This window comes from Dermochelys coriacea, chromosome 3 (genome assembly GCF_009764565.3).
Source record: "Dermochelys coriacea isolate rDerCor1 chromosome 3, rDerCor1.pri.v4, whole genome shotgun sequence".
NCBI lineage: Eukaryota > Metazoa > Chordata > Testudines > Dermochelyidae > Dermochelys > Dermochelys coriacea.
The window spans coordinates 125,496,771-125,568,859 of record NC_050070.1 but is presented as its reverse complement, the minus strand read 5'-3'; positions in this window follow the sequence as shown (position 1 = coordinate 125,568,859).

Genomic DNA, 72,089 nt, shown 5'->3' with positions numbered 1-72,089 from the left:
GAAACAGAAGCAGCAAAAACACAAAAGAAGGCTCAGTTTTGCTCAGCAGACCCACAGCCACCAATGTTTGTCACACGGATCTACTTCCGTTACCATAGTACGAGTCCCTCTCAACAATCTCTGTGGAGAAGGGAAGTACTATTATCCCCATTGTATAGATGGAGAAGGAAGCACTGAGAAGCCAAGAGATCTTCCCAGGGTCTCACAGGAAGCCTGCAGCAGAACAAGGAACTGAATCTGTAGCTCCAGCCTAGCACTCTAATCACTGGACCATCATTCCTCTCTGTTAGTGACACATTGGCTAATTCCTTATATTGAATGTAAACTTGTTGGCTGATGCCATAAACTGGGCAAAGATTTTTAAGGTTTGCCCTCCGCACAGATGTGTAAAGGAAGGAGAAAGTGCCCAATTTGAGGGCCGGACACAATGGAAGTCATCATATTCAGGAAGCATAAGAACTGTACAAAGGGGTGGGGAAGGGCAGGAAGGAGGTAGGATCCTGTCCCCTCTCCAATCAGTCAGAAGATTGGGCTGGGAAGAGAGCAGAGTGCATATTGTACCTTCTTTAAAGGTGGCAGAGTGCCTGCCTACACTCCATGGCAGCTCTGTTAAGCATGCTACCTTCTGGAAATACCACTGAAGTAGTGCACTTCTACATCACTCAGTATGGTGCTATTACTGTATGCCACAATATAGGCCTTTGCTGGCATTACAGGCAGAGCTGGTAGCATTGGTAGTTAAGGTTGCTCAACACTTTCCATTTTAAGACCGTTGCCTGTTGCTAATACCTTTGTCAAACTTTAATTGTTCAGGCTGAATTTTCCAAGCTGGGCTGAATTGTTTTTGAAAGCTTCAGGTAAAATAGTTCAGTTGTTTCCAAGAACGAGATTTGGGGACAGGGGAGGGTTTGTGGAATATGTTGCTCTGACCATGTTAAAAGAATTTTTACAAGCATTTTATCAAGAAGCTTTGGAGCAGGGACTTGGAGAGTCCATCTGCAGGACTGCAATGAGCATGTTCCATCTCTCAGGGCTGCAGTGGCAAAGCTGGACTTTCCCTGTCATTGCTTCGTGCTGCAGAGGGCAGTGCAGGGAGATTGTCTCATCTGTGCTATCGGTGCTCCCAGTGCTGGTGCCCATCTAGCATGGAGAAGGAAGAAGCTGCCTGACTGGCATACAGAGAGATGAGGAAGTTGGCAGAAGAACACGGGGTGTTGCAGGAATCGGAGCCAGAGGGTGAGAGACAGCAAAATGGAATGGAAGCATGGAGTGCAGTAGCCAGGGTGATGAACAGTAGATGCGGGAGAGGAGGTGGATAGGCACAGAGGAGGGCAGTAGCTGGGAATGGGGTGGGGTAGATAGGAGCAGAGGGAGACAAGAGCCAGGGATCATTAGAAGCAGAAGGACACATGTACAGGCCGGAACACAGGGGCAGAATGATCTATAACCATTATAGAACACTCCCCTCCAGAACCTGGAATTGAACCCAGGATTCCCGAATCTCTATATCTTTTGCTTTCAGCAAATACCTGTGAAATCAACCCTTCCCCTCAACCAACTGGTCCACATAGCAGTAATAGGCGGTTATCCTCTATCAGTTACTCCATTAGCTCAATTGGCAGATGTTTCTGCTGTGGATCCAGAGGTCTGAACCTTGATAGGGTATGTCTACACTGTGATACACACGTGGCATTGAGTCTCAAAGCCTGGGTCAACTGACTGGGGCTCAAGGATGTGGGGCTATAAAATTGCATTGTAGACATTCAGGCTCAGGCGGAGCCTGGGCTCTGAAACCTTCCCCTCATGGGGTCTCAAAGCCCAGGTTCCAGCTTGAGCCCAAAAGTCCTCACTTCAATTTTCATAGGCTTCCAGCCCAAGGCCCACAAGTCTGAGTCAGCTGACATAGGCCAGGTACGGGCCTTTTATAGCACTGTAGACATATCCAAAATAACCAGAGTTGGGGGTCAATATGGTTCCTCATGATAGAAATTGGGGTAGTTTTTTCAGTTTGCTTTAAAAATATTGGGCAATTACTTCCCCCAAAAATATCAAAAGAATGATTAAAAGATTAACAGATTGAATTCAATTAAAAGATTGAAAAGTCAAGCACTCCGAAGTTAAGAAATGACACAATTAAAATTGCCCATGCACTGTTCATTCGGCACCCTTCTTCGTACCCTATTTTGCAACCTTAACATTATTTCAGTGTATTTTTTTTGCGGGTACGGGGGTGCCGTATAAGAAGCAAAGCCAGTTTTACATATGCAATTTGCTGAATCCCGTATTCACATTCTAACACACTAAAATTTGGGGACTTAAGAATTTTGCAAAAAGGGTTTTCTAGTTGAGTCACCAGTTCACCCAGCCTGAGTTATTTCCAATTTGATTAGGAGGAAGAAAAATGAAAAACAAAACAAAAAACTAATCACCAAAGAGGTTTGTGTGTGTCTTAAACGGAAGATGATAGATAAGCTGAAATAAATGAGGCATTCACTTTTGCAGATGAAGGAACTTAATGAATTCCAGTAGTTGTGGCTTTATTTGGAAAACCCAGATGGGTAGTTTGTTTCATGTTTTTGTTGATTTTAAATATTTAGGTCCAGATGCTTCTACATAGGCACCAAAATTCTTTACATAGCAACTACTTGGAGAAAGTTTCAGACTCTTTTAAAGAACTTGGGGGGGAAACAGCACACAGATTCTTGTTTGGTGTAATTTACTTCCTTGCATTTCATTCGTATTTGGGTTTGTTAACAGAACCTTTGTTATTCTGAGGATGGAGTGGAGGTTAAAGATAATCTAGGCATGGCTCAATATCTAAACAAATACTTTGCCTCAGTCTTTAATAAGGCTAAAGAGGATCTTGGGGATAATGGTAGCATGACAAATGGGAAGGAGGATATAGAGGTAGATATTACCATATCAGAGGTAGAAGCGAAACTGAAACAGCTTAATGGGACTAAATCGGGGGGCTCAGATAATCTTCATCCAAGAATATTAAAGGAATTGGCACCTGAAATTGCAAGCCCATTAGCAAGAATTTTTAATGAATCTGTAAACTCAGGAATAGTACCGAATGATTGGAGAATTGCTAATATAGTTCCTATTTTTAAGAAAGGAAAAAAAAGTGATCCGGGTAACTACAGGCCAGTTAGTTTGACATCTGTAGTATGCAAGGTCCTGGAAAAAATTTTGAAGGAGAAATTAGTTAAGGACATTGAAGTCAATGGTAAATGGGACAAAATACAACATGGTTTTACAAAAGGTAGATCGTGCCAAACCAACCTAATCTCCTTTTTTGAAAAAGTAACAGATTTTTTAGATAAAGGAAATGCAGTGGATCTAATTTACCTAGATTTCAGTAAGGCATTTGATACCGTGCCACATGGGGAATTATTAGTTAAATTGGAGAAGATGGGGATCAATATGATCATCAAAAGGTGGATAAGGAATTGGTTAAAGGGGAGACTTCAACGGGTCCTACTGAAAGGAGAACTGTCAGGTTGGAGGGAGGTTACCAGTGGAGTTCCTCAGGGATCGGTTTTGGGACCAATCTTATTTAATCTTTTTATTACTGACCTTGGCACAAAAAGTGGGAGTGTGCTAATAAAGTTTGCAGATGATACAAAGTTGGGAGGTATTGCCAATTCGGAGAAGGATCGGGATATTATACAGGAGGATCTGGATGACCTTGTAAACTGGAGTAATAGTAATAGGATGAAATTTAATAGTGAAAAGTGTAAGGTTATGCATTTAGGGATTAATAACAAGAATTTTAGTTATAAGTTGGGGACGCATCAATTAGAAGTAACGGAAGAGGAGAAGGACCTTGGAGTATTGGTTGATCATAGGATGACTATGAGCTGCCAATGTGATATAGCTGTGAAAAAAGCTAATGTGGTTTTGGGATGCATCAGGAGAGGCATTTCCAGTAGGGATAAGGAGGTTTTAGTACCGTTATACAAGGCACTGGTGAGACCTCACCTAGAATACTGTGTGCAGTTCTGGTCCCCCTTGTTTAAAAAGGATGAATTCAAACTGGAGCAGGTACAGAGAAGGGCTACTAGGATGATCCGAGGAATGGAAAACTTGTCTTATGAAAGGAGACTTAAGGAGCTTGGCTTGTTTAGCCTAACTAAAAGAAGGTTGAGGGGAGATATGATTGCTCTCTATAAATATATCAGAGGGATAAATACAGGAGAGGGAGAGGAATTATTTCAGCTCAGCACCATTGTGGACACAAGAACAAATGGGTATAAACTGGCCACCAGGAAGTTTAGACTTGAAATCAGATGAAGGTTTTTAACCATCAGAGGAGTGAAGTTTTGGAATAACCTTCCAAGGGAAGCAGTGGGGGCAAAAGATCTATCTGGTTTTAAGATTCTATTCGATAAGTTTATGGAGGAGATGGTATGATGGGATAATGGGATTTTGGTAAGTAATTGATCTTTAAATATTCAGGGTAAATAGGCCAAATCCCCTGAGATGGGATATTAGATGGATGGGATCTGAGTTACTATAGAAAATTCTTTCCTGGGTATCTGGCTGGTGAATCTTGCCCATATGCTCAGGGTTTAGCTGATTGCCATATTTGGGGTCGGGAAGGAATTTTCCTCCAGGGCAGATTGGAGAGGCCCTGGAGGTTTTTTTCCTTCCTCTGTAGCATGGGGCATGGTTGACTGGAGGGAGGCTTCTCTGCTCCTTCAAGTCTTTGAACCATGATTTAAGGACTTCAATAGCTCAGTCATGGGTGAGGTTTTTCATAGGAGTGGGTGGGTGAGATTCTGTGGCCTGCGCTGTGCAGGAGGTCGGACTAGATGATCAGAATGGTCCCTTCTGACCTTAGTATCTATGAATCTATGAATCTATTCTCTTAGCAGAACTATTAATATATTGGGAGTTAGAGGACTACTTTGTGCATTTGTGTTCTTCCACCTGCTGAAAAATGAATACATAACCACACACACAAAACCCAATCCCATTATTCAAACCCTGAATGTGGAAAAAAGAAACAGTTTTGTATTAACTGCATCGTAGACTCAAAATAAGAGTCTTGAGAAGAGACTGAGAAAGGTTTGCCTTATGCAGTATAAAGGAGCGGTGACGTGATTGAGAATGAGCTATGTTATTTGCTAAGCACTGGCACTGTGCTAAGAGTATTTGAAGTCTGTCATGATGAAGAATTTCTGCTGTTCCAGAAAGAAGAAGCAGGTCACCTTAATCTCCTTACCCTCTGGTGTTTATTATCCCTATGTTCCTCGGGTGAAATCCTGGCCCCATTGAAATCAATGGAGGTTTTGCCACTGACTTCAATGGGACCAGGATTTCTCTGTCTACAGAAAGAGTGGAGCAAAGTGGGTACAGCAACCATCCACACAGTCTTGATGGTGGGGTGTCAATGGCCTCACTCAAAAGTTTGCAGGAGCAGAGCCTGGCGGAGAAGGCCACCCCTCACGCATATATTTGTATCCTGTTAGCCATCGTGGGAACGAAGCGATGAAATGGGCAAGAAAAAGGTTTTTCACTGAGAAGCAAATACAAATGCAATAGACTAGCATATCTGTCAGAGTTTTGTTTGTTGGTGGGCAACTTGATTGTGAATATGATGTGAAGAGGAATTATAGAGAGGCAACAATTGGCAGAACAACAAAATAAAATTCAAATAATTTATTTTAAAAAAAATCCAAATACTTGTATTAGCCCAGCTGTATAGCTAAGTGAATATTAAAAATAATAATTAATATGGAAAATGTCATGGATAAGGAATTGGTTAACAGGGAGACTACAGCGGGTCCTACTAAAAGGTGAACAGTCAGGCTGGAGGGAGGTTACCAGTGGAGTTCCCCAGAGATCAGTTTTGGGACCAATCTTATTTAATCTTTTTATTATTGACCTCGGCACAAAAAGTGGGAGTGTGCTAATAAAGTTTGCAGATGATACAAAGCTGGGAGGTATTGCCAATGTAGAGAGAGACCGGGCTATCATATAGGAAGAGTTGGATGACCTTGTAAACTGGAGTAATAGTAATAAGATGAAATTTAATAGTGAGAAATGTAAGGTTATGCATTTAGGGATTAATAACAAGAATTTTAGTTATAAGCTGGGGACGCATCAATTAGAAGTAACGGAGGAGGAGAAGGATCTTGGAGTATTGGTTGATCATAGGATGACTATGAGCCGCCAATGTGATATAGCCGTGAAAAAAAGCTAATGTGGTCTTGGGATGCATCAGGCGAGGTATTTCCAGTAGAGATAAGGAGGTTTTAGTACCGTTATACAAGGCACTGGTGAGACCTCATCTGGAATACTGTGTGCAGTTCTGGTCTCCCATGTTTAAAAAGGATGAATTCAAACTGGAACAAGTAGAGAGAAGGGCTACTAGGATGATCCAAGCAATGGAAAACCTGTCTTATGAAAGGAGACTCAAGGAGCTTGGCTTGTGTAGCCTAACTAAAAGAAGGTTGAGGGGAGATATGATTGCTCTCTATAAATATATCAGAGGGATAAATACTAGGGAGGAAGAGGAATTATTTAAGCTCAGTACCAATGTGGACACAAAAACAAATGGATATAAACTGGTCATTGGGAAGTTTAGACTTGAAATTAGACGAAGGTTTCTAACCATCAGAGGAGTGAAGTTTTGGAATAGCCTTCCAAGGGAAGCAGTGGGGGCAAAAGACCTATCTGGCTTTCAGATTAGACTCGATAAGTTTATGGAGGAGATTGTATGATGGGATAATATGATTTTGGCAATTAATTGATCTTTAACTATTCATGGTAAATAGGCCCAATGGCCTGTGATGGGATGCTAGATGGGGTGGGATCTGAGTTACTACAGAGAATTCTTTCCTGGGTATCTGGCTGGTGAATCTTGCCCAGATGCTCAGGGTTTAGCTGATCACCATATTTGGGGGCAGGAAGGAATTTTCCTCCAGGGAAGATTGGAAGAGGCCCTGGAGTTTTTTCACCTTCCTCTGTAGCATGGGGCATGGGTCACTTGTTGGAGGATTCTCTGCTCCTTGAAGACTTTAAATCACGATTTGAGGACTTCACTAGCTCAGACATAGGGGAGAGGTTTTTCGCAGGAGTGGGTGGGTGACATTCTGTGGCCTGCCTTGTGCAGGACGTCAGACTAGATGATCATAATGGTCCCTTCTGACCTTAATATCTATGAATCTATTAATCTATGACATTCATTAAGTGACTGGTAGTACTCAACCAGCTCCTGAGCTAGTAAGCATCTTCTTGAGCCCATAAAAGTTCCACAATGAATCCTTCAGATACAACCAGCAACGACAATTGAAACGCAATGGAAACGCAATTGAAACATCAGATCCTCAGCTGGAGAAAATCGGTGTAGTTCCTCTGTCTTCAATGGAGTTTGCCAATTTCCCTCACTCTGCACAGAGCTGTGCTGATTTACACCAGGTGAGGATCTGACCCAATAAACACATACATCCTATAAAAGGAAGAACGTACTCAACCGCAGCTAGCATCCCCCAGTACAGAGAAGCTGGCAATTTATAGACACGTCAGATATCCTGCCTATAAAACCCATTTCCAAAAACTTTGGCTGTATTCACAAGATGGAGCCCTTCCTCCAATCTACTGGGCTGAAAGCTGCACTTCCAGACATATTACAGAAACAGACAACATTGGTTGAGCAGCTCTGTTTTATTATTCTCAGCTGCAGATTCACATAATTGTGTTCTTCACCTTTTGCTGCTTGGCATTTGCTGATAATTAGCCTAGGATCTGGAGTAAGTTTCTGCACTGCACTGCTGTTAGCTGCATTTTAGGGGGGAGATAGAGTTGTCTTTCCCTGAAACACCAGACATTGATCATTGTCAGAGACAGTATACTGAGCTGGATGGACCTTTTGTGTATTGCAGTATGGCAATTTCTAGGCTCCTGTTTCATTGGTGACATCTGTTAGTATAACACTTTAAGGCAACCCTCTTATTGCATGCTATTTCCTCCCCATGAGTGCCCAGGAGACTTGCAGTTAGAAAGCTTAATATATTAAAATGGGGCACTAGGTGATGCTATATACAGTGCTTGAACCTGCACTGGGCAGAAGTGGGGGAGGGGATCCAAGTCCATGAAAGGTAAAAGTAAAGCAGGTTAAAAATTTTAATTCAAAATGCTTTTTCATCAAAAAACAAAAGTTTCATAGGGAAATGTCAGTTTTAATTTTTTTTTAATTTTGTAATCAAAAATTCAAAATTGATTTGCAGCAACCAAAACAATTCAGTTTATCTGAAATTTTTCAATTTGCAAGTTTTTGATGAAACGCCAAAAACTTAAGAAAAATTTCTACGAAAACGAAAATTTGATTTGTGTTGAAAAATAAACAGGACCATAAACCACATCTGGACCAGCGCTAGCAAAAGGTGATAGAGCTGGACATGGGACACAGGCAAACCCAATTTTTGCATTGATAAGAACACTCTCAAGACATCACCTATTGACTCCCACCTAGGGACAGAAGAATAGACAGGGGTCTGGATCCTTTGCACCATTCTATTTTGGCCTCCTCCATGCCTCTCATCCTGCCAAGGCACAAATGTGAAAGCCAGTGTGTGACAAAGACCCAAAATGAAGAACACAGAACAATGAATCATGTAGGAAAACTAAAATGTTATGGGAACAGTTCCTTTAGTGTAAATATCTTTCTGTAATCTCCATTTTATGATTCTTTATTTCTGATGTAAATAGTTTTCGACAATAACAAATACGTTTGCTTGGAGCATAGGTAGCTTTGGCACTAAAACAAACAATGTCCCTCAAAGTGAGAGGTACGGACTCAGCTTTAGGCATCACACCAAGCTCTTCTCCCCCATCCATTTCTTTTGGGTTCCCAAAACATAGATGAAATCTTTTGCCAGCAAAACCAAAAAGTGTAATTGCAATTTATGGCCAAAAAAAAAAAAACTCTGGCATTCTTTCTATGGGGTAGTAACTTAAATTGCTGTTTTTAAAAGCTACTGCCTTGCCCTGTTACACTCAATACCTGTCGCATGATTTATGTGTTTCTAACTTATTAACTGCTCTGTTATAGGAGCTGTCCTACTCGTCACCATCCCATTCTATAGACTCTTGTAAAACCTACTTGAAATCATGCTGTTCTGACTGCAGAGTACTGCACCTTCTGACAAAACATCATAAAAAGCAAAGAATTACTGTTTCTCAGTAATCCAGCCCATAAATCAACCCTTGTATTTTGCTCTGAGGATGGTTAAAAGATTTCATGAGTGATCCTTGCATTCATATTCAAAAAACTGGCTGTGTAAAGTGTCTTCAGGAAGGAGGGGAGGGAAAAAATCTCAGGAATAGCTAAATCACTCCAGTGTCTGATTGATCTTATCTGGACCTCCCTTGCTCTAACAATAATTTGAGATTGTTGCAAACTGCCACCTTATCTGATCGGTGGTCTCACCAACTGCTATTTTATCAGGGCCCAACTGTATGAGAGAAACAGGATGTGGCATGACCTTGGTATCTCAGTGCCTGCCCTAAATATCTAATGGGTCAGATATCTCACTGAGGTTGTCTGAGGATGCCATATATGCCCCCTCTGGCATCAAGTCATTTGAAAGATGTTTACTTCACACTCATGTAAGCCCACCAGCATGCATACAGTAAATCCAGTCATGTTACTAAGCTGCCCGCTAGAGCTGCTACAGTTAAGGTTTTAAGGGTAGTTTCTCTAAAGGTTTGTCTGCTGCTCTCATGAAAAAACATGTTCAGGGTCTGTAACTCAGCCATAAATATTCTGTTCCAGGCTCTTCATGGCAGACAAGGCCTGAGCTGAGCTGCAAAACATGTTTTGAAATACTTGGTCTATATTAAACACCTTCAGACCTAGCCAGTCTGACGTACAGAACATCAACATGTATGTGCCATTTGACAGCGTCATGCTAGGAAAGAGAATGTAGTCTTTTGAATGGAGCAAGGTACGAGAAGTAAAGAAACTGGGTTTTAATCCCAGCTCTGACACTGACTTAGTCTGGACCTCAGACAACTTATTTAACCTTTCCATATCCATGGATAGACTGGGAATAACACCTACGAAACCTACCTCAGAAGAGCTGTGAGGATCTGTCAACTAGACACTAGTGTTTCCCACAGTGCAGAGCGCAAATAGCTGAACTGAGTGCTGGAGCGTTCATCAAAGGACAGAAGGAAAGAAGGAATCCTCCTTCCCACACCTTGGAGTATCAGGGTGCCTCTGCAGTGCCTGCGATCCTCTACACAAGGGGAATGGTAAGTAGAGCCATGTAATGAGATGCACCAGTCTTACTCTTCCTGCTCTACAACACGAAGGCAGCCTGTACAGAACTGTTCTTTGCAGGCATTTCGGTTGGAGGGGGCACCCCTCTTCTGCAGGCTTCCCAAATACTGCCTTCCTCGGCATAGCAGAACTGAACTCGCTCAGCTGAAGCCAGGCCTTCCAAGCCCATGGAGGACAGGTTAGAATTTCTCTCTAAAAGTATTCATCATCAGTATTATTACAGTAGCACTTAGGGGCCTCAATTCCCTGGTATGGTGTAAACACACAGTAAGCAATAGTCCCTGGCTTAAACAGACATGACAGACCCAGGGTGGGAGAAAGAAAGTACTATCTCTCTTCATTTTACAGATGGGGAACTGAAGCACAGATAGACTCAGTGACTTGCCCAAGGTCACACAGGAAGACTCTGATGGAGATTCCTAGCTCTAGCCCAGCACTTTAAGCACAAGACCACCCTTTGAAAGCCTTGAATGGTTGGTGCTATGTTAGCACTAAGCAGGCCTGGTCTGAAAACAAGATTCCATTTTACGCACACACACACACACAAAAATTAGGTTAACAATTCTGTTCACACTGATGCAAGCCCTTTCATGAAAAAGTGGGCAGAGAAAGAGGCTCCCAGACTAGCCAATAGTCTAGTGGGTTAGAAGCCTCATCTGGGATGTAGGAGAGCCAGGTTCAAATTCCTGCTCTACCTGATACAGAGCAAGGACTTGAAGCAGAATTTCCTAACCCCTGGGTTATTCATAGGCTCAGAAGGATTAGATTTTTATTGGTAAACGTCAATTTCACTATACGCACAAAACAACAGAAATATTTCCATCAATAATAATCGAAATTTAGGCAAAGTAAGAAAAGATAGGCAAAGTAAGAAAAATGCTGCTTGAGAACTTAAGAGTTTGATTTAAAGCTTTTAGTTTGTCAACATCTGTCAATATATACAATTTCTGTTTTAATGATTAGAAAGCTTTAACTTGCTGAATCTCAGCGTTTATCATCATGAAATCATTGTCTGACACACACCCCAGTTTCCTGCAGCTGTGAAAATTTAAATCAATACAAATTTTAAAAGTGCTAAAACCCATAACTTCACACAACTGTGAAAATTTAAAATTTATAAAAAATAAAACAAAAAGATTAAAAGTAAACATTGATATTATCCATCAGAAACTATAAAAAAATTAAAAATTAAGATTTGCCAAGACTAGTTATTGGCTAACCGGAGCTGGCTGGACAGCTTTCACTGTTTTGAAATTCAAACCTGGATCTGCAAAACCTTACTGACAAAATAGGATGTCAATTTTGACCAGTCAGCATTTTCTGACCAAAAAAAGTTTGGTCAAAAAATTCCTGACCAGCTGTAGTACTAAGGATTTTTACTACAAACACATGAAAGAAAAGGTCTCCAGCCTTGACTGCAAACTGACCTAGGCACAGATATGTACGATACAGTACAATGGGATAACAGTTCCCACAGAAAGAGACACAGGTTTGCATGCATGCTCAGGGTAGATGGAATCTTCAGAGAATGGGGCTGTCAAACTAGCAAGTCTACAATGAACATACGTGAACTGAGACTTTGGGCAGATTTTAACAGGACCAGCAACAGGCACATGTCTGTCATGAAGGAGACCAAATTTCAAGTTCCTGCTCCACAACATGGAAGAACTGCTGCTTCTCAAAGAAATGGTTTTAAGAATTTTTTAACAGGAGGGGAGAAAAAAATATGTTTTTCCCTAACCTCATTTTCGGAAATGGCTGAACCATTTTGAATGAAATTCTCGAGAAAAAATTCAGGCCGGCACCTGGCATGGAAAAACTCAGTCTGGATGGTTACAATTTGGCAAAGTTATGATCAACTGAAAACAGAGTCTCAATGTGAAGTGTTGGGCAATCTTAACCATAACCATTGCTTCCAGCTCCATTTATAATACTGAATGTGCGGGATGACTCCCAAGCAGTGCTCCCTATAAAAGAACCCAGAAGATTCCATGAAGTCCACTACGGACCTCGATCTGTGCAGTGCTTTAATTCCACAGTGATGTGTCCTCTAGAAAAGCAGTAGACAGATAGACCAATCAAATCAGTCACTGGTCAATTCTTGGTGTACAACTGATGCTCCAGGGTGCATCATTCTGTAAAGTTTGCCAATACCTGTGACAACACTGCAGATCTGTACTGAGCCATACAGGCTTAGATAAGTCCTGTGTTTTTGTCCTTGCTGTGGGTTGAAACATTTATGTTCATTTTTATTCTTTGCCCTCTGACAAGGAAAAAAATCCGTTTCTCATTTAGAACAACTGTTTGTTCTGAGTTTGGGTTCCCCGCTCATTCATTAAATTCTGGTGCACCGGAGTCATATTAGGTTTTGCAGTTGCCTAAAGCCAGTTCTAAATGCCTTTAAGGGAGGGGAGATAAAGAAGAATCTTCATTTATTTTTACAAATAAAGAATACTTAATATTTAAAAGGCTGGTCATTTTAAAAAGCATCTCAAAGTGACAACACTGGTGGCTCTGAATAGCAATCTTAGTGAGAAATGCAATTCACTCTCCTCTAAAGGCATGCATGCCCACACCCCAGTACAACATTCCTGCACTTGTGAGGGCATTGCAATGAGTTCCACTCTAAATAAAGCTGCAGAAGAACAGATAAACAATTACACTTCAACACCCTGAGATGCACACACACACAAATGCCTCCTTATCAGGACCAAGATAATAAAACACAAAAGTGCATCCAAGTGCATCTTGGTTGATTGACAATACAGAACAGATTGCCTAGCATATTCTTTGGGAGAAGAAGAAAATACAATTAAATAACACTTTTTATTAAAGGCAACCCCCCCTGAAAATAGATGTCAAGTCCCGACTAGACAAATGTGGTATTTCAGGTGGAAAATTGAGTGGACTAATAGGAGTAACAGAACCTGTAAAGTAGAGCTTGTAAAGTAACACTGCAGATGCTAAAGCGGTGATGATTGTATCAAAATATTAACATCAAAAGACTGTTGAAATATATTTGCAATGTTGTGCAACAATAAAGGGAGTTAACTGTCCTCCTGTGGCTTTATAGTAATCCCTGGGTCCTGGCAGACTGCAGGGGGCCAGGTGCACCACATTTAGATTCTGGAAATGTATACAGGAAGAAGGAAATGGAGTAATTAATGCAAACTATCAGATGTCTGTCCTCATCTTTTTGAAACAAGCCAGAAATATACACTGTGCCCATTCAGCATTCAACCTTCAAGGGGAAAGGTGGCAGACACCATATGTAATTGGTAGAACTTGAATGCTGCCACAGTGGTGTCCCTCTTTTAAGGCAACCTATTTTCTACACCAAAATTGATCCTGCAAGGTTGTTATCTCAAAATGCAAACCTAGAGAGGTACTATAAGGCCTGAAGGCATAGAAGAGCAAGGTTCCTAACAACTTTCACTGAGCATTATGGGATGCTGCACCCTGTCTTGAGGTAGGTTTCAGAGTAGCAGCCGTGTTAGCCTGTATTCGCAAAAAGAAAAGGAGTACTTGTGGCACCGATGAAGTGAGCTGTAGCTCACGAAAGCTTATGCTCTAATAAATTTGTTAGTCTCTAAGGTGCCGCAAGTACTCTGTTTCTTTTTGTCTTGAGGTACTTACTGTTGATGTGGAATTTACATGGAAAAAATCCCCACAAAATTCAAAACTGGATGGTGTGGGTCTCATTTGAAAACATGGGGGCTAGGCAATGCAAAAATGATAGAAAATGAAATTGGTCTGGGTTGAGCAGCTGAACTAGACTAAATTTTACCTTCTTTTTCTTGGTATGTGTGGAGGACTTTTGGGGGTGAGGCAGTTGGGAGACGTGCTAGCATCTCTGAAGGACTGATTGGCTTTTGTTTAATTAGCCCATCCCTCTTATCTGCAAACAAATTTCAGAGAGCCTAAACAAACACAAAGGAATATTTTTGTGCAGAAAATTACTTGACATAATTCCTAAATATTTAAGGTTGGTGCCTGCTGGTTTGGAAATTCAGTGAATAATTTAGTACTGTTTGACAGAATTTCTTTGGGTCAATTATTCAGCAAGTGAATTAATACATTCTGACTAAAAACGAAGAACATTAGATTTTGGAGGGCATATCTTGTTACATCACTTATTCCATGTTACATTGCATCACACAGAATGCTAGTATAATCAAACACTACAGCTTGATTTAAACAATGTCATCAGAGTAATTGTAAAATATTCTTCGAAAGCATTATACCCCTGACCATTTCTATACCTGGTCTGTACGTATTTATCCCTTAACACAGTACAAGATCTGATAGCCCTCTACAAACTATGTATTTTTAAACAGTCAACAAATCTTGACCTCGTTATATCCCCAGTATCTTATCTGAAACAAACACTTTAATTGTACATAGCAACTTTAAAGCCCCAGGGAGGGGGAGAGTGCCTCATGATGCTCCACAGTAATTTTCCTAACACTGACAAGGTCCAAAAAAAGATGTTCTTATCAAGTCCTTGTCAGGAAGGTGGCTGTACTACAGGACCTCAAGGGCAAAGGGGCTGCAACAGAAGGGGGAAAGGAAGTGATCCTTAGGATAGAGCCTAATGGATGAAGCTGGGATTGAGATTCCAATTTGGGTTTCCTACCCTTACTACCACAACCACAAAAAAACAAAAAGCAAAACAAAACAAACACTCCCCTCAAGAAACAGCCAGGCATTCCTATCCACTTTCCAATTACAAAGTGAAGGACAATAGGGATTTTAGTAGAGCGGCTACTCAAAATTTGGAATTTCTATCCGGTGGGAAATTCTCAGATTTTGACATTTGATTTCATCCTAAATTGGGACAAAAAGTCTAAGTCTCTGAATTTTTTGCAAAGTGAGTTATGCTGAAAATGTTTCCTTTTGATAAAAAGGATTTTGATTTTATCATTTCAACTTTTATGTTCTATTACAATATGTATAACAATTTAAATTATACATATTGTAATAGAATCCAACAGTCAAAACAATAAAGTCAAAATGAAACATTTTGATAATTTCTTCCGTAAGTTTTGATGAACTGGCATGGTCCTGTCAAATGTTTCAATTTATCCAAATCAGCATTTTCCAGTGGAAATGTGTGGCATCACAAAACTTGTGACCGACTATGCATTTTGGTGAAGGAAGTTCAAAATCCACTCTGATCATAGAATCATAGAATATCAGGGTTGGAAGGGACCTCAGGAGGTCATCTAGTCCAACCCCTTGCTCAAAGCAGGGCCAATCCCCAAATAAATCATCCCAGCCAGGGTTTTGTCAAGCCTGATCTAAAAACCTGTAAGGAAGGAGATTCCACCACCTCCCTAGGCAACCCATTCCAGTGCTTCACCACCCTCCTAGTGAAAAAGTTTTTCCTAATATCCAACCTAAACATCCCCCACTGCAACTTGAGACCATTACTCCTCATTCTGTCATCTGCTACCTCTGAGAACAGTCTAGATCCATTCTCTTTGGAACTCCCTTTCAGGTAGTTGAAAGCAGCTATCAAATCCCCCCTCATTCTTCTCTTCTGCAGACTAAATAATCTCAGTTCCCTCAGCCTCTCCTCATAAATCATGTGCTCAAGCCCCCTAATCATTTTTGTTGCCTTTCGCGGGACTCTCTCCAATTTTTCCACATCCTCCTTGTAGCGTGGGGCCCAAAACTGGACACAGTAGTCCAGATAAGGCCTCACCAATGCCGAACGGAGGGGTATGATCATGTCCCTCGATCTGCTGGCAATGTTCCTACTTATGAAGTTCAAAATGCTGTTAGTCTTCTTGGCAACAAGGGCACACTGTTGACTCATATCCAGCTTTTCATCCATTGTAATCCCTAGGTCCTATTCTGCAGAACTGCTGCTTAGCCGCTCAGTCCCTAGTCTGTAGCGGTGCATGGGATTCTTCTGTTCTAAGTGCAGGACACTGCACTTGTCCTTACTGAACCTCATCAGATTTCTTTTGGCCCAATCCTCTCATTTGTCTAGGTTCCTCTGTATCCTATTCTATCCCTACCCTCCAGCGTACCACTCCTCCCAGTTTAGTGTCATCTGCAAACTTGCTGAGGATGCAATCCACGCCATCCTCCAGATTGTTAATGAAGATATTGAACAAAACCGGCCCCAGGACCGACCCTTGGGGCATTCCGCTTGATACTAGTTGCCAACTAAACATGGAGCCATTGATCACTATCCGTTGAGCCCGATGATCTAGCCAGCTTTCTATCCACTTTATAGTCCATTCATCCAGCCCATACATCTTTAACTTGCTGGCAAGTCTGAGGGAAATCAGATTAGGCATCTCCAGCACAATAACCAACAATGATGCCTATTCCCATGACCTTATAATAGAGAGCCTAGCTCTCTTTGACCATTGGTTAGTGTAAAATTGGTAAAAGTCAGAAGGGAATCAGACTCAGACAGTCTCCATTAAGCAAAATACTGAATTAGAATTAGGGTTAGAATTAAAGAAACATCTCTTTCACCACCATGCTCAGAGTTCTAGACCTCAGTAACCATATTCCAATGTACCTCGGTACAAAACAAACCACCAATAGAGAACATTCAAACTAAGACATAATAAATATCACTGAAGAGAAACAACAGTATCTCCCTTAATCTTTATGTTAACAAGCAGGCAATTACAACCCCTCTCCTCCCCAAAAAAATACAACAAAAAATCCCAACTAATCAAAGACAAATAATTTCATCAGTTACACACTAAAGCCCCAATCCTGCACACATTTATGCATGCAACTTCATACACAAGCACTCTTGTTAAAGTCAGCTAGACAACTGACGTGTGTAAGTGTTTGTAGAATCCAGGCGTAAATAAACAAAGCAGGAAAATTAACAGGTCCTGGATTTAAGTTTTTTATCAAAAGAAATTTCCAACAAAAGATTTCACCCACCACATTTTTAAGCTATTAATACAACATGGTAAGAAGAGAAAATTCACCACTGCAAAAGGATCGCGAGGATCAATCCTTTGTCCTGCTATGCTGATGCCAAAGTGAAGGGAAATGCAGCAGAACAAAATAGTTTGAAATTATCTAAATTCCATTGTGTCATCTGAAAGAAGATAACCATTCAGTTCATGGAGGTGGGGTTTTAAAAACATATCTTTTGAGCCTTCTGCACACATGACAAGGACTCAAACCAGTGGAACTATGAGTGGCTCTGGTGGATTAAGGACCCTGCAATGGAATGCGTCTTCCCCAGTGCCACCAGCAGATGCCACTATGAGTCAGCACTGAGGCTAGAGGAGATCATGTTTGTTCACATAACCAATTGAAGAAACAGGTCTTTGGGGGATGGGGAGGGGAAGGGTGAAGACTTCCTGCAGGATCTGAAAACCAAATATTATAGAGCTATATTTGCAACAGAAGAAGTTTTAAAATATGTACCTAAATACATACAACAGATCCTATAACAGGTGGCACTTCACATAGGCTCTGCCAACTTATTCTAAGCCCCAGAATTAGGTTGTGTAAATGAAAGAGGAATCCTTATACAAGATAATGGGAATAGAAATGTTTTCAGGAATTATTTTAAAGTCTTATGGCTCAGATGTGTTTCTTTTTCTAAACTTTAACACTCTCCTGCAGTTTTGTGAACTCAAGGACAACAGCATGCTCTGCTAGTACATGAGAAACAGAATGGGAGATGAAGCAGAAACTAAAGGGAAACTGACCAGGCTAGGTTCACTGTTTAAGCTGAGTGGTGTTCAATAAGAAAACAAACAGCATTATTAGTAACAATTAAGGTCTATTTTAAAAATTATTTCAGTTTTAACAATCAAAGTTATAAATTAATAGTCAGAAAGGACCATGAAAATCATCTTGTCTGGCCCCCTGGATAACACAGGCCACATAGAACCTCACCCACTAATTCCTGCACCCAGGCCATAACTTCTGTCTGAGCTACAGCCTATCATTTAAATCTTGACTTAAAGACTACAAGTGGTGGAGAATCCACCATATCCCTAGGGAAGGAGCTTTTTTTAAGATACTGATTTTGATATCATGACAGTGTCCCTTTACTACTGGAACACTAACTAGGGTCATGCTTCAGGGAAGCACCCCTATTTAGGGAATCATTTGACTTTAAGCACATGCTGCAGTGCCTTCCTGAACTGGGGCCTAATTTCTGAAGAAGAAGGTATTGGGCCTGATACTCCTGTCGTTTATATTGATTTTACTCCACTGCACTCTACTGACCTCAGTGGAGTCACTCCCAATTTACACTGATGCAAGAGGAGAAGCAGGCTCAGTATTTATTAAAAATTAATACGTGTTGCTCCATTTTCAAGCTATGCCATACCAGGTAAAGCAGTTGGAAATCATTATTTAAATCAAGAGTAACTAAAAAAGATCAAAGATGCAGTGACGGCTTAATTGACACATGTAACTTTCTCTCTCTTTCTAGTTATAAAGGGAGGATGACTGCTCAAAGGGGGCTGTATTCCCACTGTGCAAGAAATGTGGAGCATGACAGGTACAAGAAGCTAATAAATTATGGGATTTATAGGAGAGGAGAACCACAAAGGTTCCTCACAAACCTTTGGAGGTTTCATCTACAATGCTCAAGAAAAGAACTCCACATTAAAAATAAAATAAGATATTCAAAACTTTTTTGCCTTTGGGTGGGCAGGGAACAGCAGAAAAGGGAGTGGGATTTGGGATTGTACATGAAGATTCACTGTTTTAATGAAGATGAATTTAGTTTCCATTGCTTTCTGGCCCTATTATAATTGTTGTCAAGTAAATGTGTTATGGTGCTGTGTTTTGTTCTTGTAGCCATTTTATTATAAGAGCTGGAGTGTCCACAATAATATACTTCACGTATTTTGAGTGGAGGCTTTTCAATCTATTACTGTTGGACTAACTACAGTAACTCTTTTGCTTGTCCTTTAGTTTTATAGTCTCTCCCATGGTGGAAAAGGAGGAAATGGCCATCAGCCCATAAAAATACAAAACACTGATATGACAGTGACTGAAGTCAATGATAATAAGTATAAGCAAATGCAATAGTCAATCATCTCAACAACTGTGTTTAAGAATTGTTGGCTGGGATGAAGGCTGGAGTCAGTTTTATTTTGCTTTAGGTTGAATTTACAGTAAAGCTGTACTCCTGATATTTTAGTGAAGGTTCATGATGGTTAAGCGGAAACACTGCATTCTCCTTTCTCCAGTAGATGAAGTATTTTCCTGGTAAATTAAGACATGTGAGCTAACTATGTGCTGCTAGCATCTTAGTGGGTTAATAAAGGACATCTCCATATTCTCCAATATGTTTCCTTTTCTTTCCTTCCTCTCAAACTCCCCTACCGTGAGTGGGTTAGCAGGGCAATCTGGATTTTCAAAGTGAGTCAATGTAAATTTAAAACTCTGGGCCAGTCTCAGTTAATATAAACCTTCATACCTTCACTGAAGTTAGTGGAGCTACACTGATTTACCCCAACTGAGAATGTGGCTTTCTAATTTGTTAATGTCCTTACTATAATATCTGAAAAGTAGATACTCAGCTGGTGTAAATCGCGATAGCAGTTTCACTTTCTAGTGCTCACAGTACTCCAGGGGAATGTTTCCTTGGAAAAAAATCATAATATCTAAAACAGACACTGTAATTCCATTAAGAAAAGGAGTACTTGTGGCACCTTAGAGACTAACAAATTTATTAGAGCATAAGCTTTCGTGAGCTACAGCTCACTTCATCGGATGCATTTGGTGGAAAAAACAGAGGAGAGATTTATATACACACACACACAGAACATGAAACAATGGGTTTATCATACACACTGTAAGGAGAGTGATCACTTAAGATAAGCCATCACCAACAGCAGGGGGGGGAAGGAGGAAAACCTTTCATGGTGACAAGCAGGTAGGCTAATTCCAGCAGTTAACAAGAATATCAGAGGAACAGTGGGGGGTGGGGTGGGAGGGAGAAATACCATGGGGAAATAGTTTTACTTTGTGTAATGACTCATCCATTCCCAGTCTCTATTCAAGCCTAAGTTAATTGTATCCAGTTTGCAAATTAATTCCAATTCAGCAGTCTCTCGTTGGAGTCTGTTTTTGAAGCTTTTTTGTTGAAGTATAGCCACTCTTAGGTCTGTGATCGAGTGACCAGAGAGATTGAAGTGTTCTCCAACTGGTTTTTGAATGTTATAATTCTTGACGTCTGATTTGTGTCCATTCATTCTTTTACGTAGAGACTGTCCAGTTTGGCCAATGTACATGGCAGAGGGGCATTGCTGGCACATGATGGCATATATCACATTGGTAGATGCACAGGTGAACGAGCCTCTGATGGTGTGGCTGATGTGATTAGGCCCTATGATGGTATCCCCTGAATAGATATGTGGACAGAGTTGGCAACGGGCTTTGTTGCAAGGATAGGTTCCTGGGTTAGTGGTTCTGTTGTGTGGTGTGTGGTTGCTGGTGAGTATTTGCTTCAGATTGGGGGGCTGTCTGTAAGCAAGGACTGGTCTGTCTCCCAAGATCTGAGAGAGCGATGGCTCGTCCTTCAGGATAGGTTGTAGATCCTTGATGATGCGTTGGAGGGGTTTTAGTTGGGGGCTGAAGGTGATGGCTAGTGGCGTTCTGTTGTTTTCTTTGTTGGGCCTGTCCTGTAGTAGGTGACTTCTGGGTACTCTTCTGGCTCTGTCAATCTGTTTCTTCACTTCAGCAGGTGGGTACTGTAGTTGTAGGAATGCATGATAGAGATCTTGTAGGTGTTTGTCTCTGTCTGAGGGGTTGGAGCAAATGCGGTTATATCGTAGCGCTTGGCTGTAGACAATGGATCGAGTGGTATGATCTGGATGAAAGCTAGAGGCATGTAGGTAGGAATAGCGGTCAGTAGGTTTCCGATATAGGGTGGTGTTTATGTGACCATCACTTATTAGCACCGTAGTGTCCAGGAAGTGGATCTCTTGTGTGGACTGGTCCAGGCTGAGGTTGATGGTGGGATGGAAATTGTTGAAATCATGGTGGAATTCCTCAAGAGCTTCTTTTCCATGGGTCCAGATGATGAAGATGTCATCAATGTAGCGCAAGTAGAGTAGGGGCATTAGGGAACGAGAGCTGAGGAAGCGTTGTTCTAAGTCAGCCATAAAAATGTTGGCATACTGTGGGGCCATGCGGGTACCCATCGCAGTGCCGCTGATTTGAAGGTATACATTGTCACCAAATGTGAAATAGTTATGGGTCAGGACAAAGTCACAAAGTTCTGCCACCAGGTTAGCCGTGACAGTATCGGGGATACTGTTCCTGACGGCTTGTAGTCCATCTTTGTGTGGAATGTTGGTGTAGAGGGCTTCTACATCCATAGTGGCTAGGATGGTGTTTTTAGGAAGATCACCAATGGACTGTAGTTTCCTCAGGAAATCGGTGGTGTCTCGAAGATAGCTGGGAGTGCTGGTAACGAAGGGCCTGAGGAGGGAGTCTACATAGCCAGACAATCCTGCTGTCAGGGTGCCAATGCCTGAGATGATGGGGCGTCCAGGATTTCCAGGTTTATGGATCTTGGGTAGCAGATAGAATACCCCAGGTCCTGGCTCCAGGGGTGTGTCTGTGCGGATTTGTTCTTGTGCTTTTTCAGGGAGTTTCTTGAGCAAATGCTGTAGTTTCTTTTGGTAACTCTCAGTGGGATCAGAGGGTAATGGCTTGTAGAAAGTGGTGTTGGAGAGCTGCCTAGTAGCCTCTTGTTCATACTCTGACCTATTCATGATGACGACAGCACCTCCTTTGTCAGCCTTTTTGATTATGATGTCAGAGTTGTTTCTGAGGCTGTGGATGGCACTGTGTTCTGCATGGCTGAGGTTATGGGGTAAGCGATGCTGCTTTTCCACAATTTCTGTTTCATTATATTGGATTCAACATTGATCCCATCATAAAGACAATAGCAAAATGCCCATTGACTTCAATAGGATCAGGATCTGTGCCTTAGAGACTATTTCATATGGTTACATCCTTTGATGACTCAACATACGTTTAATTCTTGGATAACAGACTGATTGATGATAAGGAGTAAGTGCTCTGTCACATCCCAATAATTAGCATATCGCAGGCAGAATGTAGAAGTAGCCAGTAAAATGACACGAAGTTCTGGCAGAACTTTGAGCCACATATAAAACGTAAACAAGCTGATACAGACAAGACATTGTTGTACTGCTTGCCTTTAGAGAAACTGATAATAGAAAGGTCAGTCCTTCTGGATAAAACAAAACACTAAAGATAAACTCGTCCTGGAAAGCAGTTACAATGCCATTCCTCCACTCAGTATTCACACCGTAAAAAATTCAACACAAGGCTTTTTGGCCATGTGCCTTTTTTAGTATATAAAGCAAATTCCACTTCTTAAAAGACACATTGAGAATTGAGCAGATCTCAACAAGGGGAATGGAGTACTTGTGGCACCTTAGAGACTAACAAATTTATTGATGCATCCGATGAAGTGAGCTGTAGCTCACGAAAGCTTATGCTCAAATAAATTTGTTAGTCTCTAAGGTGCCACAAGTACTCCTTTTCTTTTTTGCAAATACAGACTAACACAGCTGCTACTCTGAAACAAGGGGAATATCACTGACCATATGTGTTGAAGAAGGAAGAGTCTGCTGTGAAGATTTTTTTGTTTTTTGGATGGAGGGGGTATAAACAGAGCTGAGCATTTCAGTTTTCTGCAAAGTTAAACACAATTTGTTAACCACAGTTCTGGAAAGGTGGCGATGGGGGAGGAGGGAGAGAAATAGCATGAGCTGCTCACTGCAGATAAAAAGGGAAATCCTGAGAGATAGTGGGTACCCACAGCTTCCATTTATTGCAGTGGGAGCTGTATGTGCACAGGATCTCTCAAAGTTAATATGAAAGGAATTAAGTCCTGGAAACCGGTAAAACAAAGTAAGGGGCAACTTTTTGGAAACATTTTTTAAGGTTCATTTAAAAATTTTAAACAGGGAAAGCAATAACTCCGGGCACTGATAATAGGGTATGAAACCTGTCCCTCATAAACTTGGTTACAGTGCAGGTCAGCTTGGCAGCAACCAGAAACCGTCAGAAGGCTATTTAAGTGGGTGTGTCAAATGGATTGGTGGTCTCAATCAATTTCACATCACAGAAAAACCACTATCTAAACTGACTGTAGCTGGCATCCAGGCAAAGGATCAAAGAAAGAGGTATGGACATTCTTATGCTCAGTTCACTGCTATAACCATTCAACAACACTCCAGCTCTGGAATTGTGCATTTGCTGACAGCACCTAGAAGAAACCAGACTGGAGAGTTGAAAGTATGGATCCAATTGTACTTTGGTATAAGCAGCACATAGTGCCACACAAGGTATTTTGGTTAATTCCGTACCAAACTCTGCACACCTCCAACTCTAGCCCAAGAATTCACATTTTTTACTGTTAACCCCTTTTCCTAACTCTAAACCCAATTTCTTGCAGGAGGAAATTCTCCATAGGATCCTTCCTACACATACCAGATCTGAATAAGAGCCTCAAATTTTGACAATTTGTCATGAGAAATTTCTTCCAAACTGGTGAGACTAGGATTTCTCTCTTTTTTCTTACTTATTGTAACTTATTTGTTAATTTTCCACTCACCATGTGTTTCATCCTTCTTTTCCTTATATCTTTTTATACTTGAGTCAATAGCTACAACACACTATAACATTGACACTATCAATGAGATGTTTTTAATGCTTGTATTTGTATTCACTATGTACTTTGTGCTGTAACAATAATGCCCTTGAACTGCTTTATCAAATGGATGACAATGCCTTTGTGTAACCTAAGTGTAGGTAGCCCATTATTAATGTAGGTAGCCCATTATTAATGTACAGATCTGTACCTAAAACTCAATAAAAATATAGATTAGATCCTTATCTTGGTTACACCAGGGAAAGGCTGGTGTGAGTCTATTGAATCTGCTGATTTTTTTTCCTCTTCCTAAGGCTTAAGAGATTTTTTCTTGTGCACAGACATGTGAGGGCAGATTTACAATGCCAGTTTAGCAGCCCTTTTTCTGCTAAGAGACAGAACATACCATTTAAAAACAAAAAACAAAACCTCATCAACATCTTGACTAGCTCCTGTTGAAAAATACGTCTCTTTGAGAAATCTGGGACTTTTTCTTAATTGCCAGCTTATTAGTGGAATTAATGTCATCAGTCTTTTTACAAGCAGCTTGAAAGCAAAGCGCCTCTTTCTTCTCCCTTAAAAATTAAAACCTACCGAAGAAAAAGAAAAAATACAACAACAAAACATCCCAAGAAAGATGAAGAGAGAACAAGGAAGAGGAACTGTTGAGAGCCAGGCCACTTATTCATCTCCAAACATTGGTTTCCATGGGAATATGTTTGGTCCTTTGTGGAGGCTGAACAACCCCTTGTAAACCACGACTAATGTACCCAATGTTGCGTTTGTGTGGTCAGCTTTCCTTTTGCCTCCTAGAGTCCCCTCCACTCCTCATCCCTGCCCAGCAGCAAGGCTGGGTTCCACAGAAGTAAAGAAATCATTTAATCAATAGGCTGAATTAGGGTTTGACCCAAAGCCCATTGAAGTCAATGGGAGACTTTCTATTGACTTCAATGGGCTTTGGATCAGACCCTTAGCACACAATGGCATCCAGTCAACTAGGAAGTGAAAGTCTCAAAAAGGCTGCTTACTCTTCATATAAAACTCACATTATTTATTTATTTATTTCCCAGAGCTCTTTATTATTACTTAGCTCAGACTATTCATGGTATCTATTAATATTTAAAATTAAGTTGTCACCTTTATGAAAAGAAAGCCATAAACTTAGTGGTAATTGCAAAAAAGCCTAAATAGAGAATGAAAGATCATTTTTCAGATGAAACATAGCTTAAAGCAAGCAATGTTTGTAGTAAATTAAACTGTTCAAATATTCACCCGACTTGTTCTTTGCTATAACCCATGACACAAAGTGAACCTTTAGGACAATAGCAGTGAGAGGTTCCGATTGGAGATAGAACTTGACAGAATGGAAGATTTGGTGACCCGAGTCTGGGGTCAACAAGGTTACAGGAAAAACCATGGCCTGTCTGTTTTATTTGATCTGACTACAGTAATTCGCCACTCATCTTGTAATTCAGTTTGACTTAAAAGAAAAAGAAAAAAAGGGAACTCTTTTTGAATCCATTACTCAGAGGCTGCCATGAAACACATTTTCACACATTAATCCTCATCATTTCACTAACTGTCAGGGTTTTTTCTATTAAAGAAATAAAGTAAAGGCATGTTTTCATAAATCACTAATAAAATATTTAGTGCTTTCTATTATTCCACTTTCAAAACATCCCTCCTTGTTTAAAACCTTTTAGGGTCCAATGTTTTTTTAAAAAGCTGAAGAAAGAAAAATGGATTGGCAATGTACAAAAGACACTTAGACAGCTTGTTGGGTCCACTGGAGTTTGCTTTTATGAGGATATTTTTTTCTTTCCTATTTGGAAAAATCTATCTTTTGTAAGACAGAGATGCTGATGGATTTTCAATTTTTTAATATGAAGATTAAGTCTAATTTGGTTTACCTGTTGTCACAAAATTCAGCTGCAACCATAGCATTATATACAGAGATTTCAGGGATGTGTGGCTTGAAAGAAGCTACGGATGTGTAGTAAAATGGATCAATCATTTGATTCTTGTTCCAAGCATTGGTAAATCAGGGATACAACCATTTTGGGTACAGGGGTACAGCCTCATCTACATTAGGAAAGAAAATCATGTTAGTAATTCAAAGCCAATGAAGCTCCCCTGATGATAATAATGGAAGCTGCAGTGTAGACAGGGCTCTGACTTTCATAGTCCCTCAAGGTTTAAACAAAACAAAATGAACCCTGTCTACAGTACAGCTCCCACAACTGCTGCCCTCAAGGGGTCTAAATTTTGACAGTGTAGATACAGCCTTTTTGAATCCAAGTCAGATGATGCCGCTTGCCAACCTTCAACCACATTATGGTCTACGGAGTAAACAGCAATTTGGAGAATGCAACAGACACTCACTGCATTCTTCTTGTAAATAGGCCACACTGCAGATTCTACATTCGACGCAGAGGAGAAAACTAGTGTTTTGAAGGAAATACAATGAGAGCATATGGAAAATACAGTTTTATTTCCTCAAACAAAAAAAGTGATGAGGTCAACATCTGGAATTTGCCATGGCTTTATTCAAATGAATTTATAATTTAGTTGGTAAGAAATTGGCCATGCACATCATTATTCAAACTCTCATGCGTGAGAATGTTCCAGTTGTCCTGTGGCTGTGCCTATGAAATTAATCACAGAATTGTATGGGATTCACTTAGGCCCAATCTTGAGCAACTGTAGGCAAAGCATTAGGGTATGGGCTAAATGTACTCTCATAAGTCCTTTGGGGCAGGGAATGTGTTGTACCATGCATTTTGTAAACTGACGTGAAGATTTATTATTAATCAATTACAAATGCCAAGATGAACTAACCCAGTATTATGGTAACATATTTGAGGGTTTTGTCATGAATAAGGCTGCGTGTCTATCACAGAGGTCATGGAAGTCACAGATTCCATGACTTTCCGTGACCTCCATGACTTCTGCAGTGGCTGGTGCTGGCTCAGGGGCTGCCCGAGCTGGGCAGCCCTTGGGCCAGCAGCAGTTTGGGTGTGTGGGAAGGAGCTCTGGCCTGGGACAGGGGGTTGGGTGCGGGGCAGTGCTTACCTGGGGAGTGGGGAGTCTCCCCAGCTCCCACCGGCATGTCCCTGCAACTAATAAGCAGAGGGGCCAGGGGGCTCTGTGCACTGCCCACCCCTGCAGGCGCCACCTCGACAGCTCCCATTGACTGTGGTTCCTGGCCAGTGGGAGCTGCGGAGCTGGCGCTTGTGGTGGGAACAACGCGCATGGGCCCCCTGGCCACCCCTCCCCTAGGAGCTGCAGGGACACGCCAGTTGGAGCTGGGTAAGGAGCATACCAGCCCTGCCAATCCCCCCTGCCCAGCACCAGCAGGGGTCCCAGGCCGTGTGCCGCTGCCTGTTTCCCCCTTAGCACCAGTGGGGGCCCCAGATTCCCCCCTCCCAGCACCTGGTATATAGTAAAAGTCATGGACAGGTCACAGGCTGTGAATTTTTGTTTACTGCCCATGACCCGACCATGACTTTTACTAAAAATACCCATGACTAAAACGTAGCCTTAGTCATGAACAACTAAAAGAAAAAAGGAAGAGGAGAATGAGAACTGTGAATGAAAATGTCCTAATCCTATTGTGTGTTTGAATCCTAGCTACGACAGCAACCCAAATACACAAAACCTTACTACATGGTAAAGATGGTAATCATCATCGCCCCTTGATTTCAAAAGGCGGCAAAGACCTACACTGGGATAAAAGAGAAGGAAAATATATTGGTTGAATTCATGAGCAAGCAAGTCAGGCTTTTTTCAACATGAGCCAAATGTCATCTGGGACCTCCAAGGTAGGAAGCTTGGTGGGTGGGTGGATTTTCCTGGAAAATATGTGCAGTGATGGAGCTATGGAGGGTGCACAAGGAGAGCTCCAAAGGCAATATGGAAGCACAGAGCCTCTTCACAAAAGGTCTGGTCTCCTGGTGGATTCAATGGCGCTCACAATTTTGTGGGGGGTACCTGTACCCCATGCTCATTTCACAGGGAGACAAACACCATTTCCAAGGGAGAAACATCAAGGGGGATTCTGAAATGGGACTCTCGCAGAGTTTCTAGTCCCCTGTGCATCCCAACATAGGGATGATCAGGGCTCAAACTACATTCTAGCAATACACATTTTAATAACAAGAATTTTTACTGTATTTTGTAGGTTGAATTTTCTCTTTTTAATTACCTCTGTTCTCAAGCCAGAAATTTCTTGCATCAATCACCTTTCCCCTGTAAATCTCCCTCCTCCCCTCCCCCTGTATTGATTTGTTTTTCGGAAATATTTTATTCTCTTTGTAATATTTTATGTATCTACCAACGTTCACATTTTTAGCCCGTACAAGCCTTCTTATTTGTTTCATTTTGCTTTTGTGTTTGTCTGCAGAAATACTATTTGCATTTCTATAGCGGTTCTTTATAGATCTGAGCATCCCAAAGTGCTTTACATTTAATTACACACTCATAGCAAAGTGACTGTATGACAAACGTGGCCTTTGGGGCCTCCAGCGAGGAAGAGAAAAGCAAGCCTTCCACAGTCAGGTCAAGCCAGCCAGCCAGACACACAAACTCCATAGTTTTCATGTAAATGCACAATGGACTATTTTCTCCTGTGATGCAGGATAAAATTAGTCTCTTGAAGAAAATCAAATAAGAGCATAAAGGAAATACACCTTTTTATTTCCCCAAACAATGGTAAAACATGAAGTCGGCATCTGGAATTCACTGAGACCTTATTCAAATGAATGGTAAGTAGCCACTCCTTTGGATTGCTTTCTCCCATAGCATTAATAAAAAAATTAAAAAGTGTGGTTAAAGAAATACACAGCTACAAGGATTTATATTCAGCCTAGATCATCCTTAAGCAGTTACTGGATTAGTCCCCTCCTCCTCTTCTCATAAATGTTATCCTTCCCTTTTGTGATAGTTCATCTTTTTTTAGTAGCAAACCATCCTGCTAACTAAGAAGGCAATCCAAATATATATATATATATATATATATATATATATATATATTTTTTTTTTTTTACCAGAGAACAAATCAAAATGGAGTTTATGAATTTAAACCCCTGTTTTAATAATAAAATGCTGCTACGCTAGCCTTGAGTCCCCTATCACCTTGTGGAGAAACCAAAATGAAGAGGGTATCTAAAATGCAGAACTTTTTATTATTTCTGTAAAAGTTAACTGTGGTAATAGTTACTGACTGATGCCATTATGGTCACATATTTCAGAGTAGCAGTCGTGTTAGTCTGTATTCGCAAAAAGAAAAGGAGTAACTTGTGGCACCTTAGAGACTAACAAATTTATTTGAGCATAAGCTTTCGTGAGGAACAGCTCACTTCATCGGATGCATTCAGTGGAAAATACAGTGGGGAGATTTATATACACACACAGAGAACATGAAACAATGGGTTTTATCATACACACTGTAAGGAGAGGTTTCAGAGTAGCAGCCGTGTTAGTCTGTATTCGCAAAAAGAAAAGGAGTACTTGTGGCACCTTAGAGACTAACAAATTTTGAAGTTGACAGATTTCCACTCTATACGGCTAAATTCAGTGCCTTGCATATTGACAGGTTTCAGAGTAGCAGCCGTGTTAGTCTGTATTCGCAAAAAGAAAAGGAGTACTTGTCGCACCTTGTCTCTAAGGTGCCACAAGTACTCCTTTTCTTTTTGCGAATACAGACTAACACGGCTGCTACTCTGAAACCTGTCATTATGCAAGGCACTGAATTTAGCCGTATAGAGTGGAAATCTGTCAACTTCAAAATTTGTTAGTCTCTAAGGTGCCACAAGTACTCCTTTTTTTACTGTAAGGAGAGTGATCACTTAAGATGAGCTATTACCAGCAGGAAGCGGGGGGGAAGGAGGAAAATCTTTTGTGGTGATAATCAAGGTGGGCCATTTCCAGCAGTTAACAAGAACATCTGAGGAACAGTCGGGGGTGGGGTGTTGGTGGGGGAATAAATAACATGGGGAAATAGTTTTACTTTCTGTAATGACCCATCCACTCCCAGTCTCTATTCAAGCCTAAATTAATTGTATCTAGTTTGCAAATTAATTCCAATTCAGCAGTCTCTCATTGGAGTCTGGTTTTGAAGTTTTTTTGTTGAAGGATAGCCACTCTCAGGTCTCTAATCGAGTGACCGGAGAGACTGAAGTGTTCTCCGACTAGTTTTTGAATGTTATAATTCTTGACGTCTGATTTGTGTCCATTTATTCTTTTACGTAGAGACTGTCCAGTTTGATCAATGTACATGGCAGAGGGGCATTGCTGGCACATGATGGCATATATCACATTAGTAGATGCGCAGGTGAACGAGCCTCTGATAGTGTGGCTGATGTGATTAAGCCCTACGATGGTGTCCCCTGAATAGATATGTGGACAGAGTTGGCAACGGGCTTTGTTGCAAGGATAGGTTCCTGGGTTAGTGGTTCTGTTGTGTGATGAGTGGTTGCTGGTGAGTATTTGCTTCAGGTTGTGGGGGCTGTCTGTAAGCAAGGACTGGCCTGTCTCCCAAGATCTGTGAGAGTGATGGGTCATCCTTCAGGATAGGTTGTAGATCCTTGATGATGCGTTGGAGAGGTTTTAGTTGGGGGCTGAAGGTGATGGCTAGTGGTGTTCTGTTCTTTTCTTTGTTGGGCCTGTCCTGTAGTAGGTGACTTCTGGGTACTCTTCTGGCTCTGTCAATCTGTTTCTTTACTTCACTAAGTGGGTATTGTAGTTGTAAGAATGCATGATAGGGATCTTGTAGGTGTTTGTCTCTGTCTGAGGGCTTGGAGCAAATGGTCACATAGTTTTAGTAACCAACTGACCAAGATATTGAATATGCTATTTAAACTTATCATCCTGGGACCTTCAATATAATAGTATATGGTAGCCCTAGGTTTTACCCTCAAATATGAAGGCTTCCATTTTCTTTGTCTAATTTTCTTGCTAGTGATTTTCTGAAACAAAGTAGAAATCCAATAATACCTCGCGCTTTTACAGCACGTTCATCAAGAATCTCAACGTTCTTTGTAAACATCAGTAATAATTCTATATCTACCTCATCCATTTTATAGATGGGGAAACCAAGGCAAAAGGCAGTTAATTGTCTTGGCCAAGCTCACAGAGCAAATCTATGGCAAGGCCAGGAATAAAACCCAGATCTCTTGGTTCCCAAACCTATGTTTTAACTATTTTATTGTTTTCCAGATAGTTTGTCACAATGCCCAGGAGAGGTGGGGGTGTCACGAAAGGCAATCAAGAGGGTTCTGAAGCACTGAACATTTTATTATAATCTAAAAGAAAGAAAATCTCATTTCTCCACTACCAGCACACCCTTATCCTTGAAGGTCAAGAATTCTCTGGCAACTTCTCAAAACACCCATAAGTAAATTAGATGGGCTTATTGTTACCATCGATACATTTTTTCACTTTCAGACTAAATATAAGGAGGTTGCAAAAATTTGCATTCCACTAAGGGATCACCAACCACTAGGATTATGGTTCCTCTCAAGTAATCTGTCCTCCAAGAGAATGCTGAGGCATGCAGAACTCAGTTCACAGATGACCTAAGCCAAAATTAAACTCATGTTCCAGAGTTCTTTAACTGCAGCTCTATATCAGTAAACAAAAATCTAAACATACACAAGCAGTCACAACTGCAATATAATAAATATTTGGATCCTTATACTATTGACACCTGATCCCGAGCAATGCTGGGTGTTTGCAACTCCCAAACTTTAATGGGAGTTGTGTTTCTCAGCACCTTTCGTGAACAGGCCCTGGATTCCTGCAAGCTATGAAAACATAAAGAGGATGTGCATTCTTGTAAAAGGAGTAAAGACTGTTTTCAGCCTAAACAGCAATAAAGATTTGCTTTTTTCACTGCAAGGCTGGTCTTGAGTCAGTTATCACTGTTTTTTACTAATGCTATTTTTTTGTTTTCTTTTAAAATACAAACAGGTGCTTCTCCCAAAGTCCTGAAGCACAATATGTGATGGTGTGTAGCAGCTACCAAGACAGGCTTTATTTTGGCTAGTGCCTTCAATCACCCATGTAACATGCTGTCAAAGTTATCGTTGTAAGATAGTGAATGGAGGTGAATATAGAATAGGAAGAAAGGTGCAACTAGATGCCTTCCTGAAAGGTCTGACTAGATAATCTAATGGTCTCTTCTGGCCTTAAAAATCTAAATCTATGAACAGGACTAAACTTTACCAAAACCATATGAAACAAAAAAGACATTACAATTTACAGAGGATAATAAATATGAGGGCATAATGTCAGGGTGGGTGTGGTCCAAGACTCTCACAGGAGAACTGTTATTTAGAATGCTGTGGTTTCAATGGAAGTCTAATGAAGCAAGCTGTGAAAGCTGCTATAACAACCAGAAATGGGGACCAGGAGATGATGATCAGACCCAGATCTACATTTGAGCTCAGGTCTGATGTCAAACCTGGACTAAGGTTTAGGTTCAGAGTCAATGGAACCAAAATCCTGTGAATTGCTCTCACAGGGGTTTGGACATCTTGGTCCACTTCCAAACCAAATCCAGGAAAGAGGGTCACTTGAAGGATGTGACGTGGAATTAAAACCAAAGACCCCCAACATTTGGAGGAAGGAAAGTTTGGATTTAGGATGCCAGTATGGAGCCATCTGATTATTAAAGGGTTTAATGCATCATGCGAAGCTAACCAACAGCTAGTGCTGACATTGGCATATGCTCAGGCTTCACTGTCTAAAATGAAGAAAGAAAAAGAGGACTTGTGGCCCCTTAGAGACTAAGAATTTTATTTGAGCATAAGCTTTCGTGAGCTACAGCTCACTTCATCGGATGCATCCGATGAAGTGAGCTGTAGCTCACGAAACTTATGCTCAAATAAATGTCTTAGTCTCTAAGGGGCCACAAGTACTCCTTTTCTTTTTGCGAATACAGACTAACACGGCTGCTACTCTGAAACCTAAAATGAAGAAGTTACCCAGGCAAACAGCTGAGCTTATTGTAGAGACACACCTCTTTGTCTTTTGCATCTTTGCCTTATTCCCTTCACCTGTCTGCTTCACTCTCTCTCTCACACTCACTCAGACACACACCTCACCCCACTCTGGTGTAGGTCCATTATGTATGGACTGAACATTTGCAGTTTCTGATTAATTTGACCCCACTGTTTGCACTTCCAATAGCTATAAATCTCTCCTTTCTTTCATCTGCTGAACATAAATTATAATTTCTGCTTCATTTCATCTTCATTTTATACCAGCTCTTTTCTTCTTGCTCTCTTTCATCTACAATGCAGAAATGATCCTCACCCCATGACCTGCTCCGCATACAAACACAAACAGATGATCTCACATCTCTTCTGTACAAGCTATTTGACTTCTTTTACCCTGAAATGCTTTCTGATCAAGGCTGGAAGCCAAAATGTTGTCTCTAATGGACAGGGCAATATTTTACCAAGCTTTTACTTATATACTGAAAATCAATGCAGCACAAAAATTGCTCTGCTGCTCTGCTAAATGAATGCAAGACAAACGATTTCTGGCTTACTCTAGTATAAAGAAGCTGCAATGAAGAGAAGATTATATATTCCAAATCATCTCAGCTACCCTCTTTATCATTATTATTGCCTCCATTTTCTAACACATTTTAGAGTAGATTCTAAATGGAATATTAATATTAATTTTTCTTCTTCATGAGAGTTAGGATAATTTGGGATAATTAAAGGAGTGGGGGGTAAGAGAACCCATTGTGGGGTTATAAATCTCCAAGGAAGCTTTTAGTTTTGCATTTCACTTCTGCAGAAAAAATGTAAATGCTTCAATTAGTGAGAAAATCAGAGGCTGCCTCTCTCATTAATAAGGAGGCCTCTAACCTCTGACCTTGTCCAGAGTTGAATCCGAGGATTTGGGAGCAGGGGTGGGAGGAGAAGTGGGAAAGCTTTGAAATGAGGAACTTGGCACATTTCCTTAATGCAGATACAGCTTAAAAGGAAATAGGAAATAATCAATCTTTTTTTAGAATATCATTTATATCCAAAAAAGGCTTATCTACAGGAGCTGGCGGCCCATTGTTTGTGATAGGGACCCTGCTGCATGTAATGAGAGTTTTACAATAGGCTTGAAGCCAAGATAACAGCGCTATGTGTATGAGACACTGGGATGAATACCCTGAATATAAACGCTCCATGTTTCATAACAAACCTGTCAATAGAGAAGGGAGAAAAAAAAACTTTCTCTGTTGTACTGTGCTATCCTACAGCTGAAGCAGCCTGAAACCTTCTAAATGATGATTGGAATCGATTTATACACAGGTGGAATGTTACAGATCTGTCTGCTCAGTGGTAGCCTTAAAAACAGGGAAATTTAGAGGGAGATTCTTCTTTACCGGAGTTTAATCCCCCACTAGTCCATAGTTACCCAGGGAGGCACAAATAAGCAAATGCCTGATATATTGGTTGCGGATGGGACTGAATGTTACAGTTTGCCATTTTGCACACATTCATTTCTGTTTGAGCAGAAGTGTCCTGACACATTATTACATCTCTTATATGAATAAAATCCATGTGTGCAAAGTAGCTAAGCACAATTATTACCTGATCCCTTTAATTAAAAAAACATGTTGATCTGCAGTGGTTTGTCATTAAATATATATATGATTACCCATCCCCCTCTCAAACAAATGGAGTAATTCATCATTTGTATTGAAGCTCTAACCTAAGGTTTTTTCTACCTATTGATGCATATTCTTCATTCAGCAGAGGATCTTCTAAGTGACTTGATAGGTGTACGTTCTGCACAGTAATCTAACCCTGAGACACAGAGACAAATTTTCAAAGGCCTTCAGTCCTACGTGCAATTTTTGACCATAAAAGTACTCATAGAGAATCTACAGGTCTTACTCTACCTTTCATGTATATGGGTGTAATTCCAGAGTAATTCCACTGAAGCCAATGGAGCTACATTTGAATAAACTGGTGTTAGGTCAGAATCACATCCTACATGTAAATGGACTAACTCATACCCATTTATACTTTGTATGTTCTCTACTTTTGTGCACCAATGTTAGTGCCGAGGAAGGCTTCTCTTGCCTTGCTACCAGCCACATGCCTCACCCCACCCAAATCTATTCCAAACATTGCTGTTAGGATCATCTTCCTGACTCATGCCTCCAACCAGATCCCTCCCTCTCCTCTACCATATCACTTGTTCTAGTCTTGCCTCCCAGACCCTTAACCATGTAGCTTTGCCCTATCTATCAGATTTGTTAGCTTGCTGAGCCATCGACCCCCCACCTTTACAATCGACCCCCACCTCTACCAATGATATCAGCCTCCATTGCCTCCTGTACTCACAACTGCTCCCATGCCACCCCTTACACATGTGAAAAAAATCCCTACAACATTCCATAAAGCTGCCATCTTATTCTCTTAAATCATAGAATCATAGAATATCAGGGTTGGAAGGGACCTCAGGAGGTCATCTAGTCCAACCCCCTGCTCAAAGCAGGACCAATCCCCAACTAAATCATCCCAGCCAGGGCTTTGTCAAGCCTGGCCTTAAAAACTTCTAAGGAAGGAGATTCCACCACCTCCCTAGGTAACGCATTGTGTTTCACCACCCTCCTAGTGAAAAAGTTTTTCCTAATATCCAACCTAAACCTCCCCACTGCAACTTGAGACCATTACTCCTTGTTCTGTCATCTGCTACCACTGAGAACTGTGCGGGAAGGGGAGGAGTCAAAAATCTGCCTTCTTCCCACCCTTTCTTGCCCTCTTCCTACCCACATGTGGAGGGGTGGGGAATGTAATAACCCCATGGAAGCCACTTTCCCTTCTGAGCTGTTTCCCACAGTACGGGTAGCTGGGGAAGGGAAATAAGGGGATATGTTACTTCCCTTATTCCCTTACATGAACATGCAGGGCAGGCCACAATCTGGACCTAACTAGACAAGAAAGACAAAAGGCAAGAGAAGCAGAAGATTGGAAACTGAGGCAAAAAGGAATGCTGAACAAAACGCCTCACCCAGAAAGATTTTAGTCACAACAAGGGTTGGAGGTGGGTGAGGCATTAAATCACAAAAAGATGAGGGTACCTTCACTGCACAAAGAGGATGCATAAAATCAACCCTTCCCAATGGCCTAAAATAAAATCAAACAGGGCTCTAAGTTACGGAGAGCAGAATGCTGGTATTTCAGTGAAAAGCATGCAATGCATTACAACAGGTAGAGGGTAAGCCATCTTAGCTAGCACAACGAACAACAGATTCATCGATTTTTGAGGCCAGAAGGAATGGCTTTGGTCATGTAGTTTGACCTCCTGTATAACACAGGCCACAGAATTTCATCTCAGAAATTTCTGAAGCGATAGGAGTTATCCTTCTTTACTATAGAAGAACCTCCTTACAATCGTCTTTCAAATGATATCTGAACATTATTCTGAAGGGAACTGATTGATGTTAGACTGAATTGTTCTACTGCAGAAGGAGCAGTCAAGAAAATGATGAGTAACTGTTAAAACAAAACTACATTAACAATACTCAGTTGGTGGCAGGAAGTAAGCTTCTGGCTGGGCATGGGGCATGCAACCTTCCAGCTGGCTGGAATGCTGAGGTTCTTATTGAAACTTTTACTCCTTCCAGCTCAAGCAAAGCTCATGTTGATTTCCTGTCACCCACTGAGCATGTCACTGCAGTTTTGTTTTAACAGTTACTCATCACTTTCTTGGCCACAGACTCATTAGTAACTGATACCAACGAAATCTTGATTGCTTTAAACACAATACAGCATGCTCCCGCAATAGAACAGTCCTGCCTGCAACCAATGAGTTCCTTTCAGAATGTAGAACTCAGATCCTGAAAGCAGGCCGCTGTTATTCTTTGCTCTGGCTACACTGACTCACCACCCACATGGTGTAACACAGAATATACTTGCCACTGAATAGTAGTGCTCAGACAGCCGTCACTTTGAGTAGTGCTTGATTTGATTTGCTTCTCCTGTGGAGGGAATGAAAGAGTGATCCTCTGAACACTGGAGATACTACCATGAAGTCAATGAGAGTTTGCCTGAATAAAGAATGAATACAAAATAAATAGTGATTTAGCCTGCTATGTCTATTGGAGGACACCATTTCAAGTGTGGCTATTCCAAGTTATAAACCCGATTTTCATGGTGCTCTGACTCAACAACTGCAAGTCACATCAAGCTGGAAATATTCATTCTATCCAGAACAAGTTTTTATACATTTATTTGTTTTTGTATTATCCTAGAGCCTGGGAGACCAGGCCATGGATTTATTTTTAGAGTTTTTTCAGAGGGACTGGTCTCTAACACTGAAAGAGAAGGGGACCAGCAGTCAGGCAGACCCCCAGGATCCAGTCCCAGCTCTGTCACTCATTCAGCAAATCAGTTAAGCACTTTGTGCTTTAGCTTAGCCTCCTGTAAAATGGATATACTACTGCTTATGTATGTCACAAGAATGGCTGGAGATTTTATTAATCATTTGCAATGTGATTTGAAACCCTTGAGGGAATGAATTATACAAACAAGTATTATTCTCTCAGTCTAAGAGAGGACCATATGTTCTGAAATTAGGGAGCTTTTCAGCTATTTGTCATTGCCTGAGAGTAAAGGGAACATCCCCCTCTCCTTCCTGCACATACACAACACAACAGAACCACTAACCCAGGAACCTATCCTTGCAACAAAGCCCGTTGCCAACTCTGTCCACATATCTATTCAGGGGACACCATCATAGGGCTTAATCACATCAGCCACACTATCAGAGGCTCGTTCACCTGCACATCTACCAATGTGATATATGCCATCATGTGCAAGCAATGCCCCTCTGCCATGTACATTGCTCAAACTGGACAGTCTCTACGTAAAAGAATAAATGGACACAAATCAGACGTCAAGAATTATAACATTCAAAAATTTCAGGTTTCAGAGTAGCAGCCGTGTTAGTCTGTATTCGCAAAAAGAAAAGGAGTACTTGTGGCACCTTAGAGACTAACAAATTTATTTGAGCATAAGCTTTCGTGAGCTACAGCTCACTTCATCGGATGCATTTGGTGGAAAAAACAGAGGAGAGATTTATATATACACACACAGAGAACATGAAACAATGGGTTTATCATACACACTGTAAGGAGAGTGATCACTTAAGATAAGCCATCACCAACAGCAGGGGGGGGAAGGAGGAAAACCTTTCATGGTGACAAGCAGGTAGGCTAATTCCAGCAGTTAACAAGAATATCAGAGGAACAGTGGGGGGTGGGGTGGGAGGGAGAAATACCATGGGGAAATAGTTTTACTTTGTGTAATGACTCATCCATTCCCAGTCTCTATTCAAGCCTAAGTTAATTGTATCCAGTTTGCAAATTAATTCCAATTCAGCAGTCTCTCGTTGGAGTCTGTTTTTGAAGCTTTTTTGTTGAAGTATAGCCACTCTTAGGTCTGTGATCGAGTGACCAGAGAGATTGAAGTGTTCTCCAACTGGTTTTTGAATGTTATAATTCTTGACGTCTGATTTGTGTCCATTCATTCTTTTACGTAGAGACTGTCCAGTTTGGCCAATGTACATGGCAGAGGGGCATTGCTGGCACATGATGGCATATATCACATTGGTAGATGCGCAGGTGAACGAGCCTCTGATAGTGTGGCTGATGTGATTAGGCCCTATGATGGTATCCCCTGAATAGATATGTGGACAGAGTTGGCAACGGGCTTTGTTGCAAGGATAGGTTCCTGGGTTAGTGGTTCTGTTGTGTGGTGTGTGGTTGCTGGTGAGTATTTGCTTCAGATTGGGGGGCTGTCTGTAAGCAAGGACTGGTCTGTCTCCCAAGATCTGAGAGAGCGATGGCTCGTCCTTCAGGATAGGTTGTAGATCCTTGATGATGCGTTGGAGGGGTTTTAGTTGGGGGCTGAAGGTGATGGCTAGTGGCGTTCTGTTGTTTTCTTTGTTGGGCCTGTCCTGTAGTAGGTGACTTCTGGGTACTCTTCTGGCTCTGTCAATCTGTTTCTTCACTTCAGCAGGTGGGTACTGTAGTTGTAGGAATGCATGATAGAGATCTTGTAGGTGTTTGTCTCTGTCTGAGGGGTTGGAGCAAATGCGGTTATATCGTAGCGCTTGGCTGTAGACAATGGATCGAGTGGTATGATCTGGATGAAAGCTAGAGGCATGTAGGTAGGAATAGCGGTCAGTAGGTTTCCGATATAGGGTGGTGTTTATGTGACCATCGCTATTCAAAAACCAATTGGAGAACACTTCAATCTCTCTGGTCACTCGATTACAGACCTGAGGGTGGCTATCCTTCAACAAAAAAACTTCAAAAACAGACTCCAACGAGAGACTGCTGAATTGGAATTAATTTGCAAACTGGATACAATTAACTTAGGCTTGAATAGAGACTGGGAATGGATGGGTCATTACACAAAGTAAAACTATTTCCCCATGTTATTTATTCCCCCACCACCACCCCACCCCCGACTGTTCCTCAGATGTTCTTGTTAACTGCTGGAAATAGCCTACCTTGCTTGTCACCATGAAAGGTTTTCCTCCCTCCCCCCGCCCCCCCGCTGCTGGTGATGGCTCATCTTAAGTGATCACTCTCCTTACAGTGTGAATGATAAAACCCATTGTTTCATGTTCTCTGTGTGTGTATATAAATCTCCGCTCTGTATTTTCCACCAAATGCATCCGATGAAGTGAGCTGTAGCTCACGAAAGCTTATGGTCAAATAAATTTATTAGTCTCTAAGGTGCCACAAGTACTCCTTTTCTTTTTGCGAATACAGACTAACACGGCTGCTACTCTGAAACTTGGATTATTTTGCATATCTGAGGATTCCCCTTAAAGTATTTCCCAATTATGGTGATCATTATGAACCTATGGAATTAGCGGCATTGCATCCATTTAAGTCTGCAACTTTTTTTCTCTCTCTCTTTCTGCTGACCTTCCACCCTGGATCCTGGTGTCAGTTACCACAGGGGATACATGGTGGTTTGGGAAACAGCAGGGCAGCTAAGTGCAGCAGCTGTCAGAAAGATAGAATGAGATGAGGGCAAGAATCTGGGGATAGGGCTTGTAATTGTAGTCAGGTGATAGGCACAGGAGCCTGTGCATGCCACCACAAATCCAGGACACCTGCTGTGGCTGGACTCCAGCTGCAATCCAACAAGGGAAGGATTTGTCTTCTGGATGCTCAGCCACTTGTGTTTTCTACATTATATCTATATATTTTATAAAGGATATCTCTCAAATAAATTTGAACAGTGGGTTTGCTGAGGGTTTCTCCCCAAAGAATCACAATTTAATTGCTGTTATCTTCCGAAGAGATGTCCATCATGCTTTTCCAATGGTTTATTTAAAGCATATCTAAGAGATATTGATAGCAGTGGCATGTCTGGTTAAAAACTTCAGTCCTGGTATTCCTCTAGCAGAACTGATGTAAAAATAACAGGTCTCCTCAAATCAATCATCAACATTTTCTCATTTATTATATTGTATTTTCAGACCCATGCATAGCATACACAGCACATCATTACAAAGAAAAGCAGTTAGTAGATATATAAAAAGGCAACTGCAGTCCTAGTTACTCTCAGCCTCTAGTAGAAAAAAATAAAATACTTTGACAAAGAATAAAAACAGGACACTATAAATTAAAAAAAAACATTCATGAGAGGCCTTGGTGTAAAAAAACAACACATTTCATAACACATCTCGCTGTTTCATATAGTCTTACAAAGTTGTACAATATTGGACATAATTCTCAAAAGATTAAGCAGATACTTTATTTAAAAAAAGGAATAGCTCAGTAACAGTTTCAAAAGCCAGTAACAAAACCACTACATTTTATTTCAAACACACAGCATCTTGTATGTGTTTTATACAACTTTTCTGTAACAACTTGGGTTGGGTGTGAGGCACAGCAGAATGCACATTGACAAAAATTTGTTAAAAATAGAGGAGAATAATGTTAATTATATTTATTTTTTCTTTTAAACTCCAGAGTTATATCCCCTCCTCTATACTCAGGCTTAGAAAAATCCAAGGGAAGAGGTGGGAGACATCCTAAAAAATAAAATGAGCAAATACTTCATAACAATTTTTTCCAATCCGTTTAGCTATTGCTGTGAATTGGTTTCAGTATTCCTAGTTGCTTCATTCATTGTTTGCGCAAACAAATATTAACACATGGATTGTTTGTCCAGTCTGAGTGTTTTGCCATTTGCTGTTTGATAAGTCACACGGTGTTATTTCTGCTTCCTGATTGGATGACCTATGCTTTATAAATAGGAGAAGTGCCTGATCAAAAAAAAACAAACAAAACCTGGGGCTTTGGTTCTCTCAGGGGGATGGTGGAGGAGCCCATTAGGGAAAGAAAGACATATCAAGAGATAAGCAGGACTAGGGAGTTTCAGGACATTTTATATCTCATCCGATCCTCCTTTACATACAAAGAAGCTCAATATTTGGCTACATACCTGCAGACCAAATTTCAAGACAGCTGGGCTCCTTTATACTGATATACATAGAAAAATACAGGCCAGATTTCTTGACTGTCTAGAAGACTTTACAGCAGTTTTTCTCATCATATACATACCAGCACATTGTATGTGTTGGGGGGTGGCTTTATGCAAAGGATGTCACCAGATCCTAGTCTGGCTTACTATCTTGGAGTGCTGGGGCTCTAGCCAGGGAAGTAGGTTGGGGAGTAGCTGTGTATTCCCCCTGCTGTATACAGCACCAGTCTATTTTCACATATTAATACACCGAGGGCATGAACTGACTTGATTAGTCTCAGTTTCCTACCAACTATCACCATTCACCACAGTCACTATCCTAATCAGATTAGTAATTGCATGCGTTTTCCCCTGAACATCTGAAGTCTGCTATGGAAAAGGCCAATGTAATTGCTGAGCTCCATAGGACAGGCCACACTGGAACTGCTGCTAACAAGGAATCAGATGTCGAAGAAACAGGGGCTATCCTGTATTGGAGGTGTGGGGAAACCAACCAATAGCTACAAAACATCTCCAAACTACCAAGGAAAAAGCACTTGGATACTGGTACTAAGGTGAGGGCTATCAATATAACCATCTACAAAGAGAGATGCCATCAAAAGGCTACAGCAAAATCACCTTTTTTCACAGAGCAACTTCATTATGTGGCAGATTCTGCTCCCTCCTCTGTAGCCATGAAAGGTCCTAGACAACAAAACTGATGCAGTCCATGGTGGTGGAGGGGCCAAATTTTGGAATCTTAGGTAGGGACATACACTCCCTGCTTGTTGTGACACCTTTCCCTACACAGGGTCCGTGCATTGTCCCTGCAGGGGGGTTCTGAATGGCAGCCAGTAAAGGAACAGAAGCAAAGACAGGGGCTCTGCCATTACAAGCATTCATTGACCACTGTCCTTTGTTGAGAAGGGAACAGGAACTCCACCCACAGCTTCAACAGAGGTGAAGTGGGAAAAATTTCCATTCCTAGCCCAGTGAAATGCCTCCCACTTGGCCAGCAGCACAGGATTCAGTCCAATTTTAGCTCTAATGAGAAGAGCAGTGAGCCTATTGTAGCGCATCTGGGAGTTTCATTCTGCTTCACGATAAATGGAATTTCGCAACATCTAGTTTACTACCAGATCCACTGGATCTGTTTTTACTGAAACTGACATCTAAAGATGTTTTGCTGAACTTCAGTGCACCTCAAATACATAAGCATTTCAAGCACCTTGGCATTCATCCTCTACAATTATTTCATTTTTAGTACTATTATAGTATTTTTGACTAGCTTCAAATTGACATTTTATATTGCATAACCCTGGCCCCAGCATGTTAAAGGTGTCACATTCCATTCCATCATAATGTGACCAATAATAGCGATTTCCTTTTAGACTATCCGCTGTAATGTGGCATCTTATACAGTTATACAAATTCCAAAGAGCAAAACTGCCGTGTGATCTTTGCTCTGAAATTTTCACTGCAGTCCATCTGGGAAACCTTCATCTACATATGCAACTACAATGCCACATCTCCTTCATGAACAACTGCACACATTGAATTTCACTCATGCAAGATGACAAGTAACAATAGGAGTTATGTTGCCCTAGCTCTTGTCCATTCTTAAAATAAAATATAGTATGATAGACTAGTCACAGCTGCACTTTTACAAAGAGCAGTCTATGACTTCTAAGCAAAGCAGCTGAGAAGTTTAAAAAAAAACCCACCCACAAAGTGAGATCTTAGGCCAAACGTTGGTGCCTACAGCTAGGCATATAAATAAAAGTGGTCCGATTCTGAGGTTGTGCTGGGCAGTCACAGCTCCCAGCAACTTTCCTGTTTCAAATATGAACCCAGTAGGAAATGTAGGTGCTCAGCACCTCTGAAAGTCAGGCCACTTTTAATTAGGCCTACACATGGACTGCGGTGCCTAATATCTAACTTTGAAAATTCGGTCTGAGATTTCATCTCATTTCCCTAAAATCACTTCTTTCAGAAAATAGATTACATTTTAATTTAAATGCACAATCAACTGGTATCCCAAAAACAAAGGGCCAGATTCCTTACTCCTGTTGAATACTACCTTATTCTGTAAGTAGACTCACTGAAATCAATGCAAATACTTCTGAAGTAAGGCCCTGATCACCCAAAGCCTGGATGAAGTTAATGGAAAGTGGGCTTCGGATCAGGCTTTCAGGTACTGCCAGGTGAGAGTGACAATGTCAGAACCTAGCCTATCATAAAGAGGGGCTGTACATGAAGGGCACAGAATTGCAGTAACCTATCTCACCCCTTCTGTACATCTCACTTCTCAAACACCAACCCAACTACAAGTAAACAAATGTTCTCTTAAAATGTAGTAACGGTACCTTTTAATTGTTTAAAGAAAAGCTGTGGTAAATCATGAGCAACTTTCAGATTCATGCCCTTCAAGGTCACAGAGGGCTATATCTGTGGTTATACAATCTTGTTTTTCGAAGGTCAGCAGGAAAAAATATATAATTCTCCTTTTGGCCTTCTCAAGCTCTGGAGTAATCTGATGCTGCAGGAATCAATACATTCTTGAGACACCGTTCCATGGAAAATGTAAACCTTAATGTTATCTGATATTTGGGTTGTACAAACTCAAGCAAATTGCAGAAACTATAATCCCAGGCTGTGAATCACTGCTGCAGATCTAATCGGTACCACTCTCTTCTGCCTATCAGCTCTGTTTTTTGTGTGGCAATGGAAGGATGGGTTACATATTAGTTTTGCTTTTCTTTCTTGGGATGCCTTGATGGCGGAAGATTCCAATGTAACCAAACATAACCAGGGACCAATCCAGTTTGCTAGGTTCTCTCCAGTACATGTGAATATTTTTAATCCCTCTAGGGAAACAAAGGAGGCTCAAAAGTTCACACTCAGTACAAATCCATAATAAATTTTGTCTCCATCCCCCTTTCCCCTCCTCTTTAAAAACAAATATTGAAATTCCATACTAATGAGAAATACCATCTTATTTGATACCTGGGATTGGTGGGCAAAGCCCAGCAAAGCAACAAGAAGGACACCCCATCAGATGAGGGAGAGACTATAGAACCAGAAATTAGCAGATACCAGACTGACAGCCCTGGAGAATGAGTTTCTTTAGCTAAGGAGCAGTTTCAATACAAGCAGCCGCTGACTTGGAAATTCTACCCATATAGAGGATAAAATAATTCATTTTCCAGCCTCATTCATTGTTTGGTCATAGATTCCAAAGCCAGAAGGGACCATTGTGATTATCTAATTTGACCTTCTGTATAAATCTGCCATCAACAAATTTAGGCTTGAAGTTAGACAAAGGTTTCTAAGCATCAGAGGAGTGAAATTCTGGAACAGCCCTCCAAAGGAAGCAGTAGGGGCAAAAAACCGAACTGGTTTCAAGATTGAGCTTGATAAATTCATGAAGGGGATGGTATGTTGAGACTGCCTACAATGTAGCCAATCTGTGGCTGGTAGTAGCAAAACTCCCCAGTGCCTGGAGATGGGGAGGACTCTGAGTTATTACACCTTAGAGACTAACAAATTTATTTGAGCATAAGCTTTCGTGAGCTACAGCTCACTTCATCGGATGCATGAAGTGAGCTGTAGCTCACGAAAGCTTATGCTCAAATAAATTTGTTAGTCTCTAAGGTGCCACAAGTACTCCTTTTCTTTTTGCGAATACAGACTAACACGGCTGCTACTCTGAAACCTGAGTTATTACAGAGAGTTCTTTCCCAGGTGTCTGGCTGGGGATCTTACCAATATGCTCAGGGTTCAACTGATTGCCATATTTGGGGTCAGAAAGAAATTTTCACCCAGCTCAGACTGGCAGAGACCCCCGAGGATTTTTCATCTTCCTCTGCAGCATGGGGCATGGGTCACTTGTTGTTAAAACTAGAGTAAACAGTGGATTCTCTGTAACTTGAAGTCTTTAAATCATTATTTGATGACTTCAGTAACTCAACCAGAGGTTATGAATCTATTACAGGAGTTGGTGGATAAGGTTCTGTGGCCTGCAATGTGCAGGCAAAAAGAAAAGGAGTACTTGTGGCACCTTAGAGACTAACAAATTTATTAGAGCATAAGCTTTCGTGAGCTACAGCTCACTTGTCATCCGATGAAGTGAGCTGTAGCTCATGAAAGCTTATGCTCTAATAAATTTGTTAGTCTCTAAGGTGCCACAAGTACTCCTTTTCTTTTTGCGAATACAGACTAACACGGCTGCTACTCTGAAATGTGCAGGCAGTCACACTAGCTGATCATTAGCTTGTCTTTTGTCTTTGAGAAACTGGTTTACCCAGATTTGTCTGATAAGCACATATCAGACCTAATTTCAGCTTATCTTTGTAACTTTTCTACACACATTTCATCATGATATTGACCAGTGAGTTATTCATTTTCCAATGATACCTCACAAGGCATATTTTGCACAAAAACTATTACAACAGCAGGTAGGGTGTGAATACGTGGGTACATCCAGTTACAACCACCAACTTGTTCCACACAGCCACCAAGCAGGCTATCACATGGTTGAAACGTTTGGTGTCAGGGCTTCTCTACAGAGAGAGCTAGTGTGTGGCAAGCCAGGCTGAGACTCTCCAGTGTGTTGCTTGCCACACACCAACTGGCCATGTGGGCCCTGCTGCCATGCACTGAAAGTTCCATAGTGCCAGTTTCAAGTACATCAAAGCATACTACAGAATTTCTAGCGCGTAGTAGCAGAGTCCACACACAGCCACTTAGTGCGCGGCGAGGCTGGTCTGCTGTAGATCCACACTCTGGCTCACACTGCACTAACTGTCAGTTAGAACTTGGAGCCATAGAAGCGAAAACCCCAAAATTTGTTCTGAGCAAGTTTACACCTATTATTAATTATCGTCATCATTGTTAAACTTAACATACAGGAAGTGACAATCCCTGTCCTGAAGAGCTTACTCTCTAAATGACAAGATGTCTGTCTCATCCACCTGTTAAAGCGGGTCACGATAACAAACAAATGTAATAGGATGTAAACAATTCTTAGCCAGCCAGTAGTAGTGATCACAGCTCTGCAGCTGACTCGCCATTACCACTCAGTACTTTATGCATTGCAGAAAAGGTGAGTTTTAAAGAGTGACTTGGAGGATGACAAGGTATTGGCTTGGCAAGGTAGAAGACAAGATAAAAATGTCTAACTCCTACCTATCCACACTACAGCCTCCACCATTGCTAGTACTGGTGGGGCTGCTAAACTAGAGGTAGAAGCTTTGCCAGCATAGGCACATCTGTTACACTTCAGGGCAACTGCGCCTGTATTCCCACTCCGTGGTCTCTCGAGGGCACCTATTCTAAGCTTCTGGCTCCTCAGCCTTCACCTATCTTGGGCACACCCACATCTCTCTCCCTCCTGACTGAGGTTTTTCCAGACTGCACAGTTCTCAGGCTATCCTGAGTTCCCCTGCAAGCCAGACGGTCTAAAAGGCCAGCATCTGCACTTCACTTTCTCTCCAGAGGCTATGAACAGTGTAATTGCCTGCACTTACAGAACTTTATAAGCAAGCACATTTATTCTTATGGTGGAAGCATTAAAATTAAAAGAACCTACATGCATGCTAAAAAGCATACCAGAGATCACCCCAGCACCAGGCTTAGGCTCTTGTTGATGTCAGTCCTTCAAAACCCACAACTGGCTAACATGTTCATAACTGTCTCGCATTCAGAACCAGAGCAACCATGAATAATTCAGTCTTTCCTTTATACACCTTGGACCTTTGAACTGGGACTCATGTAACAGGTAATCAGCGGACAATGACTCACTCCTCAGGGCCTAGCTTTAAAGGGCTGGGATTTTGCATAACTGGAGATGGGGAATTTGCATTCACTTCCCCCTAGAGATTTTTCCAGGCAAGCCACTTGACACATTTTATTCCAAAAGTCCATTTTTGTTCATTTTGTTCAATATGGTTCTTTGAACACCCTGGTCAAACAGCTGTCACCTCTCCCCTCAAGAGGTTACATACAATCCCAGTCCACAATACATAAACCATTAATTTAATACAAAAATACTTAAACTTAATTTAATAAGATCTCCCAAGGATATTGCAGGAAACTGCCATATCTGTCACAGCATCCTGGGATGCTTCTGTAGTATTTTATTAATTCCTCACAAGCCTTTTCCCTTTAAAAACAGACTGCAAAAGACACTTTAAGTCTTTAAAGAGGGAAGTCTCTTACAGTTAACATATGATGCAAGTCAGGAATTCAAAAGATCCTGAGAAGAGAGGAAAGCCACAGATTCAAAGGGGGAATTTCCCATGAGGTGAAGTCTTTAAAGAGGCACAAAGTGGAATCTTCTTAAAGTGAATTCTTCAAAAGTGGAACAGGCCTCTCCATATCCACCCAATCCTGGCATTCTGAGTTGAGATCCCCCAAAAAACTCAGAGTGAAGCAAGTGACTTGTACACTACACAACTAGCTTACAGTAGGGTGCGAGTGTCATGGAAGGTAGGGGGAGAGGGTGACTAAAAACAACATTTGCTCAAAGACAATAATAAAATTAAAAGAATAATCCATACAATTTCCTTAAAATAAAATTAAAAGGCAGATGTTTGAATGCTTCTCAGTTTGAATATGTCTACTGTATAACTCTTTAGCCAAACAAACATACCCCCCAAAATCACTTTTTAAATGACTATGTAGTTATATTTCTTCGTAAGGTGGACAGTTTTAAAAGGAGATCAGACAAATTACAGGAACAAACTCACCTTGGTTCAGTTCACATCCTGTGATTCTCATTAGAGAAATGGGAAGTGTTCCTATATTGAGACTGTGGGTTCCTGCTCCCTGTGTCTGACTGGGGAAACTAGCCTTTTGTTATTGTGGTTATTTCTGGAAATTCAGGCCATTACTGCTCTGAAACAAAGCAATTCCTATTTCAACTCAGGTACTAGTCTATGGATTCAAAATGTGTGTGCTAAATCTTAATCTACAGAATGTCTGACCAGGAAATGAATCCAAACAAAGCACAGCAAAAAAAAAAAAAAAAAAAATTACAGTAAGTTGCCTGCATCACTTCAGGCCATATTCGTCAAGCAACGGTTTATAAATACTGCACACTGAAAACATGCAGGAGTTTCACACAGGCAGACTTTGGGGATTCTAGGTCAATTCCCATTGCCTTTATTTAATCCTAATTCCTTAAAAAGCAGACCAGCTCCTTAGTTGGTGTAAATCAGTGTAGCTCCATTGACATCAGCGCTGAGGAGCTGGTCTCTGGTTTGTGCTATCTGCTACTTAATTGGAAAGACTCCCCTAAAATGATTTTGATCATTTCTTGCATGATATGGAAATTTCTGTGCTAGGCACTATTTATAAGCCAAACACTTTGAAGCACGGCCTCCAGTATTCACATAGGGTGAAAACTTGAAGTACATACTCAGGGAGAAAGTCTAGGCTACATCTATAAGAGATACAGCACAGAACCTCACAGCCCAGTGGACAGGGAGATAAGATGGCATTCAGATAACTTTGTACCCTACCAAATTTTGGGCTGGTTTGGGGGACGGAGGGACCCCTGGGTAATTTAGACAGCTGTAGGTGCTGCCTCAGTTACAGAAGCTTGTTGCTGCCCACCTGTGGAGCAGCAGTGGCCATCCAGAATCTCCATAGCTCTTAGTGCTGGGATGCCACTCAGCCCAGCCCCTGACGCTCGCCCTACAACGGGCTTGCAATGGAGTCCTCAGAGGACGGCCTACCATTTTCTGCCTCCATTCCTGCACTGGGGGATTTGTCCCTGGGTAATATCTGTGGCTTTATATGGCCCCTTTACACAGCACGCAGGGACTCTGAACCTCACCCTCAGGTTAAGTTACCAGTGAAACCAATGGCAGTAAAAGCTGTAGGATTTGGTTCAGAAGTTTGACCTTAGTCACTGTTATTTGTAAATGGTTTAGGCTTCAGTGCTTTCATATTAAATTCATTTATTACATGTCTTCACTCTGTAAGAGGTGTATGCACTAACGAGGTATTTCTCCTTTATGTACAGCTGCACACTACACGAGTTATTCGTAATACCTATTTCACTTATTATCATTTGATGTGGTTTTACCATTTTATTTTAAAGGGAGTTTAAGGAAGGTGCAGGAGTGACAGCTGTAGGGGATGATGTGCTCTAGCCACAGAAAAGATTCTGCTATGTGCGCTATTCCCCACATTGCAATCCCTCCACCCCCTATTCTGAAAAAGACTACCTCACAGAAGTAGAGTATGCCTCAGTCTCCATTCCCAGGCAAGTCCTTTGTTTTCTCTGCAAGGCCATTGCAGAAAAGCTAAATGAATTTTTTGCATTAGTCTTCACTGCAGAGGATATGGGAGAGATCCCCACATCAGAGCTGTTCTTTTTGGGTGACAAATCTGATATACTGTAGAGGAGGTTTTAGAACAAATTGATAAATTAAAGAGCAATAAATCACCAGGACAATATGGTATTCACCCAAGAGTTCTGAAGGAACTCAAACATGAAATTGCAGAACTACTATCTATAGTATTCAGAGTAGCAGCCGTGTTAGTCTGTATTCGCAAAAAGAAAAGGAGTACTTGTGGCACCTTAGAGACTAACAAATTTAGTTCACGAAAGCTTATGCTCAAATAAATTTGTTAGACTCTAAGGTGCCACAAGTACTTCTTTTCTTTTTATCTATAGTATGTGACCTATCGCTGAAACGAGCCTCTATACCAGATGACTAGAAGGTAGCTAACGTAATGCCAGATTTTTTTTAAAGGGCTTCAGAGGCAATCTTAGCAATTACAGGATAGTGAACCTAACTTCAGTATCAGCGAAATTGGCAGAAACTATAATAAAGAACAGATACATAGATGAACATGATGTTTTGGGGAAGAGTCAACATTGCTTTTGTAAAGGGAAATCATTCCTCACCAATCTATTAGAATTTTTGAGGGTATCAACAAACATGTAGATATGGATGATCTAGTTGATATAGAAAGCCTTTGACAAGGTCCTTCACCAATGTCTCTTAAGGAAATAAAGTAGTCATGGGACAGGAGGGAAGGTCTTCTCATGGATCAGTAACTGGTTAAAATAAAGGAAATTAAGGGTAGGAATAAAAGGTCAGTTTTCAGAAGGGAGAGAGGTAAATAGTGGTGTCCCCCAAGGATCTGTATTGGGACCAGTCCTATTTAACATATTCATTAATGATCTGAAAAAGGGAGTGAGCAGTGAAGTGGCAAAGTTTGCAGATGATACAAAATTATTCAAGATAGTTAAGTCCAAAGAGTTACAGGGAATGTCACAAGACTGGGTGACTAGGCACTAAAATGGCAGACAAAATTAAATATTGATAAGTGCAAAAAAATGTGCCTTGGCAAAAATTATCCCAATTACACATACATCATAATGGAATATAGATTAGCAGTTACCACTTAGGAAAGATCTTGGCATCATCATGGATAGTTCCATGAAAACTTCAGCTGAACATGCAGAATCCATAGATGTTGGAACTAGGGGTGCTGCTGGGGGTGCTGCTGCACCCCCTCGCTTGAAGTAGTTTCCATTATATCCAGGGTTTATAGTTTGGTTCAATGGCTCTCAGCACCACCACAGTAAAAATTGTTCCAGCACCTCTGGCAGCAGCAGTCAAAAAGGCTAACAGAATGTTAGGAACTATTAGGAAAGGGACAGACAGACAAGACAAAATACCATCATACCACTATCTGTATAGCTTCATGGTGCACCCACACCTCGAATGCTGTCTCCAGCTCTGGTCACACCATTCCAAAGAGGTTATAGTGGAACTGGAAAGGGTTCAGAGAAGGGCAATAAAGATGATAGAGGGTATGAATAGGTTCCATATGAGGAGAAACTAAAAAGATTAGGGCATTTCAGCTTAGGAAAAAAAGGAGATGGCCAATGGGGAAGGATATGATAGAGGGATATAAAATCATGAAAAAGTAAATTGAGAAGTGTTATTTACCCTTTCTCACAATACAAAAAGCAGGAGTCACCCAATGAAATAAATAGGCAGTAAGTTAAATACAAATAAGAGGGATTACTTTTTCACACTATGCACAATTAACCTGTGGAACTCCTTCCTGTGGGGTGTTGTGATGGCCAAAAGTATAACTGGTTTAAAAAAAAAAGATACATTCATGGAGGATCGATCCATCATTGGCTATTAGCCAAGACAGTCATGGATGCAACCCATGCTCAGGCAACCCTAAATCTCTGACTGCCAGAAGCTGGGAGAGAAAGACAGGAATGGATCATCCCAACTGTATACATCCTGTTCTATATACAACCCCAGAAGCTCTGGCACTGGCCACAATTGGAGACAGGATACCAAGCTAGCTGGATCATTGGCCTGACCCAGTATGAAGTTCTTATGTCTCTACTGAAACTGACAGAAGTTCCAATTAGTGTCAATTCTGAGCATTATTTTTTTTCTTTTAAGCACACAACTGTCCACCAGTAACTGGACAAAGACATCTAGCATTTTGCAATAGCCACTGAGCGGTTTTCAAATGGGAACAGCTTTCAGTCACTATTAGCTCTTGTTGATTTGAAAAAGTGATGGAAATGGGAAAGTTTCCGTAACTCATTGCCAACCTCTTGAATCAATGGCTTCCAAAATGTGGTCCAGGAACACCTGGCTGGTCACAAGCTGCTGGCTCGCCTCCTCATTTCAAGCTGTTACATCATATTAAAGACATCTAAAAATACACTAAATACTTTCCTAATATTATTTTTCCATGTAAGCAATTGCTATTGATGTAAAAGAGATGGTGGAAAATTGGAAAATGGGAGAAAGGATAGTTCACATGCTCAGGAATGGGAAGAGAAGTGTCTAGGAGAATTTTTTTTTAAGAAAATTTGGTTTCAACTTTGTACAAGTGTGTGCTGGGCAAGGATTCTCTACATAGTCCTCCCATTTTTTAAAATAAAAAAATTAACATATACAAAAAATTCTTTCATATGCAATCAAGATCATTAACATGTAACGATCGTTTAAAATTTTAAGAACTATTTAATGTACTGATTTGTAAAGTGCCATGCACGCCTATGGCTCTATACAAATAATAAATAATAGAATGTGGACTTGTTACTATAACTTTACTTTGTTTTAAAAGAACATGACAGAGAAATTCTAAGGTCTTGTACAAGGAAAACAGCAGAGTTGGAGAGTCAGTGCTCTTATATCCTCAAGGGCCCAAACTTGTTCCCCTTGACTTCAGTAGGACCAAGATAACAGCTCAAAATAAATAAGACGAAGAAAACTTGGCAGACTTTAAATAGGCAGAAGAAAATAGCATCCAAAGGGCAAAGCTATCTGAAGAGACCAATGCTGGAACCACATGAAAGCTCAAAGACAACTCAAAAATACTCCACAGCCACCTCATAAGCAAGCTAAGAAACTGATGGCACCACCAGAAAAAATGTCCTCGTCCGCCGTTTGGCATTTGAGCCCGAAGATGGGCACCCAGACAAGGAAAGGGAAGATGATAACATATTCCACTCATATGGATAACCATACCCTTGCCTGCCAATGACCCAGAACAGTAGCTCATTGAATTATTTGAAAATGTTTTACTCATTTTGACTGCAAAATTTGTCTACAGTTTGCTGTGGTTTGGGCTGGCAAATGGTCTCATGAAGCAATTGAATCAAGAATTATTATTAAACACTTTACAGACAAAGATGAGGTAATATCCCTGAAAAATTTACTTGCTGGTGTTAGCAGTATGCAGACAGAGGGCCTATATGACTTTTAAAAGAAATAAATTCATAAAAGTCATACATCAGTGGAAACAAAACCCATGCTCACACTTTCTTTACATTCATTTTCTCAGCTAAAACTGACAAAGCTGCTCTGATAGTCCATAGATGACTAATCCTTATTGGGTTACTTTATTTGGAGCAATATTCTGAACTGCATGCTGTAATACAGTCCAATTCCATAACTGCAGATTCCAGGCAGGCCAGGATCTTTAGAAAGCCTGTGTGATGATATCATAGCCAGCCGCCTAGCTAGAGATTCTGTGAGCCAGTTCCAAGAAGATCTCAGACTTTGTGCCTGACAAATAAAGCTCTCTCACATGCTTTTCAGCTAGGCAGCTGCATGAAGTTCAGCAGGAAACTCTTTGTACTATGCAATCAGGTCACAGCAATAAACAGGGCACAGAGAGCCTGCGTTGACAGCCTATTCCTCAAGTTCATTTATGTCATATTCACATCACTAAAATCAAATGCTCATAAGAGCAATCTCAAAAGTTCATGCTACAAAATTTGCTATAAAAGAAATAGCAAAAGGTTCAAAAAATTCTTACAGTTGCAAAAAGTTCCAGAGCTACTGAAACAATAGCTAGGAGGTAAGTTTCCAGCAAGATGCAGAGACATGAGTTTAACTGTGCAGGTTCCATTAAGATTGATCCCACTGAAAATTTCTCTGTAAAGAATCTAAGAGCAAAAGGCTGAACAAGCTAAACTGGTCTATTCTTCTTTAAGAGAGATAAATCACTCAAGGGAGCGAGAAACAACAATGGAACCGTCACCTGAGAGAATTGGAGAAAGACGCATTAGGATCCTCCTGGGCCATCTTTGGAAGTTATTGTACCTGCCATACTGGATTTAGATATTAAATCTGCTCCCATTTATACTGTGAAATGTAGGTTATAGAATTCCCAAGAGGCTTTTGATGGAGCAAGGAAAGGTAAAAGCCAGAACCGTCATGTTAAAATGATTGTGATGCATTTTAGAAAAAGTGGGAAATAGGGTTATGGAGTCAGCAATATTCAATATTATTCTACTTGATGTTCGCAACACAAACACATGCTTGATAGATAAATGAACCCACTGAAAGACAATGAAGGGGCAGATAGACCTGAAAGGAGATTGCTGAAGTTTGTTGGGTGGGTAAAAATATATTTAGCTTGTGGCTTATGTTTTGCTGTTGGAGGACAGTTGATATTTAACTCCTCAGTTATAGTTTTGTTTTGTTTCATTCTTATATTAACCTCCTTTCTTCTACTCCTTAATGTGCACCAATATGCAACATTTCTTTGCCTTTAGTGACACTATAATCTTCTAGTGAAGGAGGGGGGTTCCCTTTTTCCTTAACATTCAGCAGAAAACAGGGTTGGATCACTTCCCTGTTCTTTTCCCTTTGACTTCAGATGCAGCTAGCACAGCAGGCAATTGTTTCACCAATGCAGCAAATACCCTTTCTCCCTGCAACAGTTAAGTGAGCCACAGACAGGGACATTCTCTTTCTTTCTTCTGACACCCCTTGCTATTTGAAGCCTGAACCTCCTCAGGGTATTTCCAGAGAGAACAAGGAGCTCAGTGGGAGAATATGATCACCCTCTAGAAGAGAAGAGGAGCATTTTCTGGCTGAGCAGCCTAACAGAGCTCCACCTTTGAGCAGGGTTACACTAACAGAATACTTCAAAGCACTTTATAACATTGAAGGATTACTCCCCTGTCAGAATCACTGAGTGGCCAGCAGGGGCAGGCTGGAGCAGAGGATGATGTGTGTGAAAAGAGCCCGAGGCTAAAGCAACAGCAATGGAGAGCAGGAGCACAGGCACTGTCAGAACTAACTAGACCATGGAAGCGCTCCTGGCAGGTAGTGACATTTAGCAGGCTGGAGAGACCACTTCTTTTGGGAGCTTATATACCTGCCTTGGGATCACCTGGGTGAATCCTTGCCTGTGGATTGACTGAACCCTTATTGAATGGTATGGGGCCTATCGCAGGACCTGCAGGTAATTGCCTCTGATGACTCATCTGGCTTAAGCAGGCTCAGGCTCAGGCTCATCACATCCTCATAACATTACAGTGAAACTGGTAAGTAGCATAGTGGTCTGAATAGGGTGTATGTATACTGCACCCTCTTCTGGATGGATTCAGAACCATTTACCTGTGTCACAGCAGTATAGGGCCTAGCAACTAAAGGAAATACTTCTTTAGCTGACTTGGTAAGGGTCTGTGTCTTTTGAAACAGGCGGATCTGCGTTATACCCCTGCTATTGCCATCAAGCTCTGAGTGGCCATGATGTTCAGGGTAATGACAACCATGAAGCCCAAGGTAGTCACAGGTTGGTCCCCTGTTCCCATTTATAAGTGAGGAAATGGAGTCAAGAACTTTAAGTAACTTGCCTTAAGATCACAGAGTGAGCCCATTTCAGAACCAGGATTAGAATGCCGGAGTTCCTGCCTCCCAGTCAGAGGCTCAGTACGCTAGGCCACACCTCTCCCATATACAGAATGTCTCATCATACATTCCCCTCTTGCTATGCAACTGCTTATCAGAGCAGAAACACAATTAAACCTTGGAAGCAGGCTACAGTGAACACATACCAGATGTTCTGAACTTTTCCCCCCACTGTACGTCATTTGGCTGTTTGTGAGCAGCCCAGGTAAGATCTATAGCACCAAATATCGTGAGGCACCCAAGGTTGCAGGGCAGGTGGTGACTACCCCTCACTGATCTAGATTACATCCCGGAATGCGAGAACCAGTTTTGAGATATTTATTCAGTTCAGCTTCAGAAGCACTTGGAGAAGCGCTACACCATCTCTGGAGAGGCAGGCCTTGCTGGGACCATTCTATTTTGTTGGTGGGATTTTTCTTCCTAATTTTTTAAAATATTTTTTTAAACTGCACCTGAGTGAATAGTAAATGTGTCCATTATGGACTTTGCATTATTTTCATTACAAAACTGCGTAAAAAAGACAGCAAATCAATTTCATAGTCAGTATTTATGCAGCAGGAGACAATTCATACTGACATTTGATACCTGCTGGCTGCTGCTTCCAATTATGCCAGTTGCTGGAGAGCAGGGCTGTTGAAATAACCGTGTCCATGGTGCAATGAGACTAGTTAAGATTCTAGGCGCATGTTGTACTTGGTTGAGTGCGTTGTCAAATTCCCACCATAAGCAAAATAGTGATATCTACTCCTTTTTTATTAACTTCTTAAATAGCAAATAGATACACATTAATTCAATGTAAAGTTGTATCTTTGGATATATAGCTGAATCTGCCCTGAGGCTAAAAATCAAACGATTGGAGGGAATGTGAATGAAAAGTGAAATAAACATGATAAGGACTTATAATAATACAGCCCTACCAGACAGTACTACAAGGCTGAATTGCAACCCTCAAGGCAAGATCATATGTAATGCTTGTCCACTGTCTCACAGTGCACAAGGGAATGCTGACGTCAAATCAAAGTCAATGCTTTCCTGAAACTGACTTATAACTTGTTGGGCAGGACTGAAAGTTGAATGAAAGGACAGGAAATTGCTGAGGCAGTAACTGATCTACAGAAACAATGGGGTAGTCATCCCTGGCAGCGGCTGCTTCAGTACAAGCTGAAAAGAGGAGAACAATCTTGACCAAAGCCACAGCCTGGCTCTGTCCGCTAGCCTCTTATTTTCCTCCTCTTCCAAGAGCTCTGAAAAAGTATCCTGTAAAATAAATGCAAAAGACTATTGTGCTTGCAAAAAGTGTTCACATTCAGTCCCATCCCCCCCACCATCCTAAAACAAGCCACACACTCCCCTCCCCCCAATTGCTAGGCCAAGTTCTCAGTTCTTTCTTGGGCAAAACTCCCATTGAAGTCAATTGAAGCTTTGCCTGAGTAAGGGCTGGGTTAAAAACATAGGCCAGTTTCTGTCACAGTGTTTCCTGCCACATATTTTCCAGAGAAGGTGAGGATTTGTCTTGTCCCTCCACCCCTACAAGCCCCTGTAGATAGAGCCCTGTGCAGATACAAAGAGGTGTATCCGCGTCTGATCCGCGATCTGCAAAAATTTTGTCTGCGGATATCCGCGGATTTGCATGGCTCTAAACAGCTCCACAGGTCACTGCTCAGCAGTGACGTAGGGCTGTGTCAAGCCTCCAACCGCCTCCCCAGCCCCATTTCTCCCTAGAGACCTCCTGCCCTGCCGCCCGCTCTGCTCCTGCTGTACCTCCTTCCCCACTCCAGCAGGGAGACTACAATTCTGGGACCTTTTATGCAGCGCCGTCCTCCCCGTGGAGGGCTCGGACTCCCCTACGCAGTTGCAGAGGCTCTAAGGCACGCAGCCATTACTGCCTGCTTATTTAAAGAACAACCCCACCTTCAAAGCGGCGCTTGGCTCACTCCCTTCGGGGAGTTGTCATTTACCTCCTCCCTCCGAGCAAGCTGGGGACAACTCCCAGAATACCCAGCATGTGATTCAGAGAGCCGAGCTGGACAGTCGCTTCGTTCGGGTGAGTGTGTGCTTCAGAGCCCTGTGTGAATACAAAATTTGTATCCACATCCGCACTGCAATCCGCAAAACTGGTCTGCGGGTACCTGCAGATTGGCAGGGCTCTACTTGTAGAGCATGGCATGAGTGTGGCCCCCAAGCCTTTTGGCCCTGCAAGAAGCTACAGTCATTTACATAGAGGCCCTACCTTAGATGCTTACATCCCCTCCCCTCCCCACCTTGCAGCCTGGCAGCATGGCTCCCAGGTTTCCCCTTACCTTCTCCCCCCTCAAAAGACAGGGGTGGGGGGGCAATGAAAAGGAATATAAACAACAGAATGTGTTACTTTTCCACTTGATCTCCATGGGTCCAGTTGGGTTGGGTGGAGCACAGAGGCTGGGGACACATCAATTCAGCACCCCCCACTCAAGGGTACGTCTATACCGCAGCTGAGAGTGAGCCAAAAAGACAGACATGCACAAGTCAGGCTCGAGCTAGCATGCTAAAAATAGTAGTGTGGACCTGCGGCTGCAACAAAGACTTGGGCTAGCCACCCAAGCTCAGGCCCAGGGGGTCGGGTGGGCTGGAGAACCAGAGCTGCAACATTCACACTGCTATTTTTAGCACACCAACTTGAGCCCTGCTAGCACAAGCATGTCTAATCAAGGCTGGGAGGCTCAGTGCCAGCTACAGCATAGATAGGTTCCACGGGAGCTACTGTTGGGGTATAAGCCACAAAAGTAGACTTCCCCAACTCTTCCCCAGCAGACACCCCAAGGCAGTACATGGATATTAACACTGACAGCCCTCCCCTGGGTGAATCCCCTCCCCACCCAGCAAGAGAAGGTCCTGTTGGAACAGGGCAGTACTTCTTCACCGCAACAATATGAATCTGACTCTTTGCCAACCAGCTGTGTTCACCTAAACTGTAGTGAAAATGGCAGAACTCTGTGTTCTGAAGGCAATTTCTTTCCACAGATATAAAAGTGTCTCAATGTTTCTGATGACATCATTCACAGGAATACATTTTTAAAAAACTGAAATGAAGTATAAAAAGGCTCAAAGGAAGTGGTCCTGAAGTAGATATAAGCTGAATTGCCTAAGAAAAATGATAAAACTAAAGTACCCTGATCTGAATCAGACAAGTCTTTGTTCATCCAGAATTCAAAATCAGTGATTACATTAATGCTGTTAAACCTCAAATATGTTTACAATAATCAGTTCTCGTAAATGCCAATTGATTTTTTAGAATATCTTCATTAACGATTTAGAAATCTTTTACATCTGGATAAAATCCTCAATTAATGTGTTTTTAATACAAAGTGTCTTTTTTAATTACTAGAACAAATGACTGTCTTATAAATCTAAATTAAATACATAGTTGGGACTCATTTAAAAAGTTTGTTTCTTAAATCTTCCAGACAGTGAGACCTATGGCTAAATGAAGTACATATTAAGCAGCACTGGCAATAACTTTATAATGCACCAATGACTCAGCCTCAGTAATACTTCAAGGTATTTCCAGTCTTAGAAAAATGCGAGGATTGAACGAAAATATAAAGGTGAGAAGGCCTCTGTGATCATCTAGTCTGACCTCCTGTATGAAACAGGCCATAGCACTTCCCAAAATAATTCCTACAGCGTACTTTTAGGTAAACATCCAATCTTGATTTAAACATTGCCTGTGATGGAGAATCCACCACGACCCTCGGCAAGTTATGCCAATGGTTAATTAGCCTCACTGTTCAAAATGTACCCCTTATTTCCTATTTAAATTTGTCTTGCTGCAATTTCCAGCCATTGGATTGTGTTATACCTTTCTCTGCTTGGTTGAAGAACCTATTAAATATCTGTTCCGCAGATAGGTACTTCTCAACATCCTTCTTGAATTGTGGATACCAAAGCTGGACACAGTATTCCAGCAGCAATCGTATCACTGCCAAATACAGAGGTAAAATAACCTCTCTATTTGTACTGAAGACTGCTTTAGCCCTTTTAGCCACAGCATCACCCTGGGAACTCATAGTCAGCTGATTGACCCCCATCCTGTAAGTATGGCCTACATACATGCTTTGCTCCTAAATGTATATACTTGCATTTAGCCATATTAAAACACACATTGTTTGCTTGAGTCCAGCTTATCAAGTGATCCAGATTCTTCTGTACAAGTGACCTGCCCTCTTCATTATTTATCACTCCTCAATTTTTATGTTGTCTGTAAGCTTTCAATGATGAGTTCGTTTTCTTCCAGATCATTGATAAATAGCATAGGGCCAATGTGAGCTGTGGGGGCTGCACTGGGGGGGCAGAGGCAATGGCAGCACACTGAGCCACCTGCCCCCCCCCAGGACCACAGAGACATGCCAGCCGCTTCCAGGAGCGTTGTGGGGCCAGGGCAGGCAGGAAGCCTGCCTTAGCCCCTCTGCACTGCCGATGGGGAGCCACATGTGATAAGCACCTCCCCGGCCAGAGCTTGCACCTCATACCCCCTCTTGAACTCCAATCCCCTGCCCCAGCCCAGAGCCCCTTCCTGCACCCAAACTCCCTCCCAGACCCCACATCCCCTCCTGCATCCCAACCTCCAGCCCTGAGCCTGCACCCCAAACTCCCTCCCAGAGCTTGTACCCCTCACCCAGCACGGAGCCTCCTCCTGCACTCCAACCGGCTGCCCCAGGTTCAGCCCAGAGCCCCCTCCCACACTCCGAACCCCTCAATCCCAGCCCAGAGCCTGCACCCCCTCCCACGCCCCTGCCCTGTGAAAGTGAGTGAGGGTGAGGGAGAGCGAGCAATGGAGGGAGGAGGCAATGGAGTGAGTGGGACGGGGCATCAGGGAAGGGGCAGGGTAGATCCTGGGTTGATCTTAAATTCAAAAAGTGATCTTGTGGGTAAAAAGGCTGGAGACCACTGCTGTACTAGATGGACTATTTGTTAAGTTACACCTTCCACAATCCACAATGGATATCTTCTATCTGATAATGTACATAATAATCAAAATGCATAGCCAAAAAATATAAAAACACATCACGTCATGTATCTTGAACTGATAAGGGCAACAACTGGTGTTTTGATTGTGTTAATAGTTATAAAAATGAATTCAAACATAGGATCATAGGAATAAATAAAGAGAAAGATATAAGAGAAAGAAGAAAGAGGTCACATCAGACAGAGACGGTGGGACATATTCACTGCTGCCATAAGGGTCTTCCTCAGTGAGTTGTATCACTTATGCCAATAGGAAGTTTAGCCCATCGACTTCTTCTTTCCACCCTTACATACATAACTTCATTCAGAAGGCTAAAAGTTCACTGCCTTCTAAGCTGTAACTGGCTGGCCCATTAAGTGAAACTGGGCTCAGCTCTCCTGTTCCAGTCCAGGTGCTCCCAAATAAGAGGGACGGGCATCACTTGGGGAGCTAAAAGAGGTCTGGTGACATCCAGTGATAGAGAACAGAGTCAGGAGAACTTCGCTGACAGAGAGAAAGAGGATCCTGGGAGAAAGCTAAAGGCAGGAGAGAAGCAAAAGGGGTTTGCTGGCTGGCATCTCCTAGCCAGAAAACCAGGACCAGAGGGCTGAAGGCAGGAGAATCAGCAGCAGAGGGAGATGCCTGTTGGCTCTAAGTTGGAGAGCTGGAACCAAGGGCCAGATAGGTCTGAACATAGGGGAGCAGTGGAGCACCTTATCTGCCGACATCTCCAGAGCTGGAAAGCTAGACGCAGAATAACTGCAAGGGGATCAGGAGGAGTGAGGGTTGTTCCCATTGGAAGGATGCTCTCAGCCGAGAGGCTGTGGGGCTTCCTGCTGGAGAAAGAGGGTTGGCACTCCAGAAGGAAGGGTTGGGGTGGCTGTCCTGGCAGAAGAAAAAAGGAGGACTGAAAGAGTCCGGGCACAGCAGATGATGCCAGAAGTTGATACTTGTTATGTTAATGCCCAAGAGAATATGTGATTTTTAAGGACTGCTTGCACTGGGGTCATATGGGCTATGTTGTGGGACTTTTGTTCGGGACTATTTCCACAATGTTTGTTGATAAACTGTTGATGGACTAAAGGACCAAGATTCCATGGAATAACTGGGGTCTCAAAAGAGAAACTGAGGTGAGGCCATAAGGAGGCACTTGGAAGGAGGTCACATGTTTACCCTCAGCAAAAGTTGGGAACATTATTGTGAAATGCATTATAAACCATTGAACTATTAACATGTTTTAAGGTATGGCCATTTGTAGTGAGGAATTCCTTCCTGGCATGTCTTTCTTTAAAGTTTTGTATATGTGGCATGGTAGTTTTAATGACGTGCACTGACTATGCTTCTCCTCAATTGAATGAGAAGAGATATCAAGTGAAGGAATTCATTCAGTACTGAAACTCAGGGATTCAGCTCTGGCATGGAGCAGAGAGGGATCAAGAAACTACATTTAATATGTTTACCACACTGTTAGTGCTGTATGAAAACAGAATAAAGATGTTGACACAAGCACTGAACTGATTTGAGAACTTTTGTTTTCTCTCATGTTTGTGTCCTACCTGCCTTTCCCAAAAGAGAAAGCATTGACTTGTGATTAAAACCCAAGACTGAGAGTCAGGAGACCTAGGCTTGCCTAGTGGATAGAGTACTAGGTCAGGACTCATGAGATCTGGGTTCTATTTCCAGTTCTGCCACTGACCTCAAGCAAGTTACTATACCTCTGTGAATCAGTTTCCCCATTTCTAAAACAGAGATAATACTGACCTCCTTTGTAAAGTGCTTCAAGACCTATGGATGTAAAGTGCTATATAAGAGGTAGGTATTATTAGGTTCTAGTACTGGCTCACTCTGCCACGAAGTTGCTGTATGTCCTCAGAATATTCGCTTTGTATCAATGCCTTGATTTCCCCCCTCTAAAAATTCTCAACAAATATTCACCCAATTTTTTTAAAATGTATTTCCTTCACATCCCTTTTGTGGTCCTTTTTCGTGAACATTCTAACAAATTAATTTAGTCGCAGGAATGTTTATTAAAGCAGCATACTTTAGTGAAGCATGATTTTTGATTTCAGAAATGTGAGTATTTGCAGCAGAAAACTGATTTGACATCCAGGCATAGAAACATACCATGTCACCCATGTATCTGATCAAAATGAATCAATATAGACCAAATATCTAAGTTCAGTTATTAAATATGCACAATAAACGTCCCACAGGCAACAAAAAGAGCAAAAAGAGCTTATTGAAATTATTCTGGGGTAATTCTGAATAAGAAATACATTTAAGAAAATCAAAAGTACCTTTGGACAATTCACAAATAGGAAAAAGGCCAAATCTGTAGAAGGAATTATTCACTAAGATTTATTCATTCAGCTCTTGCAAAAAGTAGAACAATAGCTACCTGTCACAGGCGTTACAAGATTAAACATAACAGTGTTTGTGAAGTGCTTTGAGATCCTCAGTTGGCAGACTCAAAAGTGATGTAATTGTTTCCTTGTTCAAATGGAACATTTGTGCAAAGGAACCAAGCAAGCCCATATATTCCTAATGCGGTAGCAGTTTGCATTAGGAATTTAAGAATGGCTGCACATTCTACATTTTGCAAGAAGTACCGGTCTGACCAATTAGACACTCAGATTTCATGGCAATGGACATAGCACAAAAACCTAGAAAGATATAAGAGTGAACATTTGAGGCGGGTTGATATGATCTGACATTGCACAGGCACAAACTCATTCCTTGAGAACAACCAGTATCCAATGTCTGGCATGGACGTTCAAAGAAAATAGGGTATAACAGACCCTCAATTTTTCCCCTCTCAAAGGGAAGAAATATCTGGAAGACTCATTCCTTCCCTAGGTCGGTCATGCTTTCAAGCTTTTCTGGAAATAAAAGCTGTATTTTGCCCAAACCAATGAATTTCTATTAAAAGAACAAAATTCTTCTGTCCAACCAGCACTGTACAAGAGTCCTTTTCCACACTGCTTATTATCTGTGCAGGTGGAACAACTACTGATGTCACTGGAAGCTCCAGGCACAGAATAAGTAATAGGGATTTTCCAAAATGCACATCAGAGGGAGTATTTCATTCTGCTTATTTAAAGACTTGAAGATTTTCCCCCCGAGTCTAGTCGCTGAGAAAAGTACTGAGAAATAAGAGGAAACACAGAAGCCACAATCACTTTGTCAACTTCAGTTCTCCCTGGCTCAAGACAGCTTTTTCCTATCTGTGTCAATCCCATGTAATGGTTTTACTGATTGTTCCAGTGTTCAAATGCAAATGTATTTTGTTCCATAGAAAGCTGGATTTGGGGAAAAAAATCCTAAATGGAAGAGTTTTCCAGCATTAAATAATATCTAGTAAGCTGGACTGGCCAGCATTCATTTTGTTTCCATACATGTGGATCAGTTTGGTTCTTTTTAAGTACTCAGTTATATAAAGTGAGCTAAAGCCTATTTAAGATTGGTTTAGAAATAGCATTGAAGCAAATTATAAGATCTTATAACCTGCAAGTTCATCTTTAAACATGCCTTATTAAATACACAGGTCTCTGAGTTACCCTGGTGCAGATAGGGAGTAATATCATTAATTATTACTGCCTCAGAGTACCAGGTGCATTATAGTTGGTGGTGCAACTGAACCCTGTGTAGGATTGCAGAGGTGGACCTCCAGTCCTTTTACTCAGCAGTCAACTCAAAAAATATTAATTCTGGATAATTTGCTCTCTCTCAAACATGCACAAAAATGATTACTTACTTTCTTGTAACTGTCGTTCTTTGAGATGTGTTGTTCACGTCCATTCCACGTTAGGTGTGCGCGCACCACGTGCATGAGCGTTGGAAACTTTTCCCCTTAGTGGCTCCCGTTGGGCTGGCGGGGCCCCCCGAGTGGCACCACTGCGCCATGCATATATACCCCTGCTGGCCCAACCCCCTCCAGTTCCTTCTTGCCAACGACTCCGACAGAGGGGTAGGAAGGTGGGTGGTGGAATGGACGTGAACAACACATCTCGAAGAACAACAGATACAAGAAAGTAAGTAACCGTTTTTCCTTCTTCGAGTGCTTGTTCACATCCATTCCACATTAGGTGAATCACAAGCTTACCTCTGGAGGAGGGCAGGAGTCATGGAACAACTGCTCAGAGGACCGCTGCCAACTGCCGTGTCCTCTCTGGCCTGCTGGTTGACCGCGTAGTATGTTGTGAAGATGTGCACCGAGGACCAGGTGGCTGCTCTGCAGATCTCCTGGATCGGGACCTGTGACAGGAGCGTCGTGGAAGTTGCTTGCGCCTTGGTCAAGTGGGCCATGAACGCCAGGGCCAGAACACCTGCAAGCTCATAGCACGCCCAGATGCAGCTTATAATTCAAGGCAAAATCCGCTGTGCCAACACTAGGAGGTCTTTCTTCCTCTCGGCTACAGCCACAAACCGCTGCACAGAGTTACGAAAGGGCTTGGTGTGCTCCAAATAGAATGCCAGCGTTCGACGCACATCTCGGGTGTGCAAGCTGCGGTGACTCGGGTCCATATGGGGTTTCGGGAAGAACACCAGCAGACAAATGTCCTGGCCTAAATGGAATTGGGAGACTACGTTAGGGAGGAACTTGGGGTGCAGCCGGAGCTGCACCTTGTCCTTGTGAAATACTGTGTACGGTGGCTCAGAGGTGAGGGCCCTCCGATTGGACACCCTTCTGCCGAGGTAATGGCAACCAGAAATGCCACCTTCCAGGAAAGGTGGAGGAGAGAACAGGAACTGAGGGGCTCAAAAGGGGGTCCCATGAGTTTAGAGAGGACCAGGTTAAGGTTCCATGGAAGGACTGGTGGGAGGGAGTACAGGAACACCCTCTCCAACCCCTTAAGGAACTGTCCCACCATTGGGTGGGAAAATACCAAGCCCCCCGAGAACCCCGTATGGAAGGTGGAGATGGCCGCCATGTGTACCCTGAGTGAGGACGGGGCTACCCCTTGCTGCTTGAGGTGCAGAAAGTAGTCCAGGATGGCCTGCACTGGGGCCTGGCACGGCCGCACCTATTGGGGTTCACACCAACACGAGAATCTTTTCCATTTGGCCATATAGGCCACCCTGGTAGAGGGCTTTCTTCTGCCAAGCAGAATCTGCTGCACAGGAAGGGAGCGCTGGCTCTCCAGGGCATTTAGCCACAGAGCCTCCACGCCGTCAGGTGCAGTGACTGCAGGTCGGGGTGGAGAAGCTGCCCGCCGTCCTGTGTAATGAGGTCCTGGAGTAGGGGCAGGACTACTGGGGCCTCCACCGACAGCTCTAGAAGTGATGTGTACCAGTGCTGGTGGGCCCAGACTGGGGCAATGAGGATCACCGCCGCCCTGTCCCTGCGCACCTTGAGTAGGACTTTGTGCGCCAAGGGGAGTGGGGGGAAGGCACACATCAAGCCCCCTCTCCACGGGATCGCAAACACGTCTGCGAGGGAGCCCGGGCTGCGGCCCTGGAACGAGCATAACTGCGGGCACTGGGGGTTGGCCCTGGTGGCAAACAGGTCTACCCAGGGAAACCCCCACCTGCGGAAGAGCAAAAGCATGACGTCTGCCGTGAGCGTCCACTCATGCAAGCAGTACGACCTGCTGAGGGAGTCCGCCAGCTCGTTTCTTACCCCCCGGGAGATAGGACACCTCGAGGTGAATTGCATGGGCTATGCAAAGGTCCAAGAGGAGGAGAGCCTTGTGACAGAGTGGCGAGGAGCGAGCCCCGCCTTGTTTGTTTATATAAAACATGGCAGTAGTGTTGTCTGTCAGAACTGTCATGCTGTGACCACTCAGAGTGACATGAAAGGTCTGGCAGGCAAGATGAACCCCCCTGAGTTCCTTCACATTGATATGGAACGACCACTCTGCTACGGACCACAACCCCTGCTCATGAGGTCCCCCAGGCGAGCCCTCCATCCATGGTCTGATGCGTCCGTCACCAGCATCAGGTCTGGTTGTGGGGCGGCAAAGGGGATGCCTTTGCAAACCACAGGCTGGGACTGCCACCACAGCAGGGAGTCCAGCACTGCCCTTGGGACTGTCACTACCAAGTCCAGGGAGTCCCTGCCTGGGCAGTACACACGAGCAAGCCACGCCTGCAGAGTCCTGAGTCTCAGTCTGGCATGCCTGACCACATGCGTGCATGCTGCCATGTGGCCCAGCAGCCGCAGGCAGCACCTGGCCATTGGAAACTGGCGCAGGGAGGCCACCGCTTGCTGGATAGCCCAGAATTGGGATACTGGAAGGCTTGCCCTGGCCTGCACTGTGTCAAGGACCACCCCTATGAATTCCACTCTCTGCGTGGGTTCGAGCGTAGACTTGGGGATGTTGACCAGGAGCCCTAGCTTGCAGAACAATCTCAGGGCCACCTCCACATGGCCCTGCACTTCCGCCTCGGATCGGCCCGCCAGGAGCCAGTCGTTGAGGTATAGGTACACCTGGATTCTTTGCCTCAGTAAGAAGGCCGCCACCACCGCCATGCACTTCGTGAACACCCTTGCGGCCATGGCTAGACCAAACGGGAAAACCACAAACTGGTAATGTTCTTGGCCCACGGTGAAGTGTAGGAACCGCCGATGTGCTGGGTGGATGGCGATATGAAAGTACATGTCCTTCATGTCGAGGGCGGCGTACTAGTCCCCCGGATCCAGGGAAGGGATGATGGTGCCCAGAGAGACCATGCAGAATCAGGCCTTGACCAGGAACATGTTGAGCCTGCACAGGTCTAGGATGGGGCAAAGGCCCCCTTTGGCCTTGGGAATGAGGAAGTACCGGGAGTAGAATCCCTTCCTCCTTAGGCTGTGCGGCACTGCCTCTACCGCCCCCACCCGTAGGGGCGAGCAGACTTCCTCCTCTAGGAGATGCTTGTGAGAGGGGTCCCTGAAGAGGGACGGGGAAGGGGGGTGGCGGGGGGAAGGAGGTGAACTGCAGCGAGTACCTGTTCCGCACCATGCGTAAGACCCAACGGTCTGACGTAATGGTGGACCACACATGGGAGAAACGGGACAGGCGGTTCAGGAAACAAAGGGATGGATCTGGTGACTGGTCTGGTACGCTGTCCTTGAGCGCACCTTCAAAAGCCTGGCTTAGTGCTCGGCTGGGGTTTGTGCTGGCCTTGGTTCTGGCCCAGCGCATTATTGTTACTATTATTGTTGTGCCATCGCCTGTTATCCCTGCCTCGCCTACAGTAAGGCTCATGCCTATAGCGAGGCTGGTACTAGCGTTGAGGGGGAGGCTGCGGCTTAAAGGGCTTCCTCTGGGTTGCCAGGGTGTGCATACCCAGCTACTTAAGTGTAGCTCACGAGACCTTGAGGCTGTGCGGCCTCGTGTCTGTCTGGTCCAAGAAGAGCCCGGACTCTTCGAAGGGGAGGTCCTGGAGTGTATTCTGGACCTCAGGTGGCAGGCCTGACTCCTGAAGCCGTGCCGAGCGCCTCTGACACCCCGACGCGATTGTTCTAGTTGCCGCATCTGCCGAATCCAGGGTGGCCTGCAGAGAGGTCTTGGCTACTGCCTTGCCGTCGTCCACCAGGGCCGTGAACTCCTGTTGGGAACCCTGCGGGAGGTTGTCCTTAAACTTCCCCATCGCTGCCCAGGAGTTGAAATTGTGCCTGTTGAGGATGGCCTGCTGGTTCACAATCCTCAACTGAAGGCCCCCAGATGAGTACATCTTTCTGCCAAAAAGGTCCAGGCGTTTTGCCTCCTTGGCCTTAGGGACCAGGGCCTGCTGTCCATGGCGCTCCCTTTCGTTTACCGCTGAGACCACTAAGGAGCATGGACTCGGGTGGCAGAACAGGAACTCATAGCCCTTAGAAGGGGCAAAGTATTTACGCTCCACTCTCTTGGCCATTAGAGCGCTGGAGGCCGGGGTCTGCCATATAGTCTTATAGTTGGATTGAATGATCTTAATGAGTGGGAGCGCTATTCTGGATAGACCTTTGGGGCTCAAAATGTCCACCATGGGGTCCTCCTGCTCAACTATCTCCTCGGCCTGCAACCCCAAGTTTTGGGTGACCTTGCGCAGCAATTCCTGGTGGGCTCTATGGTCTAGCGGTGGAGGTCCGGACACCTCTGTACCCGCCACCGCCTCATCCAGGGAAGACAAGGAGGTTAGCTGCTGCTCGACCCCCTCTGGTTTGTCCTTCTGCTCTCCTTCTCCCGTGGGAGGGGCCTCTGGTTCAGGCCGGGGCAAGAGTCCATGGGACGGCACCGGACTCGGTGCCGGTCTCTTCCATTTATCCTGGGGGGATGCTGGAGGCCTGGATACTGTAGCCTCTGGCACCATCTGGCATTGGTGCAGGGACCGGGGCCACTGCAATGAGTAACTTGCCCTGGACGGGGCCCCTTGCTGCTCCTGATAGGCTCAGGGGGTCCAGAAGGGCCAATGGCCTGGCGGCACCCATTAGAGTTGCCAGCTCACCTGAGGGTCCCTGCTGTCTGGGGCCCAGTGCGAGTAGCTATCGTGGCCGGAGTCAGCGCCGGACTGTGGCGATGCCGATCGCGAAGGCCATGGCGGTGCCAACGATCTGCGCCAGCAGGAGAATGAGCAGCTCCTGGCTGAGCGGGAGTGGTACTGGTATCCCCGGGATTGGGATCTGGACCGGGACCTGGACCGGTGCCAGCGTTCCCTGGACCGGGACCATCTGCGAGAGTCCTCTGGCAAGGGCCGTCTGAACTCCTCCCAGTGCTGGTCTCTGGGTGGTGCCAGAAAGCAGCATACCCTTTCCAGTGCTTCCTCAGACTGACCCACTGCCGGTGCCGCAACCTCCTTCTGGACCGCTGGCAACTGTGAGTCCACGGAGTCAGAGCTCGACCGGGACCAACTCCGAGAACGGTGCCGGGACGGTGTCCTTGAGCGGCACACCATTGCCGGTTTACCCCTCAATGACCCCCAAGGCATGGGTGCTGGAGGGTTTTCCACATACAGGACGGGGCTCGCCGCCAACAGCTCAATGAGATCCTCTGCAGCCTCAAAAGGTGCCAGGTGTAGAGGGCTGATCTGTTATGCCATCGAGCCCATCATCCGCACTGAGCTCACTTAGGTCTGGTCTCAGTGGGGCTTCTGCTGCTGGGACCACCGGTGTCAGTGCCAGTACCGCGGCCTTCCTGCTCTTATCGGCACTCGGGGCCTTGGGAGGCGCCAGCCTCCTGTGCGGGGAACGACTGCGCCTTCCTTTCGGCTGTGCTGGGGACCACACCGGGGAGGACGATCGCTGCCGGGGCCTAGCCTGGTGCTCTGGGGCTGACAGTTTACGGTGCTTAGCCAGTGCCAGGTCTCTCGATGGCTCTGGGGCACTACGCACCAAGGAAGCCTTAGCTGGCGTCGGGCGCTCCGGGCCCGGTGGCTGCAATGCGGCATCCATCAACAGCTGCTTTAGATGAAAGTCTCTTTCTTTCCTTGTTCTTGGCTTAAACTCCTTGCAAATCCTACACCATTCAGTTTGATGTCCATCCCCCAGGCAAAGTAGACACGAGTTGTGGGGGTCCACGCCACGGCCTGGGGCGGGTGCTGGAAGCCTCCAAGCACCTAATGACTTAAGTGTCTACAATAGGTATGTTAACGAACTGATAACAGCTACTCTAAAGGCTAAGGGACTGCTCTTCTACGAGAGAGAGAGAGAGAGAGAGAGAGAGAGAGAGAGAGAGAGAGAGAGAGAGATTGTTCCAACACCATCAGGGATGGTAAGAAGGAACTGAAGGGGGTCGGGCCGGCAGTGGTATATATGCACGGCACAGTGGCGCCACTAGAGAGGCCCTGCCGACCAAATGGGAGCCGCTAAGAGAAAAAGTTTCCAACGCTCGTGCACGCAGAGCACGCACACTTAATGTGGAATGGACGTGAACAAGCACTCGAAGAAGAACCACCCACCCACCATTGCACCTTATAGTGTGCATCAGAAAACAAATTTTGCACTGTCCCTCCTTCCAAAGCACCTGCATAATTCTGAATACCAGTGTGTTCAGAACTACCATTGCGTTTGAACGTTTCCTAGTGGCATGCCACACAAAAATGCATATACATATATCTCAATACATACATTTCATGTTCATTTTTCCATTAGGTCATTCCATTGAAAGTTATGTCCTCAGGGTTCCCAAACTTTTAATTAAAAAAAATTAAAAAGTAGGACATTATGTCAAGCGGTAGCACCTCCTAGATGAGTTTATTTCATTTCGCCTCAATCAGCATTTTCTGGTTTTAAAAATCACCTCTCTTTGCAAACACCTTGGAAGCTAGATTTCTGAGGCTTGTGAGCTTTAGATTTGAAAGTACTAAAGGACAGGGGGAATGGGGCTAGAATGAGAGTGTCCAGAAAACCAAAGTAAAAGTGTTTGAGGAAACATTCAAGAAGACAAAATGGCTTAAAAATGGAAGCAGGAGCATTTACCAGATCACTGAAATGTCCTTTTTCACACATTTCTTAAGACTGGGAGATGTAGAGAGTCCAGCTGCCCCAGCTTCAGTGCAATTCAAAGCAAGTCAAAGAGACCCTGCCCCCCGTGTGTTTTCACTTGCTACTAAGCTGGATATGGAATTCATTTTAAGATGCTGTTGATTTTTAAAGCTGTGCTCAATTTAGGTTTTGGTATCTAACCTGTATCTAATTGAGGTTTTGGTTCCGTCACCCCGATCACTCATGTTCTGTGCTCAGCAGACATTAGGTTCTTGCTCGTACAGAAATACCATTCGGCGATAAATCATTAGGTGTCAGAGCCTTTTCCTGCTATGTCCCTCAGCTCCAGGACATGTCGCTACCAGAGACTCAGGAAACATCAATTCTGTAAATATCTTCAAGTGAAGATTAAAAGCATATTTCAGCCCTGATTTTCTTTCTATTCCTGAAAGCAGTAATTTCAGGATTCACTTCACAATAGTTCCCTCTATTTTCAGCCTGGAGAGCACAATTAAAATGTATCCACATTGTACTCGAAACAAAATTGGACAAAATACAACTAAAAACATTTATAGTACTTGTCACGCAGAACTGTATGCACCTTTCTGTTTCTGGTTTGAAAATAAATCCGTAACTTTCCTGGTTGGGTTTGCATGAGAATCACAAGCCAGAATGTTCACGCTTGCATGAATGAAAAAGCCCCTATTCACACAACACTCTCTTTCATTGTGAAGTCAGACATATTGCCTGAGACATCACACGAGGTCATAGGAACCCATAGTTATTTACTTGTAGCCAAAGCTATTACTGAATGTGACCTGTATACTGCACACAGAAATCCCATAAGACTGTCACCAAATAAAGAAAACAGATATTTCAGAGAATAGAGTGAACTTCAGAGACAGAACATACATGTACGATGTAAAATGTACGGAATGAGAAGGGAATCAAATGGAAAAAACTGACACTCCCTCTCTTCCTCCCACACAGATGGCTTTTACATATCCAGGAGCAGCCAAACCTAACTACAGCAGACAAAAGAAGGGAAGGGGAGGGGAG